The 72,089-nt window shown below is 42.2% G+C and overlaps 3 protein-coding genes across 3 annotated transcripts; all 3 read left to right on the forward strand.

Moving 5' to 3' along the window:
- Positions 1 to 3,941: 3,941 nt before the first annotated feature.
- Positions 3,942 to 6,326, forward strand: LOC308315244 (transitional endoplasmic reticulum ATPase-like; the record flags this gene model as incomplete). The annotated part of the gene is made up of 1 exon (XM_080763121.1): positions 3,942 to 6,326. One exon carries the CDS (start codon positions 3,942 to 3,944, stop codon positions 6,324 to 6,326), a length of 2,385 nt encoding a protein of 794 aa, XP_080619247.1.
- A 3,424-nt stretch (positions 6,327 to 9,750) lies between these two features.
- On the forward strand, positions 9,751 to 12,171 carry LOC308315243 (transitional endoplasmic reticulum ATPase-like; the record flags this gene model as incomplete). The annotated part of the gene is made up of 1 exon (XM_080763120.1): positions 9,751 to 12,171. One exon carries the CDS (start codon positions 9,751 to 9,753, stop codon positions 12,169 to 12,171), a length of 2,421 nt encoding a protein of 806 aa, XP_080619246.1.
- A 19,275-nt stretch (positions 12,172 to 31,446) lies between these two features.
- LOC308315144 (N-fatty-acyl-amino acid synthase/hydrolase PM20D1.2-like) lies at positions 31,447 to 45,887 on the forward strand (the record flags this gene model as incomplete). Its single annotated transcript, XM_080762983.1, has 11 exons — positions 31,447 to 31,707; positions 31,790 to 31,876; positions 33,171 to 33,298; positions 33,551 to 33,670; positions 33,872 to 33,947; positions 34,044 to 34,105; positions 34,189 to 34,267; positions 34,828 to 34,899; positions 35,027 to 35,192; positions 35,307 to 35,406; positions 45,758 to 45,887. The coding sequence occupies 11 exons, from the start codon at positions 31,447 to 31,449 to the stop codon at positions 45,885 to 45,887; spliced, it is 1,281 nt and encodes a 426-aa protein (XP_080619109.1).
- Between the last annotated feature and the right edge of the window lie 26,202 nt (positions 45,888 to 72,089).

Below are 72,089 nucleotides of genomic sequence, written 5' to 3' on the forward strand. Positions count from 1 at the left end.
TTCCTTTGGTTGTTATCTTGATTGTTCTTTATCTATTCTTACATCAGTATTTTCCTGCTTTTCAGTTTAGTTGCTAGAGTTTTACCTTACAAAAGGAAAACAATACAACAAAAGGAATAACATTGGAAATGTAATTTAAGCCCACAGACCTAGTAGATAGTAGATCTTTATTTGATGTACCGGTGAAATGAGTATAGATATGTATGTCTTTTTAAAATGTTTTTTTTTTTTTTTTAATTAGTGCACTAGAACAGACTATATTTACATCAATATGTCTGGGTCCCCACCTACTCACTCAGGGTTGACGTGTCACACCTGCAGTGATGGGTTAATGGGGGCACTCCCTTAGTATAAAAGTACAAACTTTTGTGTATGTTCACATGACCTGATGAAGATCAAATAGATCGAAACGTTGTCAGTATTTCAATAAAGAACATCTTTCTTATACCTGTGGTGTGCGGGCTCCATCCAATACCTACAATACATTCAACACGCACACACATACATTTCACTCATGCATACACGCACTACACTGCCTACTGATTTCCACACATCTGTTTGCTCCTGATTTGGTTTGATTTCTTAATTTTGATGACTTAAATTAATTAATATTTCATTTGAGTATATGTATTTTTGTTGTATACTTGGCACCCCTAGGCCAGGTCTATAACACAACACTATACAATCAATTCACATTCATCATGTGAACAATATATGTTCCTGTATGAGATGCAAAGATGAGGTCAATATATTCATTTATTTTATTTTATTATGTGATTACTTCACCTCGAATGAAATTCTGAATGTCCTATTTTCCTGGTCATAGATTTGAGGGAACGCTGCGCCCTCTTGTGGAGAATGGCTTGAACTGCATGCGATGTTTCATGTTCATCTATTCTCAATGGAGCTAAAGGTAAGTGAACTGTAGCCTCCTGGTAAAACCACTCTCCCTGCTGGACAACATTTAATTCTGCCACGAGCATTGAGTAGGCCAAGGGTTTACCCAGGTCCAGTTTGATCATGTTTAGATTTTTGTGATTTTGATTTCATACAATTTCTCTAATGCTCACATGGATATTAATGGGGGGTGAAACCTAGTAAAGGCCAAATAAGGATTTGCAATGTGTACGCTCATTGACATATAGTTTTTAAGTGCCAGAGAGATTGATTATGCTGCAGTACAAAGCATATTACTCACTACTCAGTAACAAAGTTAAATGAGACTATTTGACCTACATTTATTGTGTGTTGCACTTCAGAATTGAGTTGAGTAGGCCTAATAGTGACACACACATTACATTAGTGATACACACTTGAATTATTCTATTTTTTATGTATTATACGTTTATTGTAGCCTGGTCACTTGGTGGCATTGAGTGGGTCACAGGTGAGTGGACTTGTCTTAGAGAATATTATATAGGCTACAAACTACTCTGTCTATTTATTTACTACTATAGTCTGTATTAAATACTGATGTGATGCATAAAAAAGGTCAACAACGCCTGTACTGCCTAAGGAAATTGGCTAAGTTCAATAATAATAATAATAATACATTTTATTTATAAGGCGCCTTTCAGGGCACTCAAGGTCGCCGTACAGGTTAAAAACAGTACAAAAACACAGTTAAAAGCAGAACAAAAACACAGCTTGCAGCAGAAGACACAGGTCATGCAGGGTCATAGGCCTGCCTAAACAGGTGGGTTTTGAGGTGGGTTTGGAAAGTGGTGATAGAGTCCATGTTTCTGATGTCAGGGGGGAGGGAGTTCCAGAGGTGAGGGGCAGAGCGGCTGAAGGCTCTTGACCCCATGGTGGACAGACGGGCTGGGAGGACTTTCAGGGTGAGGGAGGAGGCAGACCTGAGAGACCGGGTGGGGATGTTGACGTGGACAAGGTCAGACAGGTATGGGGGGGCGAGGTTATGGATGGCCTTGAAAGTATGGAGAAGGATCTTGTAGTCGATGCGTGATTTTATGGAGTTGGTGTAAAACAGGGGTGATGTGACTGATGACAGGGGTTCTGGTGATGATACGTGCTGCAGTGTTCTGGACCAGTTGGAGTTTATGGAGAAGTTTGTGGGGGAGACCAAAAAGAAGGGAATTACAGTAATCCAGACGGGACGTGACGAGAGCATGAACCAGGATTGCGGTACTGTGGGGAGTGAGTGAGGGGCGAAGGCGGTTGATGTTTCTGATGTGGAAGTAGGCAATGTAAGTAGGCACCTTTGTCAATGTCGACAAGACTGATGAAACTGTTTTACAGTGCCTACATCGAGTCCGTCATTTCTTTCTCCATTATCTGTTGGTATGGTAATCTCTGCATCAGAGACAAAATTCCCTAAGGAAAATTGTAAAAGTGGCCTCTAAAATCATTGGCTCACAAATGAACGGCCTAGACCAGATCTTTAAGAAACAGGTACTTAACAAAGCCCTGTGTATCCGATCTGATGCTGCTCACCCACTATACGGAGAGTACATCCTTCTCCCATCAGGCCTTCGCTTGCGAGCCCCCTGTGCCACAAAAAACAGGCACAAACATTCCTTTGTCACACACTGAATGCTGCTGTGGGTGTGGGTAGATCGAGGATATAACCTTATGATAAGCACTTTTTTACTTTTTACTGTTTTATCTCGTGCCTATGTCTATGCCCATGCACTTTTATGACCTATCGCATAGCACTTTAACGCCTGCACTTTAATGGTTGTGTGCACCTATTGTACTCTGGTATCCGCTATGTGAACTGTTTGTTTGTTTGTACTGTTTCATTAATTGTTTAAAGTACTGTCTATGCTGCAACCCAATTTGCCCTTCGGGGACACTAAATAAACTTGAACCTTGAACCTATTGATTTGTCAGTCATTTAAAACCTTCATTCACTGTCTGCGTCTGGTGGCTGGTGTCCGGACAAACTATATGCATCCGTTAAATCAGTGGTTCTCGAAGTGAGGTCTGGGCACCCCCAGGGCCCAGGGGTCCTTGAAAGGGTTCCAGGTGTTCCCCAGCAAAATCAATTATAGGAACCAAATGGAACCGTACATGTTTGTAACTACATGACAGCTGTACAAAATGGAACCAACTGTAAATCAACCAATGGACATTATGTCTCATCCAGGATGTGTAATTATGCTCTGCTGGAGAACACGCACACAGGCTATACATTGGCATGCATTTACTACACATTTCTGTGGCCCACTTACAGTGAATGGGTTCAACCTGCAGTGGAAACAGCAGAGAAATCCTCCAGATTGGCACACAACCACTGGCAGTGATGTACCATTAATGTTGTTAACTTCTCGTTATCATTAGAAATGTTTTAATGTGACTTATTTATTATGAACTTAAATTTGTAATCGTGACAGTACTCGGTATCATTGCCATTTAGATAGAAATGTGTGCAGATGAGAAAACCCCGCGTCCAAGCTCACTATGACAGTGGTTCCCCAGGGGGTCCCCAGCTAAATCATTACATAGTTTGGAACCAAATGGACCCTTATGAATCTCTGAGAGTGTACCAAACGGACCCCCATTTGAACACTGACTTCAATTAACATTGATTTTACAACATAAATCGGGGGTCCCAGAGTTAGAAATGCCATTAAATGGGGGTCCGTAGACGAATCCATGCCAAACTGGGGGGTCCTTGAAATTAAACGGGTTGAGAATCTCTGGCATATCTTTTCAAATGGGGGTCCGCGGGCTAATTAGTGTCAATTTGGGGGTCCTTGAAATTAAAAGATTTGGGCTACAGTATGCCAATTCTGGACATACTGTCACGACATACTGTATGGACACGCTGCTGGCATACAGTTTGTGTGACGTGTGACGTGTTTTGTGTGACGACACCTGGGATGTGATATAGCCACGCGGACAGTATTTGCAGGCAAATTTAGTTATATTTATAGATATTTAAATAAATATATACAATATAATTCAGGTGTATGACCATGGCCTTGGGAGGGGGAGCTGACAATGATTATCTTTCCACTGCCATTCTGAAACAGAAGATAAGACCCAACAGACTTATCGTTGATGAAACGGTCAATTCAGACAATAGCGTGGTCTCTCTCTCGCAGGCCAAAATGGATGAGCTGCAGCTGTTCCGCGGAGACACTGTGCTAATGAAGGGGAAGAAAAGGAGGGAGACTGTTTGCATTGTTCTCTCTGAAGACACCTGTTCTGATGAAAAGGTCCGTATGAACAGGGTTGTCCGCAGCAATCTGAGGGTCCGTCTGGGGGATGTCATCAGCATTCATCCGGTTCCTGATGTGAAATATGGCAAAAGAATCCATGTGCTCCCAATAGATGACACTGTAGAGGGCATCACTGGAGACCTGTTTGAGGTCTACCTCAAGCCATACTTCCTTGATGCTTTCAGACCAATTCGCAAAGGCGACATCTTCCTGGTCCGGGGTGGCATGCGTGCTGTGGAGTTCAAAGTGGTAGAGACTCAGCCCTCCCCCTACTGCATTGTGGCCCAGGAAACAGTCATCCATTGTGAAGGGGTACCCATCAAGAGAGAGGATGAGGAGGAGTCCCTGAATGAGGTTGGCTATGATGACATTGGAGGAGTGAGGAAGCAGCTTGCGCTGATCAAAGAGATGGTGGAGCTACCTCTTAGACACCCTGCGTTGTTCAAGGCAATTGGAGTCAAGCCACCACGTGGTATCCTACTGTATGGACCCCCTGGAACAGGAAAGACCCTGCTGGCTAGAGCTGTAGCAAATGAAACTGGAGCCTTCTTCTTCCTTATCAATGGTCCTGAAATCATGAGTAAGATGGCTGGAGAAAGTGAGAGTAACTTGAGAAAGGCCTTTGAGGAAGCAGAGAAGAATGCCCCAGCCATCATCTTCATTGATGAGCTTGATTCCATCGCCCCCAAGAGAGAGAAGACTCAGGGAGAAATTGAGAGGCGTATCGTGTCTCAGCTTCTCACCCTGATGGATGGTCTGAAGCAGAGAACTCATGTCATCGTCATGGCTGCCACCAACAGGCCCAACAGCATTGACACAGCTCTTAGGAGATATGGGCGTTTTGATAAGGAGGTGGACATTGGAATCCCTGATGCAACAGGCAGACTGGAGATCCTCCAGATTCACACCAAGAACATGAAGCTGGCTGATGATGTTGACATTGAACGGGTGGCCAATGAGACCCATGGGCACGTGGGTGCAGATCTTGCTGCTCTTTGCTCTGAAGCAGCTCTGCAGGCCATCAGAAAGAAGATGGACCTGATTGACCTGGAGGATGACACCATTGACGCCGAAGTCTTAAACTCGTTGGCTGTCACCATGGAAGACTTTAAATTTGCCATGGGTCAGAGCAACCCATCAGCACTGAGGGAGACAGTGGTCGAAGTTCCCAACGTCAGCTGGGAAGACATTGGAGGTCTGGTTGATGTCAAGAGGGAGCTGCAGGAGCTGGTACAGTATCCAGTGGAACACCCAGAGAAGTTCCTGAAGTTTGGCATGACCCCGTCAAAGGGTGTGCTGTTCTACGGACCACCCGGTTGTGGTAAGACCCTGCTGGCCAAGGCCATTGCTAACGAATGCCAGGCTAACTTCATCTCCATCAAAGGACCTGAGTTGCTCACTATGTGGTTCGGCGAGTCTGAGGCCAACGTGAGAGAGATCTTTGACAAGGCTCGCCAGGCGGCCCCTTGTGTGCTGTTCTTCGATGAGCTGGACTCAGTAGCCAAGTCACGGGGTGGCAGCGCTGGAGATGCTGGTGGTGCAGCAGATCGTGTCATCAACCAGATGCTCACGGAGATGGACGGCATGAACAGCAAGAAGAACGTCTTCATCATTGGAGCCACCAACAGACCTGACATCATCGACCCCGCCATCCTGAGACCTGGCCGTCTGGACCAGCTCATCTACATCCCCCTGCCCGACGAGAAGAGCAGGATCAATATTCTCAAGGCCACCCTTCGCAAGAGCCCCATCAGCAAGGATGTGGACATTGACTTCCTGGCCAAGATGACCAATGGCTTCTCTGGAGCTGATCTCACAGAGATCTGCCAGCGGGCGTGTAAGCTGGCCATCAGAGAGAGCATTGAGAATGACATTCGCAGAGAGAAGCAGAGGGAGACATACCCTTCAGCTATGGAAGTAGACCGAGACCCCGTGCCTGAGCTCAGGAAGGACCACTTTGAAGAGGCTATGCGCTTTGCTCGTCGTTCTGTCAGTGACAACGACGTCCGCAAATATGAAATGTTCTCACAGACGCTGCAGCAGAGCCGTGGTTTCGGCTCCTTCAAGTTCCCCACCAGGGCTACAGGGGGCAGCGGCCCTCTTTTCAACGAAGATAACGATGACAACCTTTATGGATAAACACTGCTGCACAATGGCAAGCAAGTACTGTCTCCCCCTTCTCCACTCCTTCCATTGGCTCCCAGTTGCTGCCCGTTCAGTGTACAAAACTCTGATGTTGGCCTACAACGCAACCAAAAGCAACCCTAGTACCTTCAAAGTCTGATCCAACCCTACAACCCCTCCCGCTCACTCGGATCAGCTAACACAGGGAAGCTGTCTGAACCTTACCTAAAACATCGAGGACAACACTCCACATGTCCCAGACTCTTCTTCCTTCTTGGGGAACAACTCCCCATTGCAGTTAAAACTGTAGATTCACTCCCGACTTTCTGCCGCAATCTGAGGACTCACCGCTTCAGACTCCACCTTTGCCGGCATTTGACCTAGCTTTGACGACCATGTACACTTATTTTTAAAATGTAATTGTGATAGCATGTTATGGTATCCCATGGGTTCTATAGTTTCAGTGTACAGATAGATAGCTTTGATTGTTATACTTTTAGTTAGTTAGTTACTGATGCTAGCTAGGTTCATGGTTTACCTGTGATCCTAGTTTACTGAGGCACTATACTGCCTACATTTGATGTATGTGATACTGATACCTTGCAGTTACTTGTACATCGCTTTGGATGAAGAGTGTCTGCTAAATTCCTAAATGTTTTAAATTGTAGATGGGATACACGATCTAACCATTTTCTAACCATTTTTAGTACTTTGTGCTTGATCATGCTTCTTGCATGTGTTCCTTTTTTGTATTGATTTGATTTTGAGACTGCATTTATCCACTTAACCAATATTCATGCCTGTGTACCAAGATTTCTCATCTCTTGTAACAAAGTTTTTTTATTTAGTATTTTTTTAAATAGGGGTATCCAATTCATAAGAGGTAGTGAGTGTACTTTTCTTTCTGGATACCGTGCATTTATATAGTTTTTTTCACATTTGTTTTGCATTTTTCTATTATTATTATTCTTAGTGATCTTTTTGCTACACATGGTAGTTCTTTTTTAGAATGTTTTGAATGTTCCTGTACTTCAGTGATGCTCCAGCTTTTTAATGTCAAGGACCCCCACTTTGATCTGCATTAGACCACATACCCCCATTTGGTATTATTTATTTGTTTCTCTATAGAGCTCGATAGACAAAAGTAAAATCCTTAGTGTTAATTAACCTCACCCTGAGAGAGTGTACACACATAGAGCCATTTGGTTCCACTCTCTGAGTTACAGGCATCCCTATGGATCCATTATAACTATCAATAGCTCAGCTGGGGACCACATGGAGCGTCTCTTGAATACATGTATACTTTTCAGATATGTTTTAGATGGCCCTGGCCTTCATGGCTGCTATGTCCCCTGGCTGACAACCGGTGCTGATGATGTCACAGTACTGATGACAAAGAAGCTACAAACCTTGCAAAATACATTTGTTATGTTGAGCCTTCGACCTGGCGGAAGGCTTTGGACAGATAAGTTCAAATGGTGGTCATGTACATAGACATGAAGGCTAGATGGCTCAAGTCGGAGTCTCCGACGTAGTTCTCCCGGAGGCCATCTTGCTGCGTGTTCTATAGCTCAAACAAAAATACTCATAACTCGCTCAAATCTTGACGGATTTACAAATGGGTTGGTTTATTACAAACGTTATGAACGTGGCTATGATTCAGGATTATTAACACATTTTGTCCCTGCCCGTCTGAAGTTTTGCCATTGATGATGAACGGAGAAATGACGTCGCGCCAAACATGACATAAATTAAACATCGAAACATTAAACGCAATTGACATTGAATAATAAGGGACCACCTCATGTACCTTATTTAGCAATGTCAAATGTCCAACATAAATTGATGCACGATGACAAGAGCACCCCTCATTGATATCACACGGGCGTGCTTTTTTGTATGAACGTCATATAAAAGAATATAAGTATGCAGCGGTCTCTGGCGTTTATGACAAACCGTTTGAAAATTGGTTATGGTTACTTAAAATGCACATGCCCCATAGACACAATGTTATGAGTGAGTGAGCTGCACCGAAGTAAGCTGGCCACCACGTAGCGACGTCACTCTCCATTGGCCAGCAGAGCCATCTAGCCACTTTTTGTCAGTAGAAAGTACCAAAATCAATCAGTAAACTGGAATCAAGCACTCTTGACAACAGGTGCCTAACATCACAGAACCAACCTCATAAATTGTCATACAGGTACTTTGTGTCTATTTCACCACCGCACAATAGCCCTGGCAATGGTGAGTACAGTACATACAGTAAATAGGCAGACACACTGACTGACGTCATAGATGTGCGCATGTCTGTGTGTGTGTGCCCAGTGTGATTCCTGTTACTTGCTTTGGCCGGGCAAACACCCAACCCCCATCCAAACCATCCCCACCACCAGAATATTGTTCCTGTGCCATGACAGAAGATTACACCACCTGTATGCCGATAGAGCACTCACTATTTCCTAAAATATCTTGAATAGAACAAAGATTAGATTAGATTAGATGTCTTTATTATCCACAAGGGAAATTTGTTTTGCTCAAGTCAATGGTAAAATAGTCTCCCCATCAATATTTGACTAAAGAGAGCTGGCCTTTATAGTTCAAATGTATTAACAGAACACTTCATTTACTTTAGAAACATGAGATCTCTTATAATGATGGCACAGGGGAGGCTGTTCTACTTTCTGATGGTGAAAGAAAGCAACAGTAATGAGGCACTGATCTATTTTAGCAAACTATCATGACAATGTAACTGAGCTATGTGACTAAGATGCTCAAGTCGTCTGGAAAGACTGACTGCATGTGTTACTCGGGAACGATGCAAGTTCGGTGCATAGTGCATACCCAACTCGGGTATACGCAATACCCATTGTACCTGTTGTCAGAGTACCCCGTTGTACCCGTCTGTGTCTTTTTTATGCATATGTGGAGTTCTGTGTGAGGTATGCCCATATATGGAGACCAGGCCAGTCTATGATGTTAGCCATCATAATAATGACATCAGGGTACTCCATATAAGGGGATTTGTGGATTTATCAACATTTTGGGGAGATCTGCTGATTGGACCGACTTCCCAGTCAGAGTAGTCTGATTCGATGCCAAGTTTCAAGTAAATTAACTGTCAGTGATGTACCAATAATGGTTAGGTTATACCATTTGAACTGTTTTGTCAGGAAGATGGAATCTAAATTCATATCCAGTGCCATATAAGAGAGAAATATGTGCAGATGTTAACGTCCAGTGTCCAAGCTGATTCAAGACACTCATAGGTGAATACGTGGCATTATTCAACGAGCGTAGCAACGGTTTGTGTTGTGTGTGACCAATAGACCATAGCTCTGGTATATATACATATATAAATCAGCTAATGTTAGACCAAGAGCTTGAAGGATTAAGGTATTGCTTCTTTATTAGTTAAATATATTAATCTAGGTGGTTGACCATGGCCTCAGTAGGGGAATCCAATGATGATCATCTTTCCACTGCCATTCTAAAAAGGAAGAACAGGCCCAATAGACTGGTCGCTGATGACTGTGTCAATGATGACAATAGTGTGGTCTATGTCTCTCAGTCCAAGATGGATGAGCTGGGCATGTTCAGAGGAGACACAGTGCTGCTGAAGGGGAAGAAAAGGAGAGAGACTGTTGCGATAGTTCTTAATGGGGAAAACTGTTCTGATGAAAAGGTTTGCATGAACAGGGTTGTCCGCAACAATCTGAGGGTCCGTCTGGGTGATATCATCAGCATGCATGCGATTCCTGATGTGAAATATGGACAGCGAATCCATGTTCTCCCAATAGATGACACAGTAGCAGGGATTACTGGAGATCTGTTTGAGCCCTACCTCAAGCCTTACTTCGAACAGGCTTACAGGCCCATTCATAAAGGCGACATCTTTCTGGTCAGGGGTGGCATGCGTGCTGTGGAGTTCAAAGTAATTGAGACTGATCCCTCCCCCTGCTGCATTGTTGCACAGGAAACAGCCATCCACTGTGAAGGGGAACCCATCAAGAGAGATGATGAGGAGGAGTCCCTGAATGAGGTTGGCTATGATGACATTGGAGGAGTGAGGAAGCAGCTTGCGCTGATCAAAGAGATGGTGGAGCTGCCTCTTAGACACCCTGCGTTGTTCAAGGCAATTGGAGTCAAGCCACCACGTGGTATCCTACTGTATGGACCCCCTGGAACAGGAAAGACCCTGCTGGCTAGAGCTGTAGCAAATGAAACTGGAGCCTTCTTCTTCCTTATAAATGGCCCTGAAATCATGAGTAAGATGGCTGGAGAAAGTGAGAGTAACTTGAGAAAGGCCTTTGAGGAAGCAGAGAAGAATGCCCCAGCCATCATCTTCATTGATGAGCTTGATTCCATCGCCCCCAAGAGAGACAAGACTCACGGAGAAGTGGAGAGACGCATCGTATCTCAGCTTCTCACCCTGATGGATGGTCTGAAGCAGAGAACTCATGTCATTGTCATGGCTGCCACCAACAGGCCCAACAGCATTGACACAGCTCTTAGGAGATATGGGCGTTTTGATAAGGAGGTGGACATTGGAATCCCTGATGCAACAGGCAGACTGGAGATCCTCCAGATTCACACCAAGAACATGAAGCTGGCTGATGATGTTGACATTGAACGGGTGGCCAATGAGACCCATGGGCACGTGGGTGCAGATCTGGCTGCTCTTTGCTCTGAAGCAGCTCTGCAGGCCATCAGAAAGAAGATGGACCTGATTGACCTGGAGGATGACACCATTGATGCTGAACTCCTGAACTCCCTTTGTGTCACCATGGATGACTTCAAATGGGCACTGACCCAGAGCAACCCATCAGCACTGAGGGAGACAGTGGTCGAAGTTCCCAACGTCAGCTGGGAAGACATTGGAGGTCTGGCTGATGTCAAGAGGGAGCTGCAGGAGCTGGTACAGTATCCAGTGGAACACCCAGACAAGTTCCTAAAGTTTGGCATGACTCCATCAAAGGGTGTGCTGTTCTACGGACCACCCGGTTGTGGTAAGACCCTGCTGGCCAAGGCCATTGCTAACGAATGCCAGGCTAACTTCATCTCCATCAAAGGACCTGAGTTGCTCACTATGTGGTTCGGCGAGTCTGAGGCCAACGTGAGAGAGATCTTTGACAAGGCTCGCCAGGCGGCCCCTTGTGTCCTGTTCTTCGATGAGCTGGACTCAGTAGCCAAGGCACGCGGTGGCAGCGCTGGAGATGCTGGTGGTGCAGCAGATCGTGTCATCAACCAGATGCTCACGGAGATGGACGGCATGAACAGCAAGAAGAACGTCTTCATCATTGGAGCCACCAACAGACCTGACATCATTGACCCCGCCATCCTGAGACCTGGCCGTCTGGACCAGCTCATCTACATCCCCCTGCCCGACGAGAAGAGCAGGATCAACATCTTCAAGGCCACCCTTCGTAAGAGCCCCATCAGCAAGGATGTGGACATCGACTTCCTGGCCAAGATGACCAACGGCTTCTCAGGAGCTGACCTCACAGAGATCTGCCAGCGGGCGTGTAAGCTGGCCATCAGAGAGAACATTGAGAATGAGATTCGCAGAGAGAGGGAGAGGGAGACCCACCCATCAGCTATGGAAGTAGAGGACAGCGACCCTGTGCCCGAGCTCAGGAAGGAGCACTTTGAAGAGGCCATGAGCTTTGCTCGTCGTTCCGTAAGTGACAATGACGTCCGCAAATATAGAATGTTCGCACAGACACTGCAGCAGAGTCGTGGTTTTGGCTCCTTCAGGTTTCCCTCCAGAGCCACAGAAGGCAGCGTTACAAACCAAGCATCAGGAGGTACTGGTACTGGCCAAGTTTATAATGAAGATAACAATGATGACCTTTATGCATAAAGCATACTGCCTGTACATGGCAGTATTTATTCACACCTGTCTCACCATATATAAAATATTCATACTTTTTATGACATCCCTCTAGTGGCAAAAGCATGTACAGTAGCTGTTTAGCTGATAAAAAGGGTATATGCACAATGTACCAGTAGCCATGTGGTTCATCAACTATGGTGGATGTTGCATCAAACACGTCGTCAAATAAAAAGCAATATCTTTTTAAAAGTGTAAAAGATGTAGAATAAATTAAAAAAGGTTCCTACTATTATCCGAAGGATAATTTAAAATGTTTAACAAAGCTTCTAGAATAACGCAACTATAGGCTCTAATAACGCAACTAGGCTAGAGTGATTTGTTTCTTTATAGTGTTTTTTTTTATCCCATGAGGCTTCTGGGTGATACAGAGAGGTAAAACACCTCTACAGAAAACACCCAGCAGTGGTTGAGCTTTTTTTTCCTTCTGACTACTAAGGTGATGCCTGTTGGGAACCTACGTACCGCTCCTGTTGTGCAATAAAGTGGATCGGTCAGTCTGTTATCCTCCCAAGCGCTCCTAACTTGGTGTTACAACATTATGGATGTTATATTATAATATATATCAGGGGTGGGCAACTTTGACCATAGAGAGGGCCACAATATTTCCACACTCACTCCAGTGGGGCCACATTGCATATTAATGTCGTAGCAAAAATAGCTGATCTACAAGCCCAAAATGTGCCGCACTGCGACGTGTTTTGAGCTTGTAGATCAGCTATTTTTGCTATATATTTGAATTGAAATCCTGAATATTTTCTTTTGCTATTTTTAAATTGGAATCCTGAAGTAAAATTTTGATCTGGATTTATTTAGTTATAGTTATGTTATAACTTTATGAATTAAATACAAATACATTGGACATAAAAAAAGAGAAGACAATAACATTGCAATACTATAGTAATTAACTGAAATCAATAAGTTGTCAATGTTCAGATATTAACCTGAGGGCCGCATTACGTGATGGTGGGGGTGGCATGTGTTCCCCCGAGCCGCCAGTTGCCCAGATATGGCATAGACACCAATCTGTCTACTGGCAAAATGTGGAACTGCAGCACTTTAATGGAGGTGGATGGACGTTCATGACGTCATGTGCGTCAGCCCGGACCTAAAAGTTGAGGTCCGGAGGCTAGGCTAGGCTAAACTGTTATCAAGTGGGATTGTGGATCGGCTGTTTTGTCAGTAATAAAACCTTTAAAATGACATATTGGACATGAGGCAGACTTGCAGGTGAAGATACGTTTTTAATTAAGTTCCAGGCCTGGACAACATAGTGAGTAATAAAGAAAATAAAGAACTCAAAACAACTCAAACAACTTAACTGTGAACAGAGAGGTACTGGTGTCAACCTCTCCCCATGGCAGCACACTCTCTACTGAGCCATTTCCCCTCTATATAGACTCCTGACTCCACCCCTGGCTAAGCAGTCAGCGAATCACAACACAAGCAATCAGAGCTCTCTTCAGGCCATCAAGGCAGCTTCCCAACTACAGCATCTGCATAGATAAACACAAGTATATTAATTCACATGTCACAGCCGAATGTGCACCTTCTGTGGGACTGAGAATCAACCTGTTACACATACCATACAGAAACAATACAATGAACATGTATTGTAGAACAGCATATATTAGTCTGACAGAGGCTGCTCTGTCACATAAACTTCCGCTCGCTCGAGCCATTGAGTTATAATTATACTTCCGGCAGTCTTCCGGGTGCTTCAAAACGCCACTGAGAAACTTCTATTGAAATGAATAGCCTTTTCCCTGAGTGACGGACACAGATAGACTACTGTATGTCTGGCTGACGCAACACACCGGCTTCACGGATTGGCCAGAGGCGTCACATGACGTTTGTACCACTATAGATATATGTAGAGATAGCGTGTGGTTGACAGAACTGCATTCTGGGACAGAGACGGAGAGACATAACTACATTGTGGGACAGAGAAGCAAGAACAACCTGACGTTAGAATGATCGGCTGGACCGTCCGTCTGAAAGGAGGAGCAGAGAGATGTCACCATGCAGCAGTGGTGCTGCAGGACAAGCTGTACTGCTTTGGAGGAGACAGTGATCCCATTGATGTTCACGTCTTCAACACAGTGTCTTTATGCTGGAGGAAGCTGACCCCAGGAAGAGGAGGAGGACGCCACCTAGAGGTTCCATCCAGGCGCTCTGGCCACACAGCTGTGCTGGTTGAAGATATAGTCTACATCTGGGGAGGGAGACCTTACTGCAATGTGCTTTATGCATTTGGTGTTGACGCCTACAGATGGTTCAAACCCAGGGTTTCTGGCATTGTTCCAGAGGAGAGGTACAACCACTCAGCCTGTGTGTTGGAGAAGGTCATGTTTATACATGGAGGATTCACCATGCTGACTGGATGGACTACTGACATTTACAAGTTGGACACCAGCACAATGGTCTGGACTTTAATTAACACCAGAGGAACTCAACCTACTACATACTTTTACTCTGCCACCATCATCGGGACAAAGATGTTTGTATTTGGGGACTATGGGGACCAGTACGACCTCCTCAGAGTGTTTGACACAGAGACCAACCTCTGGCTGAGAACACCATCCCCACAGCCTCATCCAGAAGCACGCCGCTGCTATCATTCAGCATTTACCTACAATGGAGAGATGTACATATTTGGTGGCTGGGACAATAATGATGTGTGGAAATTCAGTCCAGAGACCTTCTCTTGGAAGAAGCCCTGGGTTGAGCCCAAGGGAAAGGTCCGGGTCCGAGATGCGACATATGCTGCTGCATGCTGCATGGTGGGAGATCGTACCTTCCTCTTTGGAGGAAACACCAACCCTGATGACCTGTATGTCTTAGACTTCAATCCTAGCCTCAAGACATTATGTAAGCTAGCAGTTATTCAGTACGGTCTGGAGCAGTCGGAGCTCACACACGACATCAGGTGGGAACTGGCAGCCATGACAACCAACAATACAACCCGACGACGCCTACGATAAAGAAGGAAATATAAATACTAAAAATCACACCCGTGTGAAGTGAGGGGTGCTAATATATTAAAGTCTAACTCAGTCATGTTGATTAGGTGATGTAAAACAAACGGTGCCAACACAAACATTAAACGCCATTAACAAGAAAGTGACAATATGACGTAAACGACACATTATGGCGTAAATGTTCCCTTCATTGTCAATGCGTTTACTAAACAAACTTTGAACGGAAGGCCTTTTCGTGTCGAACTGTTGTTTGACACACACAGATGTGATTTTCTTTTTTTTTGAGGGGCACCGGCCCCTCCTATGCCATGCAGCTTTGTGTGTTTGTGTGTCTGTGGGCGGCTGTGGCTCAGCAGGTAGAGCAGGTCGTCCAATGATCCGTGGGTCGGCAGTTCGAATCCCGGCTCCTCCTGTCTACATGTCCTTGGGCAAGACACTGAACCCTACATTGCCTCCAATGGATTGTTCGGTGTGAGCTCGCCACCATTGGTGTGTGAATGTGGGGAGTGAGGACGCTGGCGTCGACTGTTCGCCGCTTCACCTCCCAATGTATGAATGAATGAACCATTGTAAAGCGCTTTGAGCACTGAGCTATAAAAATGCAATTCATTATTATTATTATTATTTTCACAGTGATGATTTGATTGGTTGAGCACGGAATGTCACATCACATTCATTCCGCTCTTAAAATCACACATCACATTATGATGAGTGTGATCTTTCTTTTTCGGTTATGGAAGGTAAAAAGGAATAAAGTGTCCTTTAGTTACAGTCAGTCTGTCACCGTATCAAGATAATAGTCCTGTCCAGTACCAAGAGATAAAAAGTGTCCATGTTTATCCTGATTTCTTTTTTGTTTTCCATTTTTTTTTATTGGAATCCTGAAGTTACTTTTTTTTTTTTTTTTCAAATGCATTTAGTTATAGTTATGTTAACCTTATGAATGAAATACAAATACATTGGACATAAAGAAAACTAGACAATAACCTTTTAATACTAGTAATTAGCTGAAATCAATAATATATCAATGTTCGGATATTAACCCGAGGGCCGCATTACATGCTGGTGAGGGCCGCATGTGGCCCCCGGGCCGGCAGTTGCCCATGTATGGTCTATAGGTATAGTCTACTATGGCCTAGGAAGGGGCGGCCTTAGGAATCTGGAGGCCCGTTTCAAGACCAAATCAAGACCACCGGAGAGACGGGTGGCAGCCGGAAATTAGACGGCACCCGGGAGCAGTATGGGTTGGCGCCCCAGCCTGTGTCTTCCGTGAGGAAGAAGCCTAACAAACCCACGGTGAGGCCTTTAGGAGGGCCATGCAAGCCTCAAGCGGAGCCTGCGGCACCACCAAGGGCAAGGTGGAGCCTGCGGAACCGTTGCGGCTTGAGAATCCACCATTCCTGAATGAAGTGCCTGGTGCTGGGAGTCTGGTGCAACGCACAGGGCCTGACCTGGTGAGAGCAGGAGTGGACCTTGTGAGACGTAGGAGGGGCCCGGACAGGTGTCAACCCACAGAGCCTAGTCCTTCCATGTGCCAGAATGGTACCTCCCAGTCCCGGCAGAGTAGTTCAGGAGGAACGGATTGTGTGGCCCTGGTTTTTCCCTAATGGGACTTATCGAGGGTAGCTACTGGGACGTAAGTCGGGACTTGATCACTCCCGGCTGGGTCACCTGAGTGAGGGGTATGATGTTGCGAGACCCGAAACCCCGATGACCTTGGGATACATCACTGAGGATACGTCCCAGGTGCATCCATTTATGTATGTATTTTGTTATAGGCCCCCATATACCTATGACATAATTATTTTGTTGATACAGCCATATATATTGATACGAATAGTTTGACTGTTCAATATCACACGCAGCCATTACTCTCGACAATTAGCAACAACACCTTTCCTCATCCTGTCGTCCCTTCACAATTAAAGTGTCTCCCCTTTACCTCCCAATGCTGCACATTTTACCATGTTATTTACACAAAATAGGTGTAACTTTACTAACTTAACATTAACATTGTGGGAGAGAGCAAGGCAGTGAGTGAGCGAGAGAGAGGTCCAAGAGTGGCGGGGCTTGACTGAGGGGACTTCAGTGCATATTGTACTTACTTACGTATGTAAGCACAATGCAAGGAAGGAGTGCATTCGCCATGTATCTGAAGGAAGCCTGATCTAACCACTCTTAGATTTTCTCCAGTTTATCCCAGAGTTTAAGTTTACCCTATTGTTTTAGGATTTGTTTATATAGCCTTATTAGGCTTTGTTTAGGGTTAATTCACCCCATGGCTATTGGCTCCTCAATTAGCCAGTGGCAGGTTTTATGACTAGCTTGTGCATGGCTTCCTGTGAGGTTTAGGTTTAGCGTTGGGATATAGGTTTACGTATTTGGTCTATTCTTTAAAATTAGATATTTTTTGAGTTAGTTGAGTTTTTACTGTTTCCATTTTAAAAAGAAAAAAAACCCCCCAGGCTCTTCTAATTACTTGCGCAAGCAGAGCGCGCAAGTAATCATTTCGCTTGGTCTCTTCGAAGTGAAGCCAAGTTTTCTTCAACCGTAAGTCTGTGCCTGGTTTGCTGGGACTAGTTACAAGTTACAAGTTACAACATTACGTCATATACACACCATGTACTCTGGTCCCAGTTCTCAACGATGACGTAATGTTGTAACTGGTCCCAGCAAACCAGGCACAAACCTACGGTTGAAAAAAACTTGGCTTCACTTTTTGGAACCAAGTAACCACAGTATACTGCTAATCAAATTACAACTACATACTCTGTATGTAGTTGTAATGTGTGTTCAGCATAGTTGCGTTGCGGTGGAGATTTATTAGAACTCTAGTCGTTAGACTATCTTTAGCCTTGTAGGCATATTTATTTATTCAAACAAGCGGCAATGATATGGCTGTGTTGCCGCTCTGCTCTGTAGTATCAGAATAACAACATCATACCGGAACAGGTAGTTCTGTAGGTGACAGAGGTATAGTCAGTGACGTCACGTTCAGGACGCACTGCAGATAACATTGCCCTCTGTAGGACACAAGAAGTAGGGGCGCACATAATGCTATACTTAACACCCCCACTCGATCTTAGCTTATTGTGGTACAGAACATACATCATACATTACATCATTTTGACAGAAAATAAAACAAAAACACTTTTTGGCACATTATACTCTTGTACTTTAAGTACCAAACAAATACTGAGCGAACTTTTTCAGTTGTAGCTTAGTGGCTGGTTTTGTCATCAAGTCAGCAATCATGTTGTCAGTAGGACAATAATCCAAACATATTCTCCCACTATTCACAGTTTCTCTTATGAAATGATATTTGATATCAATATGTTTACACCTTTGTCGGTTTACTGGATTCCTAGCTAGTGCAATAGCTCCTTGGTTGTCATCATAAACCTTGGTTTGTGCATACTGACACTTATCAATACCCTTGAGTAGCTGCTGCAAATACATACACTCCTGTATGGCCGACGCTAAGGCCATGTATTCTGCTTCGCAGGTAGAAAGTGCAACAGTTGGTTGTTTTCTGCTTTTCCATGAAATGAGAGCACTCTTCTCGCTTAGACTGGCACAGTACCCTGTGGTGCTACGTCTGTCTGTGACCTCAGATGCCCAGTCAGCATCACTGTGGACTATTAAGCCTAGTTCACCTGTGTCATCCTTTTTGAAACATAACCCACGGTCTGTTGTACCTTTAAGATACCTGAACACGTGTTTTACAGTGCTCCAATGCTCTTCACTTGGTTCAGCAAAATGCTGGGAAAGTTTACTGACCACATAACTTAGATCTGGTCTAGTGCAGGTAGCCAAATAGATTAAACTTCCAACTGCCTCTCTATATATCCTCGGGTCTTCCATATTTTCAGCATTTTCTGTGTATTCGAGTTTTGACTCGCATGGGGTCTCTCTAACCTTACAATCTTGCATCCCAAATCTGGAGAGGATTTTGTCCACATATCTGTGCTGTGACATTGTGACTTGACCTTCTGACTGTTTAAAATCTATCCCTAGAAAATAGTTTAATTTCCCCAGGTCTTTCATTTTAAACCTCTCAGTGAGCATCACTTTGACATTTTTCACAACCTCCTCATTGTTAGCAGCAATTATCAGATCGTCAACCCATACAATCAGAATCACTTTTTCATTTTCTTTTTCCCTTGTGTATTGACAGTTATCAGCAGGATTTTGTTCAAAACCTTTTTCAGTGAGATATGCATGCAACAGAGAATTCCAGTTTCGGCCTGACTGCTTGAGACCATATAAAGACTTCTGTAATTTGCATACTAGCTTCTCTCCAGTTTTTGACTTTTTCTCATAACCTTCAGGTTGTTCGAGATAAATCTCACAATCAATAGGTGCGTGTAGGTATGCGGTTTTCACATCCATTTGATGTAAAACTAAATCTTCCTGCACTGCCTTTTGCATAACTACTCTGACAGTTGTCATGTCAGCAGTAGGTGAGAATGTTTCCTCATAATCGATACCGTATTTCTGGCTGTAACCTTTTGCAACAAATCTTGCTTTATACCTGTCTGACCCATCTGTTTCACTCTTGAGTGTATACACCCACCTACCCCCCACTGCCTTTTTGCCTGGTGGCAACTGGGTGATTTTGAATGTATCATTCTCTTTTAGTGACTGCATTTCGTCATTCATTGCATTTATCCACTGCCGTGAATTGTTTGACTGTATAGCACCCTGGTAATTTTGTGGTATGTTGCAAACTGCCCTATAACATGAGTCTACACAAGTTACCAGTCTGTCTGCTGTGTCTTCAGTGTCATAATCCTGTAAGTGCACAGGCCTTCTCCTAGCTCTAGGTGGGTTCTTTCTACCCTGACCCTCAGCGCTAGGCTGTTCACCTTCAACCCCAGAAACATCATCTTGAACACTTTGACCTGATGCATTTCCCATTTTCTCATCATCATTTTCCTCATTGTCAAGGACCCTGGGGTGTACCTCTCTGTCCTGACATTCAATGTGTGGTCCATGTGTCTGTGTTTCCTTTTCGTTGACTGTCTTGTTTGAGAATTTCACTAACCTGTGTTTTTGAACCTTTTCCGCGTCTGCATAATACACAAGATAAGCTGGGCTGTTCTTGTCGTACCCAATGAAACGACCCTGCTCACATCTGGGATCTAGCTTCCCTTTCTCTTGTGTGTATGCAAAACACACAGATCCAAATTTCTGAAGTTTGGACATGTCTGGCTTCTTGCCTGTGAGCATCTCATAAGGGGTTCTCTTTGTGCGTCTACTGTAACACCTGTTTCGCACATAGGCGGCTGTCTGTACAGCATAATTCCACATTTTGTCTGGTAGTTTACTGTCAAAGAGCATACACCTTCCCATCTCATAGAGGGTTCTCCAACCTCTCTCTGCCGTGCCGTTTTGGTGAGGTGAATAGGGTGCAGATGTCTCATGCTTAATCCTATTTTTGGTTAACAGTGCTTTGAATTCCCTGTTTGTAAATTCGGTACCGTTATCAGAACGTAAACACTTAACTTCTCCGAAAGGGGCGGAGTCTGCTAAGAACCTCTCTGTGGCATGTACTGCATCACTTTTGGATTTTAGAAAGTATACCGTCATGGCACCTGAATAATCGTCTGTAAAAGACTGTGCATATTTGTGACCTTCTAAACTTGGGGTTCTCATGGGACCAGCTAAATCAGTGTGGACCAGCTGTAAGGGCACTGTAGCCTTTCTGTCTGGCTCTCTATTCCTTGTCTGTGTGAATTTTCCCTTGGCACATATTTCACACAGTTGCGCTGGCCTGACTGCACTGCCTCTGATCTCCATGCCTTTTACCACACCCATTAACTTTTGTACATCCTCATAATTGCAATGACCCAATATTTCATGCCAGGTTTGCATGTCGTGGCACATATTGCATTTATCAACATTTTTCTGAACAGTTGGCAAGTAAAACAGATTACCATTCTCATAGAAGTCAAACCTGTCCCCCTTCTTGGCGATCATGTGGCTGTCCCCCTTCTTGAATGTCACTGTTGCTCCTCCGTTCGTTGCTCTTGCCACTGAGAAGATGTCGTGTGGATAGGTTGGCATGTACAGTGCCTCCTGTAGCTGCGCTCTTTGTTGTCGTCCCTCGCTGTCTAGCAGGTAAATCAGCGCCGTCCCTCTGCGTTGCGCCATCCCGCTGCACTTGGTCCCATCCGCCAGCTCGATAGAATGGGTGTCGGGCTGGAATGTGTCATCGAAGCTCTTGAACTTGGCGATATCGTTCACAATATGAGATGTTGCTCCGGCGTCCACCATTATCCCTTTCTTCTTTACGTTGGCTGATGGCCTCTCGCCTTCTTCATGTTTGGCCATGAAACACTGATCCCCGTCGTCGATGTCCTCCTCTTCTTCTGCAACCTTTCTGGCTCCGTCCTGTCCCTTCTTCCTGCATAGAGACTCTGCGTGTGTGTTGCTCTTGCAGTGACTGCACCACACTTTTTGGGTACACCTGGTTCTGATGTGTCCTTTTCCTCCACACTTGTAACACGTCAGAGTGGCTTCACCTTCCTTCCTGTGTGTCTTGATGCCTTGTTTGCTTTGCTTCGTGTTCGTCTTCATCACGCTGTCCGCTGATCCCGTTGTCCTCATCTTCTCAGACTCTTCATAGACCCTCAGTCTTCTCTTGAAGTCCTTGAATGTCACGTTGTCCTCATTTTGTGTAACGTGGACAGCCAGTGGTCTGAATGAGTCTGGCAGTCCATTCAAAATGGTGGCTACAAGCAGCCCGTCGCTCATGTTCTCCCCTGCATCACGAAGAGCTGATATTATATTTTCAGCCCTTATCATGTAATCAGTAACAGTTTCATTTCCCTCCATTTGTATGGTAGTCAATGACGTGTACAGGTTCAGAATCCTGGGCTTGCTTTTTCCAGAATAATGCTCCCTCAATAATGTCAAGGCTTTCCTGCCATCATCGGCGGCATCATGTCTTATCAATGAAAGGCTCTTATCATCTAGTGCATTTACCAGTTGAGCATAACAGTCTGCATTCTTCGCTGGGTCTGCAGCTAATATTGCATCCTCACCAGCTGCGGGCTCTCTCAAAATAGTGTCTTTCAGCTTCAGAATGTGTAAACGGCTTAGGAATCGCGTCTCCCACAGATCATACTTATCTTCTGTTCCATCAAATACAATCTGCTGTTGTAGCGTTCCTGATCCGGCCATTTTCACTTTCCTTCTCTTCAGAGTTCACTATCTCCAAACGTTGTTTGAGCTACGGCTTGTAGAAACTTTTCGCGGGAGTCTCTCGGCGCCGTCTTCATCCAGGCTCGTCTAGTAGCTTCACTTGGCTAACAGTTCTTCTTACTTCTGTTACCTTGTTGTTGCTCTAGACTTGCATCGCATTACTGGGCCCATAACCTGTTCAGCATAGTTGCGTTGCGGTGGAGATTTATTAGAACTCTAGTCGTTAGACTATCTTTAGCCTTGTAGGCATATTTATTTATTCAAACAAGCGGCAATGATATGGCTGTGTTGCCGCTCTGCTCTGTAGTATCAGAATAACAACATCATACCGGAACAGGTAGTTCTGTAGGTGACAGAGGTATAGTCAGTGACGTCACGTTCAGGACGCACTGCAGATAACATTGCCCTCTGTAGGACACAAGAAGTAGGGGCGCACATAATGCTATACTTAACAATGTGATTTGTAATTTGTAAATCTGTGCCTGGTCTGCTGGGACCAGACTACACAGATGACCCTATCTCTTACGTCATCACTGAGAGCTAGTCATACATATACACACCGTGTACTCTGGTCCCAGCTCTCAAAGATGACGTAATGTGGTATCTGGTGGGACCAGATTATACAGATGACCATTTCTCTTACGTCATCACTGAGAGCTAGTCATACACCGTAAGTGTATGCCTGGTTTGCTGGGACTAGTTACAAGTTACAACATTACGTCATATACACACCATGTACTCTGGTCCCAGTTCTCAACGATGACGTAATGTTGTAACTGGTCCCAGCAAACCAGGCACAGACTTACGGTTGAAAAAAACTTGGCTTCACTTTTTGGAACCAAGTAACCACAGTATACTGCTAATCAAATTACAACTACATACTCTGTATGTAGTTGTAATGTGATTTGTAATTTGTAAATCTGTGCCTGGTCTGCTGGGACCAGACTACACAGATGACCATATCTCTTACGTCATCACTGAGAGCTAGTCATACATATACACACCATGTACTCTGGTACCAGTTCTCAACGATGACGTAATGTTGTAACTGGTCCCAGCAAACCAGGCATATTATACTGTATAATATATCTTAATTCAGTTTATATACCTTTTTTTTTCATCACATATCAATGATTCATTTTTCTGTAAAAAAGTAGTTAGGTAGCAAATAGTTACACGTAATGATTATACATTTCAAACGTTCCTTCACAGAGATACTGAGATGTGATAGTTTCCAGCGGTCGAAAGTACTTGCGCGCTCTGCTTGCGCACTAGTAGGCCTACTAGTGTGCAACAAGCAAGTATGCACTCGGCAGAGTGCAGTTCTAGTTAACATTTATATTTGTGTGTGTGTGTGTGTGTGTGTGTGTGTGTGTGTGTGTGTGTGTGTGTGTGTGTGTGTGTGTTATTGTTGAATTTGAATCCCGGTTTTAACATGAGGTTTCCACCCGACAGAGACTGCTACTTCGGATGCCTTTCTGTGACGCTGTAGTGTGATCCAGTAAGGCTTTAGTTTACGGAAATAAACCACACAAAATGTTAGAATATGGAGATACAAGGTTTCTGCGCGACAGCAATGTTATGTAGGGACTTGGAAGGCGGAAGCTTAAGTGAAGTGATGTAGGGACTGACTGAGGAGAGATATTAAACTTTAACCACCTCTCTACGTCAGACCTCCCTCTAGTTTCCTGTCTTCCTTTCCCCTCCCTCTCTCTCTCCCTCTCTCTCTCTCTTGCTGGGACCAGATTACACATTACGTCATCGTTGAGAGCTGGGACCAGAGTACATGGTGTGTATATGTATGACTAGCTCTCAGTGATGACGTAAGAGAAATGGTCATCTGTGTAATCTGGTCCCAGCAGACCAGGCACAGATTTACAAATTACAAATCACATTACAACTACATACAGAGTATGTAGTTGTAATTTGATTAGCAGTATACTGTGGTTACTTGGTTCCAAAAAGTGACAGCCGTTTTTTTTCAACCGTTTTTATGTGTATGCAAATCTGTGCCTGGTTTGCTGGGACCAGATACCACATTACGTCATCGTTGAGAGCTGGGACCAGAGTACATGGTGTGTGTATATGTATGACTAGCTCTCAGTGATGACGTAAGAGAAATGGTCATCTGTGTAATCTGGTCCCAGCAGACCAGGCACAGATTTACAAATTACAAATCACATTACAACTACATACAGAGTATGTAGTTGTAATTTTATTAGCAGTATACTGTGGTTACTTGGTTCCAAAAAGTGACAGCCGTTTTTTTCAACCGTTTTTATGTGTATGCAAATCTGTGCCTGGTTTGCTGGGACCAGATACGACATTACGTCATCGTTGAGAGCTGGGACCAGAGTACATGGTGTGTATATGTATGACTAGCTCTCAGTGATGACGTAATGTGGTATCTGGTCCCAGCAAACCAGGCACAGATTTGCATACACATAAAAACGGTTGAAAAAGACTGTCACTTTGAAGAGACCAAGCGAAATGATTACTTGCGCGCTCTGCTTGCACAAGTAATTACTTACTTTTACTTAGGCCCGTCGCTCCCAGTGGAGCATAGGCCATCAACGACTCTTCTCCATCCAACACGGTTTTGGGCTTTCCTTTCCGCCTCTCCCCAGCTGATTCCCTGTCTCTTCAGCTCCGCCTCAGTGTCCCGCCTCCAGGTGTTCCTAGGCCGCCCTCTCTTCCGCTTCCCCTGGGGGTTCCAAGTCAGTGCCTGTTGCGTTGTACTAGCTGTTGGTTTCCTCAGGGTGTGGCCAATCCATCCCCACTTTCTCCTTAGGATCTGTTTCTCCACTGGTTCCTGACTCCCTTTCCTCCAGAGTTCTTCACTTCTAATTTTGTTTGGCCACCAGATCTTGAAAATGTGATTCAGACAGCTGTTAATGAATGTCTGGATCCTCTGCAATGACCTCTTAGTCGTCCTCCACGTCTCTGAACCGTAGAGCAGTATGGATTTGACGTTGGAATTGAAGATCCGCACTTTGGTTGTCAAGGCTATCTGTTTAGAGGACCAGATGTTCTTCAGGATGATGAAGGCTGCTCTAGCTTTACCTATTCTAGCTGTGACATCGCTCTCTGTTCCGCCCTGCCTATCTAAAATGCTGCCGAGGTAGGTGAAGGAGTCGACTGCCTGAATTGGTTTGTCGCCTACTGTAATTGGGTTATTGCTCTGGGTGTTGATTGACATTATGTTGGTCTTCTTCTGGTTGATTCTTAAACCTATACCCAGGGATGTATTTGCCAGCCTGGTTGTCTTGTCCTGCATCTGCTGGTGATTGTGTGACAAGAGAGCCAGGTCATCGGCAAAGTCCAGGTCATCCAGTTGTGACCATAGGGCCCACTGTATGCCGTTTTTCCTGCCTGCCGTGGTGGTCTTCATGATCCAGTCAATGACCATTATGAACATGAACGGCGATAGGAGGCATCCCTGCCGGACTCCAGTCTGGACCTCAAAACTGTCTGACATTTGGCCTGCATGTCATTCCTTGGTAGGTTTTCTGGATTAAGCTGATTATTTTATCTGGTATGCCGTAATGCCGCAGAAGTTTCCACAGTGTCTCTCTGTCTACGCTGTCAAAAGCTTTTTCATAGTCTATGAAATTCATGTATAAGGGAGAGTTCCATTCTATTGATTGTTCAATAATGATGCGCAGAGTGCCAATCTGGTCTGTACATGATCTATTACTCCGAAATCCTGCCTGTTGGTCTCTAAGGAGGGGGTCAACTGCTGAACTCATCCTGTCCAGTAGGATTCTGTTGAGAACCTTACCAGGTATTGAGAGAAGCATTATTCCTCTGTAGTTGTTGCAGTTGGTAAGATCTCCCTTTTTTGGGAGTTTGATGAGGATTCCCTCTCTCCATTCTTCTGGAATGTTCTCTTCCTCCTAGATCTTAGTGAAGAGGCTGTGGAGCATATTGACAGCAGTATGGATGTCCGCCTTAATAGCTTCTGCTGGTATTCCATCCGGTCCTGCAGCTTTGCCATCCTTCATGGACATGATGGCCTTTTTGATCTCTGCTTTGCTGGGCTTGTGACAGTTTATTGGAAGTACTGTCTCTGCTGGTGGAATGTCTGGTGCTTCCACTGGAGTAGGTTGGTTCAGCAGCTCTTTAAAGTGCTCCGCCCATCTTCTCCGCTGGTCCTCAGTTGTTGTGAGTGGGTTTCCTTTTTTATCTTTTACTGGCTTGTCTGCCTGCTGGAACTTGCCGCTGTTTCTGCTTGTCTGGCCAGGTTGTCTATATGATCCCTTTTGTCCTTTCTAATGCTCTTCTTCACCCCTTTATTCGCTTGTGTGTAATCATTCTGTGCCCTTACTTTTGATGCTCTTGTTTTGCTTGCGTTCATTTTCTCTTTCATCTCCTTCCTTTCTTTCAATAGCTGTTGTGTTTCAATGGAGACCCATTCCTTGTGTGTTGCCTTTTTCTTCCCCAGAATTTCCTCACAGGTATCTTGCCACAACTTCTTTGAGATCTGCCATTGTTTCTCTACGTCTGTGTCCGTGTCTTCCTCCTGCTCCTGCAGCTGCTGGAATCTGTTGGTAAGGCTGATATGAAATCTGCTCTGTACCTCTTTATTCCTCAGTAGTCCGACATCGTACCTTGCTCTTCCACTAGTGGTTGTGGAGTGTTTCTTCAGACGTAGTTTTGCAGTCATTTGCAGGAGGTGATGGTCTGATGCCACATCTGCTCCCCTCTTGACTCGCACATCTTGGCATGACCTCCTGAACTTCCAACTGATGCAAATGTGGTCAATTTGGTTTTCCGTGATGTGATCTGGAGATCTCCATGTGGCTTTGTGAATCTTTTTGTGGGGGAAGGTGCTCCCTCCAATTACCAGTTGGTTGAGGGAGCACAGGTCTGCAAACCTTTATTATAATAATAAATAATAAACAATAATATTTATATTAATATAAATAATAATAATAAATAAATAAATAATAATAAATAAATAGTTGTAAACCATTTGTACTATAATCAATAAACCATAAAAAATATATATATAAATAATAATATTTATATCAATATAAATAATAATAATTAATAATAATAATAAATAAATAATAATATTTATATTAATATAAATAATAATAAATAAATAAAATAATAAATAAATATAAATAATAATATTAACATAAATAATAATAATAATAAATAAATAGTTGTGAAGGTGATCTGTCAGAATGGTGGGACTTTTTCTGCCGCGGGTCCCTGTCGGAATGGTGGGACATTTTTCTGTCGGAATGGTGGGATGTTTACAAATATGGAGCATACCACCATTCCGACAATTAGAAGTCAATGTCGGAGTGGCAGCATGTCGGAATGGAGAGTGAACACCGGTACGGGTCTTTCCAAAAAAAAAAAAAAAAAAAGATTGTCATTGTCATTGTTTGATGCTATAGCTGAATGGTTGGAGGGCTTGTCTGGAGAGGAGTCTCCTGAGGTTTGAATCTCAGTAAGTGATGCTGAGAGGTGGCTCACCATCAGGTGGGATGAGATGTTGATCCATCATTTCTTGATCTTTCTGCTGTTCCTTCGTCTGGAATGTGGTCTTAGTTGTTATTGTTGTTGTTTGCCATGGCTGCCAGTTCCCACCTGATGTTGTGTGGGAGTTCTGATTGGTCCAGAGCGTACTGAATAACTTCTAGCTTACATAACGTCTTAAGACAAGGACTCAAGTCTAAGATGAACAGCTCATCAGAGATGTCATTTCCTTTGTCTCCTCCAAAAAGGATGATATGATCTCCCACAATGCAACAGCACATACCATGCGTTGGACATGTTCCTTTCCCCTTGGGCTCAACCTTCTTCCAGGAGAAGGTCTCTGGACTTAATTTCCACACATCATTGATGTCCTGGTCAATCCATTCACCAAATATGTACAGCTCTCCATTGTAGGTAAATGCTGAATGACGATTGCATCCTTCTGGTAGAAGTTGTGCAGAAGGTGTGTTCAGCCAGACGTTGGTCTCTGTGTCAAACACTCTGATGGTGTTGAAGAACCTCTGGTACCCCATCCAGGCCCCAAATACAAACATCTTTGTCCCAACGATGGTGGCAGAGTGACTGTGTGAATCAGGAGGTGGAGTTCCTCTGGTGTTAATTAAAGTCCAGACCATTGAGCTGGTGTCCAACTTGTACATGTCATTAGTCGCCAATCCGTTCAGCTTGGTGTCTCCTCCATGGATAAACATGACCTTCTCCAACACACAGGCTGAGTGCCAGCTCCTCTCCTCTGAAACAGTCCCAGAAACCTTGGGTTGGAACCATCTGTGGGAGTCAACATCAAATGCATAAAGCACATTGTAATACTGCTCTTTCCAAGACCCTCCCCAGATGTAGACTGTATCTTCAACCAACACAGCTGTGTGGCCCCAGCGCTTGGATGGAGCCTCAAGGTGACCGTCTCCTCTTCCTGGTTCCACTGGAGGTAACTTCTTCCAGCATAAAGACACTGTGTAGAAGACATGGACATCCATCTGTTCCATGTTGTTGATGGTCCATCCATCACAGTAGCCTCCAAAGGAATACAGTTTGTTCCTCACTGCTACAGCAGCATGATAGGCTTTCTTTGGTCCTCCTGCTTTGGAAACGGTCCAAGACAACATCACCCTGTCTGTCTGTCTCTCTCTGTCTGTCTCTCTCTCTCTTCCTTCTCTCTCTCTCTCGACATCTACAGTCATTTTCAACACGGTGCATCATCTTATATATCTTCTGTTGTGACATCACACAAGACACAAACTGTTGCCATGCACACCTTAACGACGCCAATTAGTGCAGCTGTTCTTCATCTGCACCCTTTGAACTCTATTGCTACATTTATTACTTCATTGCGGCTACCTTGGGGTCTATGGATCTATGGGTCTTCCACACGCTACAGGGTTCCCTAACACTGAGCTGTGTTGTATTTTGAGGCTGTGTGTGTGTGTGTGTGTGTGTGTGTGTGTGTGTGTGTGTGTGTGTGTGTGTGTGTGTGTGTGTGTGTGTGTGTGTGTGTGTGTGTGTGTGTGTGTGTGCGCATGCATGCATGCGCGGAATGTGCTCAAGCTGACTGGCTGAGTACGGAATGTGATGTATGGTGATACGTCACGCGGGTGTGATATTTTTATCCATATCGCTGTGTGAGAGACAGTCCACTGAGCAACTCAAAGTGAGGCTGAATGACAAGCATTTTGAGGATGGAGGCCCGTTTCAATTGAAACTGGTGAAACATACTTAAGGCCTCCTATGAGTCTAGGCATAGTACTGACATGACATTATCAGTGTTGGGACCGTTACTTTTAAAAAGTAACTAGTTACAGTTACTAGTTACATCATTTCAAAAGTAACTTAGTTACTTTACTGTTACTTAAACCAAAAAGTAAAGCGTTACTTCGAAAAGTAACTTTTTCGTTACATTTCGGCTCGGCTCGCCGGTGCCGATTCCGGCGAGCCGCCCCGCATCCAAAACACTTGGTGGAGAAAATATGCTATTTCCGTGCTCAGACCCAGGGGCACGGAGACACAGCCAGCCAACCAGGGACACACATAGTTGTCTATAATAGAGTGGTTGCACCACTCAAAAAGAAAAACGGGCTCCCACTTCCAGGCCATTCATTCATGCCTTCAGTTCAGTACAGTGATAATAATACCAATAGCAGGGGGGACTGGTGGTGATGATGCTATGTAGGCCTATCAATACATATTTATAGCAAACAACTGAATACAAGTAGGCTACAACCAACAACATGAGGGTTCCAGTTACACTGCTCCAGTGAATATGTTGTATACTGTGCAGATAGGCTGAGATAGCTCATAGCTGCTCTTATTGGTGGTGGTGGCAATACTAATTTGAGTCTGGATTTATAAACAAAGTAAGACCAAAACCAGAATTAATATTTGATAATCAAACACACACGCGCAAAGTCTCTTTCAGTATCTGTCCGTCTCTCTCTCGCTCAAAAGTAGCTACTAGCTAGGCTACGCACACTGTGTGTCTCTCTCACACACACACACACACACGAACGCACACGCGCAGCCTCTTTCAGTGTCTCTCTCTCTCTCTCTCTCTCTCTCTCTCTCTCTCTTTTTTTCTCTCGCTCGCTCGCTCACATGTGCATATACGGCGCACACGACACACACGCGCGACCGACATAAACAAACACACGGTGGTATAGCCGGTGGGAATGGGTCCCGGATCATCATAATTTGCTGGGACTCAACATCTTACTTTGACTGTACTTTGTGCTGGATTGGAGCAGTTGAAGGAAATAAGGAGGAATATAGCCATTAGCGATATGGGCGCCGCCATGACACTAGTCAGAGTAAACAAACTTGCGCATCACCACGTGTAGTACACACACACACACACACACACACACACACACACACACACACTCCTCCTCTTCCCCCGCAAGGCAAGCGTGACAGTTCTTCTCATTCTCCCCGATCGCGACTACATGATAAATAACGGAAGAGTAACGGAATAACGCACCATGTAGTAACGGTAACAAGTTACTGAATTAACAAAAAATAAAGCGTTACAGCAACCGTTACTGCCGAACGTAACGGCGTTACTGTAACGCGTTATTTACGTTACGTTACGTCCCAACACTGGACATTATAGACTATAGCCTCAGTTACTTTGTGTATCAATGAAGGAACTGGAAGTTAACCATGCCCCCAGGTCTATACTTGGTCCCCTTCTTTTTTGAGAGGCTATATTCAGCTATTGGTGTAGATTTTTGTCCTACACAAACATTAAATTCCCATTGACAATGAATGGAGAATTTACGCCATGATGTACGATGGTAAGAGCACCCCTCACTTCATACGGGTGTGACTTTTCCCTCTACACCGACTCACCGAGTGTAGCCTAGAAATCCCGTCACTGAAAATAGCCAATCTACAACTCACAATGCACCGCATTGTAGATTGTTTAAGTATGACAGGTCGAGGCAAGAATAGAGATGCTAGTTACTTGCTACGGTTCATGCGGTGAAGTGTAGGGTAGTCACACTGTCACACTGTATGCAATATGCACAAAAGGGAAATATGTTGAAAAGTTATGTACGCCTGTCTCCTCGTTTCAGCCTTTCCAACAGTCTTTTCTTCGGGCCTGGTCCAGCATGAGCTCGTTTCCAACTACAGTCACCTGTTATGGGTGGCAGGTACCCAGCCTCGTCTGGTACCTTACATGCTATTGGCCCACATCGACGTAGTTCCTGCGTCCGAGGCTGACGGCTGGGAAGCTCCGCCATTCTCTGCTAAGGAGATGAATGGTTTCATTTATGGCAGAGGGACCATTGATGACAAGCACTCTCTTATGGTAAGAAATGGTGTGTGACAGGCTAGCAGTGCACCAAGTCAAAGGTTATTTATTGAACACCCTTTAACTTCTTTTCTCCCAGGGAATTCTCCAGGCTCTGGAGTACTTGCTGATGAAAGGCTATAAACCACGCAGGGGCTTTTATATCGGCATGGGACACGATGAAGAGGTACGTTAACCAATGATGAACAACTAATGTCTCAATTATTTTCCCTCTGACATTCAACATGTCACTGAGAATAGAAATTCAATTTAAGTACGCGTGTGTGTATGTTTGGGTAAAGGTGTCAGGTTACCAGGGGGCCGTGAACATAGCGCGTCTGCTGAAACGAATACCGGACTTCTCGCCTCGGCGAGTGAACTTCACCTTTGGCGAGTGACCTTCCCCTTTTGCCGAGAAGTCTTTACTTTCCGAGGCGAGTCGCCAAGACCAATCGCCCCAGAAAGTGAAGCCTTCTCGGCAAAAGGGGAAGACCACTCGACCCTGAGCATGCTCATTGACATTTAGTCATTTCCATTGCGCTCCAATTCCAAGGCGCTCATATCCAAGGCGCACCGAGGAGTTTGCACATAAAGTGCGTTATTTCTTGCATTTTGCAGCTCTGAAATCCCCCCCAAAAAACGTGAAGCAGGCTGCAGTATGCAGTGATGATTGACGATCCATGTAAACATTCGTTCGGAATGACCATTTCCCATGTAAACTCGCGGCAAAAAACATTACATCGGATGTATTTTATTCTGAAGTATTTATTCGGAATGATCACCCTTCATGTAAACGTAGCCATTGTTGTTGTAATCAATCACACTTCTAATAGACCTATACTGACTGAATTACATCTGAATAGCAAACCCCCTGAATAATGAGAAATGAGTTTTCAAATAAATACATGTGGCGTAAAACTGCTTGCAGCTAACACTGCAAGTAGGCTATAATTTATTCCATGAAGTTACTTGTAGGTTTAGACCCATGCTTTTAATTGCTAAATAAAAAAAATGTTTACATTACCTTAGGTACCTTTTTACCCCTAAATGCATGGCTTGAATCAGCCGTGCACTGATGTGAAAGAGTCAAAACCTTACCAACAGATAGTCAGGGGAAAAATACCTTAGACGTGTGTTATGATCCTTTTAAGAAGATCACACCAGGATTTGTACTACACCATGTCTTCACATTCAATATTTGAGCTGTTCTTCTAACAACAATGTCATGGATTGATCAAATTATAGAAACGACGGATTTCACCGCGACGCGCATGGATGTCATGGATTGATCAAATTATATAAAAGACGGATTTAGCACAGTAGCTAGCAAAGGCTGCAGTTGCTGAAAGTTTAGAAAACACTAGCCAAAAAGTGAAGACCACTCGCCAAAAGGTGAAGACATTTCGCCCCGGGCCAAGTGGTCTTCCCCTCGGGACGAGTGGACTTCCCCTTTTGGCAAGTCGCCAAGACCAATCGCCCAGACTGCTCGCCAAGGGCGAGTGGTCTTGCTACCGCTGAAACAACGCGGCGTGCAGCTGGCGTTTGTCCTGGACGAGGGTCTGGCGGTTCTGGATGGAGTCATCAGTGGTGTGGACGGACCCGCTGCTCTGTGACGAACCATCGCTGACGGACATTGTAGAAAAAAGCAACACACCCATTGTTCCAAACTTCCTGTTATTTAGAGCCATTACGAAACACAGTTTATGTTTTGCAGCCATTGTTGTATACAGTTTAAGCACAACCCACTGAAAAGTAGAGATAGAAACACACAACTTATTGAACTATCGTCTTTACTAGCAGATACAATGCATTATGATCCCAACAACAACCATCTCTCTCACTCTCTCTCTCTGTTTTGTAGGATTGGTGTAAGTGAGAAAGGTCAAGCTACAGTAAAGCTGAGTGTGTCTACATTTCCAGGTCATTCCTCCATGCCTCCCAGTGAGAGCAGCATTGGTATCTTGGCTACAGCAGTAAAAAGGTGCTACAAAGAAATCAAAATTTTGGACTACAGTAGAGTTTTATCCCCCCAGCGTATCCTCTAGGGGGAGCTGAAAGTAAACTTACTGAGCCACTGACTTGGCTCACCTATGCACAACTTTTAAGTTGCCTTGTTGTTGAGATTAATTAGTAATATCCAAGACTTACTGACATACTGTCTCTTCACTTGCTGTGTTTTAAGGCTAGAGGAGAACCCAATGCCTAGACTGTTTGGACAGGGACCTGAACGTGGAACCTTTGAACATCTGGCTCATAAGGCAAGACACTGCTGTAAATCTGCTACCAGTCATGTGACATCAAACATCTCTTTGCAATATTTTTTTATCACCAGTTCTACTTCTATGATTTAACAGTTCGGGCTTCCACTGAAACTCATCATGTCGAACCTGTGGCTGTTTTCTCCACTTATTGGCAGGTAATTAAATGTCCACTGGGGGACTAAATATGTTTAATTAAGCATAAATAGGAATAAATAGATAAGAATGCTTCATGTTGCAGAATGATGGAACGAAGACCTGACACCAATGCTTTTGTAAGAACCACCACTGCTGTCACCATGTTTAATGCAGGAGTTAAGGTACGTTTTTACAATAAGGTTATTATGTACAGTACAATATGGCAGTGGAACAAGACACGCTGAAAGGGTTCTTGGCGCACGTTGAGTCTGCATGTTCATATCAACTAATTAAGTTAAAAATGTGTGTTTGTATGACGTCAATCAAGTGAAACCAAACATACATACATTGCAATACAAGTTTGAAATAAAATGAGGGTATAGGCTTCTAGCCTACCTTCCGGCATTTTGCCAAAGTCTTCTTCCATGCGGTGATGGAAACCGAGCAATGAAAACGTCGGGGGGCGCCGGAAATCTATATGTATGAAAGAAAAGTTCACCCGGAAGGTTTCTGAGAGTAGAAGCGTTTTGGGTCAAACAAACTACACAGACATTAGACTGTATTAGTTCTTCACAGCTTTACAGGTGCTTATAATTTTCTGGGACACTATACAGCTTTACAGGTGCTTGTATATTTCTGGGACACTTACCTCAATAAAGCATTTAGCTGCTCCCTTTTCCTATCTGTTATATTTTGAATTTATTTTCCCTACTGTTCACCATTTTCCTTCCTCCACACCCAGGTGAATATCCTCCCTTCGCTTGCTGAGGCCTTCGTCAATCTGCGTATCCATTCAGCACAGACGTTAAAAGAGGTGAGATTCAGCCCCTTTCAGACAAAGTTGCTAGGTATAGTACAGTTACAGTAGATGTTACCCAACTCATCACCATATTACAGCCTGGGAGTGAGAATGTGTAGCAGCTGAGATGTGTGTTGTTCAGATTATGGACCTGATCCAGTCCACTGTTGGGGACGAGCGTGTGAAGATAGAGCTTGTGTCAGGATTCGACCCTCTGCCTGTCAGTTCGTATGATGAAACCTCCTTCGGTTACCAGATCATCAAGAAAACGGTGCTCGACATGTTCCCACAAGTAACCGTGGCACCAGGTCAGAACCATGTGTAAATGGGATAGGATTCTTTTCACTGGTGGAGTGGTGGTTCTATTTCTTACAATCCATGACCATGAGGTAATTATTTTATCCAAAATGTTCAACATGCAGGTATTTGTATTGGGAACACAGACAGCCGTCACTTCAAGGAGATGACCAATGATATCTATCGCTTTGCTCCTATCTGGCTCAAACCTGGCGATGCTCAAAGGTAAGAATTTTCAAATGGTGAGTGATGGTTCACTCAACCAAGTCTGTTGCTGTCAATATAGCCTGGCCCAGCCAGCATGATTTCTGGTATAGAGAGGCAGGTGCCGGCTGGATCAGCTGGCAGATCCTATTGGTTCACCAGTCTGAGCGCTCGCCCCCTCCCCTCCCTGGTAGAAAACAGCGGAGAACACTGACTCATACTGTAGATATTAAAAATAATAGATCCCTCATTGGCCGCTGCAGTTTGTTGGAGCTATGCGTGTCGACGGGAGGCCGGAACAATTTACACTCTGGGGCGGAAGTGTGCCGGAGGTGTGGAAGGCAGTCTTATGATCCATGTGACGGCGGACGCCGTCACTATACCTAATGCAGATGCTAACCCAATTCTATGTATAATGTATAATGTAAATAAGGACACAAATTGTAACAAATGCATTTATTGAAGTTAAGGGGGGGACACTGAGTTGTTGATTCTCTGAAGTGGTGGATCTCCTCAGACACCTACAAATGAGCAGAGATAAGGCACATTAGTTGAGGTATAAATAGGACAGCATATACTTTCTAATTGACCAGTATCAGGAGAAGACTTGTAAAGAAGGAATGTAAATCTCTGTCTAAACTTACCTCTGTCTATTCTCATCCTCCTCTCAGGGTGGTGTTCGGGCAAATGAGTTCCCTCTGGGTATAGGCACCCCTCTTATAGTTCCGGGAGGGACCAAGTGGGAAATGGAGCAGGGGGGATTGTGAGGGACTATGAGGAATGTAATTCTGTATGTGTTGTATATATATCATGTTTACCCCTGGGGAATGGTATGGGCTAACCAGGGAATGGACTGCACCATAAAAAGCAGTCAGTTGTATTGAACTCAAGAGATGACAGGTTGTGATGCATAATACTGTCAAAGTGATGAAAAAATAAAGCCTTATTGAAGGTGCCCCTGGACTGGTCTCCATTCATTTGTTGCCTTGGCCGCTCGACACTCTCACAAGTGGTAGCAGTGGTGGTCCCAGCCTCTCTGGACTGGCGGGTGCTTTAATAGCACATAACTATGGCCAGCAAGACCAGAGGAAAGGAGAAGGACAAGAAACAAGAACAGCAAGAGGAACCAGATGATGGGGAGCCAAGTACAGCAATTGACCAGCAGGAGGACGGAGCAGCCAGTAAGCCTGACAAACTGGACGAGTTGAGTGACCTGGTGAAGTCAATGGCTGTCACCCAGACTACTAGAGACAAGCGGATGGAAAGAGAGGCTGAACGCCAAGACGAGAGATGGAAAAAGATCCACCAGCAGGTGTTGCACATGCAAGCACAGATGAATGACTGGAGAGACATGGCGGACAGAGGAGAGGATGGTGAGGATGAGGGGGACTACCGTGGTGATGCTGGTGAGGAGGAGGAGGAGGAGAATCCGGGAACCAGCCAACACCAGGAGAGTGGGAGAAATATGGGGGTGAGCATCAGACGACGAAACGATCCAGCACCACCACAGATACGACACAGAGACCCTAGGTTAATACCACTCACCCAGGATGATGATATTGAACACTACCTGACAACCTTTGAAAGGATGGCCACTGTTTGTCATTGGCCAAAAGAGGAGTGGGCTATTCAATTAGTCCCTTTGCTCACGGGTAAGGCACGCAGTGCTTATGTTCTCATGGACTTTGCAGATTCTGAAGACTACGACAAAATCAAGGAAGGGATTCTAGCTAAATATGAGATCACAGTGGACACCTACAGAAGAAGGTTCCGGTCACTGGACATTCATCAGGAAGAAACCCCACAGGAGCTTTATGTGCGGTTGAAGGACTTGTTTACGAAATGGGTCAAACCAGATACCTCCACTGTGAAGGATATTTCAGAATGACTGATCCTAGAGCAGTTCTTGAGGATGGTGGATCCAGAAATGGAGGTTTGGATCCGAGAACGTGACCCGAAGTCAGCGGGAGAGGCCTCCCGACTGGATGAGATTTTTCTGTCGGCCAGATCTGGGAGCAGAGGACCCACATATGGCCGTGACAACTACTACACTGGAGGCAGTAAGTCAAAGGGGGGTGGTCAAGCTCAGGCTAGAGGTCAATCCAGTGCCAGGCAAAGTTCTTACAGTAAACCTAACACCACTAAGTCTTTTCCCAGTTCTAGACCAGACATACGATGTTATCAGTGTAATGAGATGGGCCATACACAGTACTCGTGCCCTGCTAACAGACAGAATAAACCTTCTTTGTTATGTTCAGTACCCAGACCCACCCACTCAGTCTCAGCTCAAGACAAAATGCACACTGCACCAGTGTTAGTCAACGGTCAGAGAGAGGAGGCCCTTCTAGACACAGGCAGCTGTCAGTCTGTTGTGTTGTCCAGCATAGTCCCTAGAGAGCTGTGGAGTGACACCACGGCAAACATTTGTTGTGTTCATGGGGATCAGAAAGTGTACCCCACAGCTGAGGTGTATCTTACTGTAGGTGGACAGACTTATCTCATGCCAGTCACATTAGTGCCCACATTACCGTATCCAGTTGTGCTTGGCAACGATGTCCCCACACTGTTAGACTTGATACAGCAGTCAAAAGAGAGAAACCAGGTTATCAATGAGGGCACAGAGGAGGCTGAGCAGCAGCAGCAGCTAGAACCCCACCCTACAGATACAGCATGCAACGTGGTCATAACCAGAGCTCAGAAGAAAATAAATACTCTAGAAGAGTTACCATATTATCATGCTGAGTTGAAGGCAGGCCCGGTCAAGCAACCAAAGTCCAGAGCTCAGAGAAGGAGGGAAAAGGTTTTGGCTACGGCCAGGATACAGTGTGAGGAAACGGCAAAGCCCAGTGAGCCACTGAATTTTCACATTCCATCAGACATAGCAGCACTGCAGCAAGCTGACCCTACACTAACCGCGTGGTTTGATAAAGTGTCAGAGGTGGAGGGGGAGAAACAGGGCAAGGCAGACTGTTTAGCAGAGGCGAGCTATGTGATTAAGAATGGCATTCTCTACCAGCTACAGGATCAGGTGGAGGCCTTAGTTTTGCCACAGAGCCTTACACATAAAGTGATGGAGCTAGGTCACTCTATACCCTGGGCAGGACACTTAGCATTTCAGAAATCCATGGATAGAATTGCCAGTAGGTTTGTTTGGCCAGGCATGTACACCCAGTTGAAAGGCTTTTGTGCTTCATGTGAAACATGTCAGCTATCATCAGCTAGAGGAGTAGCCCGTGCACAGCTTCAACCATTACCTATTATTGACACCCCTTTTCACAGAATAGGCATGGATATTGTGGGGCCCCTTGAAAAAAGTTCCTCAGGCCACAGATATATCCTAGTTATTTGTGATTACGCCACCCGTTATCCAGAAGCATTTCCCCTCAGATCTATCAAAGCCAGACAGATTGCCAATTGTCTGTTGCAACTATTTTCAAGGGTAGGGGTGCCTAGAGAGGTCCTTACAGATTGTGCTACAAACTTCCTGTCAAAACTATTGCAGCAGGTTTATCAGCTGCTAGGAGTGAAGGGCATCAAGACCACCCCTTACCACCCCGAGACGGACGGGTTAGTGGAGAGATTTAATCAGACACTAAAGGGCATGCTGCGGAAGTTTGTGGACAATACAGGCTCTGATTGGGACCAATGGCTGCCCTATTTGCTGTTTGCATATCGTGAGGTGCCACAGGCGTCAACAGGCTTCTCACCATTTGAGCTTCTCTATGGTCGTCAGGTGAGGGGGCCACTGGATCTCCTGAGAGAACATTGGGAGAAGCCGACTACAGATCAGGAGAGTGTGGTTGCCTATGTGATCAAAATGAGAGAGAGACTTGAACAGATGACTGCTCTAGCACAAGAGCACATGAGGACAGCCCAAACCGCCCAAAAGACCTGGTATGACAAGAAGGCCAGGGACAGGACATTGTTGCCAGGTCAACGGGTGTTGCTGCTCCTTCCAACTAGTGACTGTAAGCTGTTGGCCAAATGGCAGGGGCCGTACCAAATCACCAAGCGCCTGGGACAGGTAACCTATGAACTGTACATGCCTGACAAATTGAAAAAATACCAGCATTTTCATGTTAACCTACTGAAGGTTTTTCAGGAGCAATTAATACCAAGCCAGCAACCAGCCCAGCAACAGTTGTTGGTCTGTGCTCATGAGGATGAGGAGCAGAGAGAGCAGTCGTTCCCCACCGAGGTCACCAAGCCCAGTGCAGTGGACCTCTCTCATCTCCAGCCTGACCAGCAGGAGGAGATGAGAGCAATGCTGGACCCTCAGCTGTTCCAAGAAAAGCCTGGCTTTACAACACTGGCACAGCACAAGGTATACCTAAAAATGGATGCTACACCCCGCCGGAAGTGCTACAGGATCCCGGAACGTATAGTGCCCAAACTTAAGGAGGAGATTGAACTGATGCTGCAAATGGGCATAATTGAAACATCAAACAGTGAGTGGTGTAGCCCTATTGTGTTGGTGCCAAAAAAGGATGGCTCACTGAGATTTTGTATTGATTTCAGGTACCTCAATTCAGTGTCTAAGATGGAAGCCTATCCCATGCCCAGGATTGATGAGTTGCTGGAGAGGGTGGGGGACGCCGCATTTATCTCCACACTTGACTTAAGCAAGGGGTATTGGCAACTTGCCCTGGCACCTGAGACCAAGGAGCTGACAGCATTTACGACACCATATGGTATGTTTCAATTCAAAGTGATGCCGTTTGGCCTACAGGGGGCACCAGCAACATTTCAACGTCTCATGGACCAAGTACTGAGGGGCGTGCCGGAGTTTGCAGCAGCATACTTGGATGATTGTGTCATTTTTTCCCAGTCATGGAAGGAACATGTGGCCCATCTGCAAGAGGTCCTCCACCTGATTAAAAGGGCGGGGCTCACCATAAATCCACGCAAGTGTGCATTGGCACAGAAACAGGTGGAGTATCTGGGCCATATTGTTGGACAGGGGGTAATCAAACCTCGAGTGGGGAAAGTGGATGCCATCCATTCATACCCCACCCCCACCACTAAGAAGAAGGTTCGGGGGTTCCTAGGGCTGGTAGGGTGGTATCGGAAATTCATACCCCATTGTTCAGAGAGGGCAGCTATTCTCTCCGACCTCACTAAAGACTCAGCCCCAAACAAGGTGAGATGGACGGATGAGTGTGAGCGAGCGTTCAAAGATCTAAAGAATGCCATTACAAGTGAGACTGTTCTCCACACTCCTGACTTTGCCCGACCGTTTACACTACAAACAGATGCCTCAGGTGTCGGCCTTGGGGCAGTGCTTCTACAAGAAGGGGAGGGAGAGAGCCGTCCACTGCTGTTCCTGAGCCGCAAGCTGGAGGAACGAGAGACAAGGTACTCGACAGTGGAGAAGGAGTGCCTGGCCATGAAGTGGGCCATTGAATCACTGAAATACTATTTGCTGGGCCGGCACTTTCTCCTGGAGACTGATCATAGGGCTCTACAGTGGCTGAACAGGATGAGGGACTCGAACACGCGTCTCACTGGGTGGTACCTGGCCTTGCAACCCTATGACTTCACAGTTCAGTATCGACCAGGGAAGGCCAACCTGGTGGCCGACTGTCTCTCACGGGTACATGAGGGCTGAGGTACTGTACTCTTGGGAGAGGGGGGAGGAAATGTGACGGCGGACGCCGTCACTATACCTAATGCAGATGCTAACCCAATTCTATGTATAATGTATAATGTAAATAAGGACACAAATTGTAACAAATGCATTTATTGAAGTTAAGGGGGGGACACTGAGTTGTTGATTCTCTGAAGTGGTGGATCTCCTCAGACACCTACAAATGAGCAGAGATAAGGCACATTAGTTGAGGTATAAATAGGACAGCATATACTTTCTAATTGACCAGTATCAGGAGAAGACTTGTAAAGAAGGAATGTAAATCTCTGTCTAAACTTACCTCTGTCTATTCTCATCCTCCTCTCAGGGTGGTGTTCGGGCAAATGAGTTCCCTCTGGGTATAGGCACCCCTCTTATAGTTCCGGGAGGGACCAAGTGGGAAATGGAGCAGGGGGGATTGGGAGGGACTATGAGGAATGTAATTCTGTATGTGTTGTATATATATCATGTTTACCCCTGGGGAATGGTATGGGCTAACCAGGGAATGGACTGCACCATAAAAAGCAGTCAGTTGTATTGAACTCAAGAGATGACAGGTTGTGATGCATAATACTGTCAAAGTGATGAAAAAATAAAGCCTTATTGAAGGTGCCCCTGGACTGGTCTCCATTCATTTGTTGCCTTGGCCGCTCGACACTCTCACAATCCAACTGTGTGACCCAGTTGTAGTTAAAGACGCACTCCCGCCAAATTGTATTCTTTTGTTTGTCTCATGTGAAAACCCTGGTAGTTCTTGCACTCTGTATGTCTACAAAGCATTAATTTAGAATTTTACAAATAAAATCTAGTCTTCAGTCTAGCATTCATTGAAAACAAGTTTGGTGCGATCATGTCACAGACCAAACGCTCCCTCGTAGCCTGACACCACTGTGCGTCTTTCTATGGGGACGTGACTCGTTTGTATACAACTAGAAGGCATAGCAATGGAAAGTGGGGGCAGTGATAACGGTTGCATGATAATGGCTGCATGATAGCAGCGCCACTTCCGCCCACTTCTCACTTGTAAGATACTAGAATTTCGTGCGCGCTTCGCGCGCACTCATCCCAGAGCTACTTCGCCACGCACTATGGGAAGAAATAAATGGCGGGAGTTGACTCCACATGTAGTAACGGATGGGTTATTGGAAATGTACCATTGTTTTGTCCTGAATATTTCCACAGCCTAATTACTAAAGGATTGTGACTGGGACAGACATACAGTCTGACATACAATAGGCTACACGTGTGCACAGAGAATAAACAATGACCTATATGGCCAGATTTCTTAAATTAACATAGTTGGATTTTAACAGAAAGACAATGCCATAAATCAGTCAAAGTAAGTGACAGACTCAACAGTAGCACACAGCATGCAAGGCAGCGATGCATGCGTGCCAACATGTTTGTCCAGCTGAGATTTAGTGTCTCCATCTCTCTGTGGAAGAGGTTGCACATGACCTGTACGGCCACACTGAGGTGCTCCAACACAAACACAGACACAAAACAACACCACGCTGTTTGTCCAGTTGACCCAAATCAACACCAATACCTAGCCTGTTTGTCCAAAACACACTATCTGCTCGCCACGTTTCTACTTCGCCACAACCTAATGTTAGTAACAAATGTAGGGGAGAGCCGCCAAGGTTGTAACGCTTCACGGTTGTAACATGGACGTTATCTCTTGATTGGTCAACGCCACCATGACGCCATCGCGTCAGTATGTGTACAGCAAGGAAGTTTGAAGTGTTTACCTTCAAAATGCGTATAATTTTACACCTGGAGTATATGTGTGCTACAATTTTTGTCTTTGGTGTTGGTGAATAAAAATCCACATGGATGTGTTCATGCTTATGTTCTTCATTAGTTTGCATCGTGTTTAGACGGAATTCACATTCATTCTGGTCTGTAAGCAACTGCAAAGAAAACTTGCAAAAGCGGGTCATTTGTAACATGTGTTACAAATGGTCCGCTTCCATTCAATGCCATTATATGTAATATTTACATATTTGACATATTGGCCAATATTATATGTTCTAAAATTGTATTGTATTGTGTAGTGTATTCTAAAAGTAGTTTAGGGTTGTATAAAATTGTACAACTCAATCAATCAAACGTTTGTTTAATCAATGTATTGCCCCATTGAAAAAAAAGAAAAGCCCAAACTGGTACACCCGATACTATTTAATATTTCCCTTATGTTTGATACATTTTCTTATCACATCCATGGTATGAAAACAATGCTAAGGAGTTGCTTCAATGAAATATAATTGCTTTAAGCTGAAAACGGGTTATAAGTTATTATGTGTAGTGTAGTGTAGTCAACATGTTAAGGCTCGCTATAATGACGCCCAGCTGTTATGTAATCGCGCATCTATAAATTCTAAGCGTGTGAGCCGGGAGTGTGTGTGTGTGTGTGTGTGTGTGTATATACATTCCGTCGGTAATTCCCTGTAGGCTTCACGTGAATAATGTTGTGTGCGCGCGTGCGGAGAAATAGTTATTTAATGAATCGCATGTTGGTGTGTGTGTGTGTGTGTGTGGGGGGGGCCTTACAGGCGTGCATGTGCGTGTGTGTGCGCGTGCAGGCGTATGTATACATTAGGGCTGTCACGATTCGCCTAGTCCACGATTCAATTCAATTTTCGATTTGCAGCTCACGATTCGATTCGATGTTCGATTCGCTATCACGATTCGCCTAGTCCACGATTCAATTCAATTTTCGATTTGAAGCTCACGATTTGCTTCGATGTTCGATTACATTTTTTCAATCTATTTTTTTAAAACCTTCTTTTTCAGCATTGAGGGCTATATTCATTATAATTTAGGCCAATATCTTGGTTTGTAAAGAAAAACACTTGTTTCCCAATAAGTCACATTTATTTTCTATAAATAACAATTCAGAATGAGAATAATAAAAGGTTTAACAACTTTGGGTTTTATGCCCTAACATTTTTTAAATGTTTCTTGAAGATGAGATGACTTGTAACATTCTTGTTAAGCTCTAAGTAAGTAAAAGAAAGAAAAAAAAAAAAAGTCAAATAGTATATAGACCCATCTGTTGTTAGTTCAAGTATTAAATACTAATTTAAGTGTTCAATTTCACTTATACACTACCTGGTTATAAATAGCTGCAGTAGGCTACACCATTTTATGCAGTATTTTATACTATTTCTATTTAGTGTACATTTAGTGGATGTGGCTTACATCCGGTCTAAAGCCCACCCACTGTATGCGCTGATTTCCATACACAATCCGTATCCTCCCCTCACCGGATGTTGAATTAACAGTACTAACGGCCATATATTTGACGATCTTTTAGACAAAACGATTTTAACGGGCAACGTTTCACATGTATTATTAGTTTGATACATTTTAGGAGTGAAAACATGTGTGACCTGCATGGCATTTTGTAACGTGGTTCTGCTGTTCTGCAACTCTCATTAAATATTGAAAGCCAGCGTTTTCCACCACTGATAGTGGTCGCATGTCTGCAGCTATGCAGACCGCAACTCCGTGCGTTAATTGTTTTGCACGGGGCGAATTAGCTGAGAGCTTTTCTGTATAAGAATATAGTTGGCTGTGTTGTTGTCTTTGTACCATCGTCGTTGGACAGATCGATTTCTTTGTGATGTCTGCTCGTTTTCTTTTCCACACTTATTTCCGTGTATCATCGTCGTCGCTGTCTACAACAGCACTGGCCATGGTGAAACGCAACAGCCGTCTCGTTCTCTCACTTGTCAACTCCTCTCTGTGTGTGTGTGTGTGTGTGTGTGTGTGTGTGTGTGTGTGACTGACTGTGTGTGTGTGTGGCACTGCTCCGATACAGCTGGATTTTCGTCTCTTTTTTTTCTCCATGCATTCGCATGGGCGGAATGGCCCGGCCGCTCGCGGAAGTAAATTGGCTGTGTGGCGAAAATAGGCAAAGTGATCGGTGTAAGGGTGATATGTTGGCACAATCCGATTAATGTCAAAGAACAATGTTGATGTAACTAAGGGAATCGTCGAGTCATTTTTTTTGTAAATAAAGAGATTTAGATGGAATAAGCGAAATAGCGATCGTATAATCTCTCCTGTTCCTTCTGTCTCTCATCAATGTCCTGCGCGAGGGTCGCCTGCAGACCCAGCTCCCAGCGAGTGCTGCTGCTGCAAGCAGTGAGTGTAGAGTAGGCGTGGCGCAGCATTAGAAGGGCGCAGCAAATACGACATTGAGGGGTAGAAACCATCCCGGGCGCGTGGTTCATGTAACATGTGTGTCACTGTGAAAGACTGGCCCCATTAAGTGAACGTAGTTGGCAACAGAGCTGGTGACGTAAGAGGCAGGGTGTTGCCAGGTTTGCGAATTGTAAGCGAGTTGTAGTGTATGTAAGTAGCGTGGTTTAAAGGGCTTGTTTGTGGGCTGGTTGGGCTTGTTTCTGACCGTGTTGGGGCAGCAGTGATTCCGTGTTCCGTGTAGGAATGTTTCATAAAAGTAATATTTAATAGAGTAAATAAGACACTTGAACGGCTAAAAAATAGCCTATGTCAGTTCGGGGAGCGTTCCGAATTTATTTTGCATATAGAGATGTGTGGTGAAAGTGTGGTTCGGTCGGAGATAGAGCAGGAAGAATGAGTATGGGTACACCTTTTCACTTGTATAGTAGAAGATGCAGTTTGTACAAACAGTACGTATCGTTGAATCGTTTGAGTATGAATGGGCCTCAAGTATGATGTTTTGGAAAACATAACATTTTAGCCATTTGTTTTCAGGATCCATGGTATCAATGAAAGGATTGCTAAGAAGAATTATGAAGAAATTGTAATTTTTTACTTCAACCTGTTCCAAAACGGCGACATTCAGAAGCTTCCTGATCCTCACAACTCTGACCATGACCTGTAACGAGCGGCATCCAAAGACAACATGTCTAATTTTCAGGACCAAAATAAGTCTAGCTGTGACTTGGAATGCAGTCAATTTAACCACTTTTTCTTTCACAACACATGTTGTGAAAGATGTGGTTTATCAGATATAGGGTTGGTTTCAACTTTCAATGTTCTTAAACCTTAAGCTTATCTTTCTTTACCTTTGGTAAAAGTTCTTGGTAATCTTAATTTAAAGTTTTGACTTGTTGCTGATAAAATAATATATAATTTAAGTTAAGAAGTTAATATATTGTAAAATCTATGTAATACTTGAAGTGACTTACACCTTTTCCCTTTCCCCTTTTTGACAAAAGAAATGCACTGTTTGTACTTTTCAGCAATGTCAGTTAGCACAAAAGTCGTTTTAGAATTTATGTTCTTGATATGTTGTTTTAGTTCCTGGCAGAAATAAATAATTGACAACCAGTTTGATTTTGAAAATGAGCTGTGAAACCTTTGGCACTTTGTATACACTCTTTTTGAAAAAGCACATTTCCATGAGTTATTAAATAATAGACATGAAAGTTTCACTAATGAATGCTGTGATTTATTGTTGAAATTTGAAACGTCATATCTCTTACGAGCCTTATTAAGATACTTATTACATATAAGTATCTTATATATAACTTCCCTTCCCTTTACTTATACGTTCCATTTTTACTTGAAGGTAAATTGTATTTTATTTAGCTTGTGATTAATTGTTAACTTACTGTACCATAAACCAAAACCAGTATTATGAATAAATCATTGCTTTTGTGTATTTCCATTATGCATATCCACAAAAGTTATTATACTTAAGAGTTAATATGGCTTGAATATTCACTACTAGTGATGTAATCAGGAGGACATGGAAAGTGGAAAGATGAAAATTGGAAAATGAAAAGAATATCCTAAAATGTTAATTATGCTTTGGTTAATTGGTTTCCTTTTATCGGTAGAGCTTTTGACCTGTATATTGGTTTTAGTAGTCTACCTGTTTTAAGATATTGTTCGCATTATATATCATTATATGACATTGGTCTAATAAAGGTTTTGTATTCCTATTGTTCTTAAACGTTTAATACATTTCCTGTTTTTGGAACTCAAGTCTCAAGTCCTTATAAAGAAACTTGCATTTGTTTGGAACCCAGTTTACTGGTCTAGTTAGATAATTCCTTGAACGATCTCAAGGTGGCGTAGTCATACCTAAAAGCAAATCCTTTGCTACACTTGGTTACAATCTGTCGCAGTCGGCAGGACGGAATAAGGCACTTGAGACATTTGTTCATTTTCTTTCCTCTTTGTTGGAAATGGCTCAATTTATTTTATTGAAATGGCTCGATTGTTTAGATTTATATAACAAAGCAGCAGTTGGTGCTCCGTGGGATCCGCTGATTGTGCCCATCCTCTCCAAGAAGTGCCTGACGACTAACCTCTTCCTGTAGTGACTTTGGTTTTTTGGCCATGGCTAGTGGGCTTCAGGAACTGAGAGACTTGGTGCAGCAACTGCAGGCTGAAAAGGAGCAGCTACTGAGTGATCAGGCAGTGGCTCATTCTTCCCAGTCAACATCTGCCAGTCCCTCATGTTATGTTAAAAGGGACCGTGTGCCTCATGAACATTTGCTTTTTGTTCCTAGTAGGGAGAGACCATTGAAATTTATTGAAAAGATTTCCAGCACAGGATGAAATCCTCTACGCCAGACTCACAACAGACATAAATACATATTAAGTACGTACATACATACATAAATACATTCGTATTCTTTTTTTTTTCTTTTTTCTTACACTTTAAAACAAACCAAGTTCATGTGGACCCGCCCTCTTTTTTTTTTTATATATATATATATATATATATATATATATATATATCTTACTTTCAAGTCCTGTATTTACCAGTCTATGACCTTACAAGCCAGCCCTATAGTTATACAAAAAACCTTTTGTTGATCAAAGTTTGTCATGTCTATTCTTAAAAGTATTGACTGAAGGAGCCTGGACCACTTCCTCCGGAAGTTTATTCCATGCTCTGACAGCTCTAAGTGTAAAGAAATTCTTTCTCTTTTCTGAATGACAATTTAGTGGTAAGAGTTTAAGAGAATTCCCTCTCAACTCATACCTACCTGCTGTCCCAAAAATGGACAACGGGCTCGGCTGTAAAGTCATATATCTGGTGAACAAGTTTATAGACCTCGATCATATCTCCTCTGTGCCTCCTGTACACTAACGATGGTAACTGTAATTGTCTTAACCTTTCTTCATATGACCTTTCTTTCAACCCTGGTATTAGTTTAGTAGCCCTTCTCTGAACCTTCTCTATTTTCTCTATGTATTTGATTTTGTAGGGGCACCAGACTGAGCTTGCAAATTCAAGATGTGATCTCACCAAGGATTTATATAACGGAATTGTTGTGCTGTGTCCGTGTCATTGATTATAGTTCTAAATATTTTTGTGTCGTCTGCAAAAAGGTAGACATCGGATTGTATCTCACTTGGTAGATCATTTATATAAATAACAAAAAGTACAGGTCCCAATACAGATCCCTGTGGGACTCCAGAGGTCACTGACTTCCAATCTGAAGTGGCTCCATTAACCACCACCTTCTGTTTCCTGTTACTGAGAAAGTCCTGTACCCAACCTATAACTCTGTTGTCTATAAAGTAAGACCTTAATTTTGACACCAGTCTCTTATGGGGAACTTTATCAAAAGCTTTTTGGAAATCCATATAAATGCAGTCAACCGACTGTCCTCTATCTAAAGATGCTGACCATTTATCAAGAACTGTAAGAAGTTGAAGTGTGGTTGATCTTCCAGACATAAAGCCGTAGCCTACTGGCTGTTACTAAAGAGTTTGTACTAGTTTGGACTTCATACTCTACAATGTGTGTCCTAATTCGTTTTTCCATTGTTTTACATATAACAGATGTCAGGCTGACAGGTCTGTAGTTCCCTGCCAGTGCCTTATTTCCTTTTTTAAATATTGCACTGATTTGTGCCTCTTTCCAACCACTTGGTAAAGTTGCTTCCTCCAGAGTTTTGTTAAATAGCAATGTTACTGGTTCAGCAATCACACAGGCTAGTTCTTTTACTATCCTAGGGTGTATTGCATCTGGCCCGGGTGATTTGTAAATATTCATGCTCTGTAGCAGTTTTTTTGTGTCCTCAGTTATTATAAACTGTTCTGCATGCTGAACTTCCACTCTTGGCAGTTCAGGTATAACATGCCCTTCAGGTTCATTCACAAATACACTACTAAAATAGTCTGAAAGTATTTCTGTTTTATCCGAGTCCTTCTCTGTTTTTGGGGAGTTCTTATTGTCTTGATTGACATATAGATCTCCTACTGATGTTTTAATTTTTGTCCTTTTATTAATGTAGTCCCAAATAACCTTCGGTTTCAGTTTAGATTGTCTTGCTAACTCTTCTTCATATTGAATTCTCAGATTTCTCGTTCTCACACAGTTTCTAACTCTACGGTAATCTTTTTGTATCTCTGGAACTTTAATTTTCCTGGCCTTTTTCGCAAGAGAGTTTTTCTCCTTTATTTAATTTTTTGTACTACTATCTAAGGGGAAAGTGTGCTTCCTATTCCATGTCCTGCTCTTGCTATTTGGGACATATTTATCCTCTATTTCTTTCAACTTTAGTTTTAATAATCTCCAAATAGCGTTGACATCATAGTCAGAGAAGTATTCCCCCCAGTTAAATATTTCCAGCTCTCTGATTGCTGCCTCAAAGTTTCCCTTGTTGTAATTCTTTCTTATTTTTTCTCATTTTTGTACAACATATTACCTTAAACAACAAAACACAATGGTCACTTTTCCCTAGTGGGCCCAAATACTCCTTACATACATCCTCAACCATATTCTCCTCATTCGTAAGTATAAGGTCCAATACATGTGGTGTGTCGTCCCCTCTCCACCTTGTTGGTTCCATTACATGTTGAAACATCAATGCGTTCTGAACACAGTCCAAAAATTTGTTTTCTAGTGTGGCTCCGTCTCCCTTTGCATCAAGTAGATTCCAATCTATATTTGGCAAGTTAAAATCTCCCATAATTAATTCATGTGAATACTTCATAGATGACAACTCCTCGATTAAAACCAAAAGATTTTCATTATTGGTCTCTGTACCCCTATCTGTCGGTGACCTATAAACTAAACCCACAATCAAATTATCATTGTTGCTACATTTGATCTCCACAAAAATATTCTCTTGAAACTCTGTCGCCAGTGTAACTTCTTTAACTTCTAATGATCTATGAATATAAAGCAGTAAGCCTCTCCCTACATCATTGTCAATATTCTTGGAAAACATATTGTAGCCGTCAACTTCATCTAAATTAAAGTCCATTGGGTTCATTTTATGCTTCGATTGCTTTGCTTTAACTTCCGTAATACCAATATTCTGTATGAGTGGGTGCATTTTCAAACGAGCAGTAAATTCATGCATTTTGTTGTGGAGTTGGTCCGCGTTTGTATATAGACATAATACGCTGTCTAGGGGGGAAGAATTACTGCCTTGATATGTCTGGGGTGCAAGATCATGGTCATAGTCAAGTCACGGTGTCTTTGGGATTCTCACCACTCTCCTAGCCCAGGGAGGCCCCCGGACTTTGTAGGTGAATTCCCCCGTCGAATTTCGTCGCTTTTCCTTTGCCTCTTCATACAGCTCCTTCTCCTTTTCTCTCTCCGTCCTTGTAAGGTCGTTAGCAATTCTTATGTTTTCGTGTTTATCCGTTTGATGTAACGCTGCGATATTCTTGAACAAGCTCGTTTTTAGTTCCATGCTGCTCTGCAGTGTGACCAGAACTGGCCTCCCCCCTCTCTCTGGATCCTCCGTGGTTTCGCTGTTGTATTTCCCGAGCCGGGTCACTCTCACAAATTAATCGGCATTCGTGCGGTCCCTTTGTTGTCTCTCCTCTCCGCTGACCATGTCCCTTGTTTAGGGGGACATCAGGCATTAGTAGTCTAATAGGATGGTCGTTTGATACCTTTTTTGGCCACTAGTGGCGCTAGTGAGCAATTTAATGCATAATTTGCATAATTAATTATGCAAATTAGTAATTAAAATAGATAGATATAAATAGATATAATTAGCATAATCATAAATCATAAATATCCATAAATATAAATATCCATAAATATAATTAGCATATAATAGTTTATAATTAAATAATAATAAAAACTAATGATAGTTATTTATAAAATGCATGATGTGTGTGTGATTAGCTGATCTCATCTCTCTCTCTCCCTGCATCTCCTTGTGACATGCCTCCCCAAAAGCCAGCAGAGATGCTGACTCGAAGGTGTGAAAAACAAACAAATGTAAATTTGTTTGTTTGTCACTGGGGCTGAGGTGGGGGGATGGGCTCCCACTCTTTGTGGATTGCCATGGGCCAGACATGCAAATTAAATGAAGCGAGGGGGTGGGGTGGGGGGATGGGTTCTAACCAGGTGCCAGACATGCAAATTAGATAAACACAGAGGTGGGGTGGGGGATGGGCTCTAACCAGGTGCCAGTAGTAAACAGGGTTAGGGTTAGGGTCCTTATCTTTGAAGTGAATTGTATGCATAAATTAATCAAGTTAGTATTTAAATTCCTTACATACATTGACAGTGGGTGTGTGATTCCACCTAGTGGTCAATATCTATATAAATATTTACACTGCAATACCATTTATGCCCTGATGTGATCTCAGTCATCTAGGGAAATGTTTTTCAATCATTGGTCTGGGGACCACCAGTGGTCCTTGAATGTAATTATTGTGTAAGTCAAGGATATCCCCCTAGTGTTCAAGCTCTATATAAATATTTACACTGCAATACCATTTATGCCCTGAGGTGATCTCAGTCATCTAGGGAAATGTTTTTCAATCATTGGTCTGGGGACCACCAGTGGTCCTTGAATGTACTTCTTGGGAAAGTCAAGGATATCCCCCCCCCCCCCCTAGTGGTCAATTTCTATATATATATATATATAATTACCCTGCAGTACCTGCTATGCCCTGATTTCAGTCACCTAATGCAAATGTTTTCAAGCAATGGTCCGGGGGCTACCGATGTTCTTTGAGAGGGTTCAGGTGACCCTCCCCAGCTAAATCATGGAGAGTTGGTAACCAAATAGTCTCCTTATAGATCTTTAACTCTATACTTTTCAATATTTTGTGTTTTTGAATTTTGTATGTTTCATGTTGTCCAAATGGGGTTGGGTATTGTATATCTTGTATTATTTTTGGTGTTTTATGCTGTCTTTGAATTTTGCATGCTTCATGTGGTACTGGGTGTTTGGGTTATTGTCTGTCTTGTATTATTTTTGGTGTTTTGTGTTGGGATCTTTGAATTTTTTATGTTTCATGTTGTCCAGATGGGGTTGGGTATTGTATATCTTGTATTATTTTTTGTGTTTTGTGTTGTGTCTTTGAATTTTGCATGCTTCATGTGGTACTATGTGGTTGGGTTATTGTCTGTCTTGTATTATTTTTGGTGTTTTGTGTTGGGATCTTTGAATTTTTTATGTTTCATGTTGTCCAAATGGGGTTGGGTATTGTATATCTTGTATTATTTTTTGTGTTTTGTGTTGTGTCTTTGAATTTTGCATGCTTCATGTGGTACTAGGTGTTTGGGTTATTGTCTGTCTTGTATTATTTTTGGTGTTTTGTGTTGGGATCTTTGAATTTTTTATGTTTCATGTTGTCCAAATGGGGTTGGGTATTGTATATCTTGTATTATTTTTTGTGTTTTGTGTTGTGTCTTTGAATTTTGCATGCTTCATGTGGTACTAGGTGTTTGGGTTATTGTCTGTCTTGTATTATTTTTGGTGTTTTGTGTTGGGATCTTTGAATTTTTTATGTTTCATGGTGTCCAAATGGGGTTGGGTATTGTATATCTTGTATTATTTTTAGTGTTTTGTGTTGTGTCTTTGAATTTTGCATGCTTCATGTGGTACTATGTGTTTGGGTTATTGTCTGTCTTGTATTATTTTTGGTGTTTTGTGTTGGGATCTTTGAATTTTTTATGTTTCATGTTGTCCAAATGGGGTTGGGTATTGTATATCTTGTATTATTTTTTGTGTTTTGTGTTGTGTCTTTGAATTTTGCATGCTTCATGTGGTACTAGGTGTTTGGGGTATTGTCTGTCTTGTATTATTTTTGGTGTTTTGTGTTGGGATCTTTGAATTTTTTATGTTTCATGTTGTCCAAATGGGGTTGGGTATTGTATATCTTGTATTATTTTTTGTGTTTTGTGTTGTGTCTTTGAATTTTGCATGCTTCATGTGGTACTAGGTGTTTGGGTTATTGTCTGTCTTGTATTATTTTTGGTGTTTTGTGTTGGGATCTTTGAATTTTTTATGTTTCATGTTGTCCAAATGGGGTTGGGTATTGTATATCTTGTATTATTTTTTGTGTTTTGTGTTGTGTCTTTGAATTTTGCATGCTTCATGTGGTACTAGGTGTTTGGGGTATTGTCTGTCTTGTATTATTTTTGGTGTTTTGTGTTGGGATCTTTGAATTTTTTATGTTTCATGTTGTCCAAATGGGGTTGGGTATTGTATATCTTGTATTATTTTTTGTGTTTTGTGTTGTGTCTTTGAATTTTGCATGCTTCATGTGGTACTAGGTGTTTGGGTTATTGTCTGTCGTGTATTATTTTTGGTGTTTTGTGTTGGGATCTTTGAATTTTTTATGTTTCATGTTGTCCAAATGGGGTTGGGTATTGTATATCTTGTATTATTTTTTGTGTTTTGTGTTGTGTCTTTGAATTTTGCATGCTTCATGTGGTACTAGGTGTTTGGGTTATTGTCTGTCTTGTATTATTTTTGGTGTTTTGTGTTGGGATCTTTGAATTTTTTATGTTTCATGTTGTCCAAATGGGTTGGGTATTGTATATCTTGCATTATTTTTGGTGTTTTGTGTTGTGTCTTTGAATTTTGCATGCTTCATGTGGTACTAGGTGTTTGGGTTATTGTCTGTCTTGTATTATTTTTGGTGTTTTGTGTTGGGATCTTTGAATTTTTTATGTTTCATGTTGTCCAAATGGGGTTGGGTATTGTATATCTTGTATTATTTTTGGTGTTTTGTGTTGTGTCTTTGAATTTTGTATGCTTCATGTGGTACTAATGTGTTTGGGTTATTGTCTGTCTTGTATTATTTTCGGTGTTTTGGGTTGTGTCTTTGAATTTTTTATGTTTCATGTTGTCCAAATGGGGTTGGGTATTGTATATCTTGTATTATTTTTGGTGTTTTGTGTTGTGTCTTTGAATTTTGTATGCTTCATGTGGTACTAATGTGTTTGGGTTATTGTCTGTCTTGTATTATTTTCGGTGTTTTGGGTTGTGTCTTTGAATTTTTTATGTTTCATGTTGTCCTAATGGGGTTGGGTATTGTATATATTGTATTATTTTTTGTGTTTTGTGTTGTGTCTTTGAATTTTGCATGCTTCATGTGGTACTAATGTGATTGGGTTATTGTCTGTCTTGTATTATTTTTGGTGTTTTGTGTTGTGTCTTTGAATTTTTTTATGTTTCATGTTGTCCTAATGGGTTGGGTATTGTATATCTTGTATTATTTTTTGTGTTTTGTGTTGTGTCTTTGAATTTTGCATGCTTCATGTGGGACTAGGTGTTTGGGTTATTGTCTGTCTTGTATTATTTTTGGTGTTTTGGGTTGGGATCTTTGAATTTTTTATGTTTCATGTTGTCCAAATGGGGTTGGGTATTGTATATCTTGTATTATTTTTTGTGTTTTGTGTTGTGTCTTTGAATTTTGCATGCTTCATGTGGTACTAGGTGTTTGGGTTATTGTATGTCTTGTATTATTTTTGGTGTTTTGTGGTGGGATCTTTGAATTTTTTATGTTTCATGTTGTCCAAATGGGGTTGGGTATTGTATATCTTGTATTATTTTTGGTGTTTTGTGTTGTGTCTTTGAATTTTGTATGCTTCATGTGGTACTAGGTGTTTGGGTTATTGTCTGTCTTGTATTATTTTTGGTGTTTTGTGTTGGGATCTTTGAATTTTTTATGTTTCATGTTGTCCAAATGGGGTTGGATATTGTATATCTTGTATTATTTTTTGTGTTTTGTGTTGTGTCTTTGAATTTTGCATGCTTCATGTGGTACTAGGTGTTTGGGTTATTGTCTGTCTTGTATTATTTTTGGTGTTTTGTGTTGGGATCTTTGAATTTTTTATGGTTCATGTTGTCCAAATGGGGTTGGGTATTGTATATCTTGTATTATTTTTTGTGTTTTGTGTTGTGTCTTTGAATTTTGCATGCTTCATGTGGTACTAGGTGTGTGGGTTATTGTCTGTCTTGTATTATTTTTGGTGTTTTGTGTTGGGATCTTTGAATTTTTTATGTTTCATGTTGTCCAAATGGGGTTGGGTATTGTATATCTTGTATTATTTTTGGTGTTTTGTGTTGTGTCTTTGAATTTTGCATGCTTCATGTGGTACTAATGTGTTTGGGTTATTGTCGGTCTTGTATTATTTTTGGTGTTTTGTGTTGGGATCTTTGAATTTTTTATGTTTCATGTTGTCCAAATGGGGTTGGGTATTGTATATCTTGTATTATTTTTTGTGTTTTGTGTTGTGTCTTTGAATTTTGCATGCTTCATGTGGTACTAGGTGTTTGGGTTATTGTCTGTCTTGTATTATTTTTGGTGTTTTGTGTTGGGATCTTTGAATTTTTTATGTTTCATGTTGTCCAAATGGGGTTGGGTATTGTATATCTTGTATTATTTTTTGTGTTTTGTGTTGTGTCTTTGAATTTTGCATGCTTCATGTGGTACTAGGTGTTTGGGTTATTGTCTGTTTTGTATTATTTTTGGTGTTTTGTGTTGGGATCTTTGAATTTTTTATGTTTCATGTTGTCCAAATGGGGTTGGGTATTGTATATCTTGTATTATTTTTTGTGTTTTGTGTTGTGTCTTTGAATTTTGTATGCTTCATGTGGTACTAATGTGTTTGGGTTATTGTCTGTCTTGTATTATTTTCGGTGTTTTGTGTTGTGTCTTTGAATTTTGCATGCTTCATGTGGTACTAGGTGTTTGGGTTATTGTCTGTCTTGTATTATTTTTGGTGTTTTGTGTTGGGATCTTTGAATTTTTTATGTTTCATGTTGTCCAAATGGGGTTGGGTATTGTATATCTTGTATTATTTTTTGTGTTTTGGGTTGTGTCTTTGAATTTTGCATGATTCATGTGGTACTAATGTGTTTGGGTTATTGTCTGTCTTGTATTATTTTTGGTGTTTTGTGTTGTGACTTTGAATTTTTTATGTTTCATGTTGTCCTAAGGTGTATGGTTTATTGTCTGTCTTGTATTATTTTTGGTGTTTTGTGCTGTGTCTTTGAATTTTGTATGCTTCATGTGGTACTAATGTGTTTGGGTTATTGTCTGTCTTGTATTATTTTTGGTGTTTTGTGTTGTGACTTTGAATTTTTTATGGTTCATGTTGTCCTAATGGGGTTGGGTATTATATTATTACAAACAGGCGGCCTGTTGTATTAATATAATATTTTGAATTAGTACCACACGAAGCATGCAAAATTCAAAGACACAACACAAAACACCAAAAATAATACAAGATATACAATACCCAACCCCATTAGGACAACATGAAACATAAAAAATTCAAAGACACAACACAAAACATCAAAAATAATACAAGACAGACAATAACCCAAACACATTAGTACCACATGAAGCATGCATAATTCAAAGACACAACACAAAACACAAACATAATACAAGATATACAATACCCAACCCCATTAGGACAACATGAACCATAAAAAATTCAAAGTCACAACACAAAACACCAAAAATAATACAAGACAGACAATAACCCAAACACATTAGTACCACATGAAGCATACAAAATTCAAAGACACAGCACAAAACACCAAAAATAATACAAGACAGACAATAAACCATACACCTTAGGACAACATGAAACATAAAAAATTCAAAGTCACAACACAAAACACCAAAAATAATACAAGACAGACAATAACCCAAACACATTAGTACCACATGAATCATGCAAAATTCAAAGACACAACCCAAAACACAAAAAATAATACAAGATATACAATACCCAACCCCATTTGGACAACATGAAACATAAAAAATTCAAAGATCCCAACACAAAACACCAAAAATAATACAAGACAGACAATAACCCAAACACCTAGTACCACATGAAGCATGCAAAATTCAAAGACACAACACAAAACACCGAAAATAATACAAGACAGACAATAACCCAAACACATTAGTACCACATGAAGCATACAAAATTCAAAGACACAACACAAAACACCAAAAATAATACAAGATATACAATACCCAACCCCATTTGGACAACATGAAACATAAAAAATTCAAAGATCCCAACACAAAACACCAAAAATAATACAAAACAGACAATAACCCAAACACCTAGTACCACATGAAGCATGCAAAATTCAAAGACACAACACAAACCACAAAAAATAATACAAGATATACAATACCCAACCCCATTTGGACAACATGAAACATAAAAAATTCAAAGACCCCAACACAAAACACCAAAAATAATACAAGACAGACAATAACCCAAACACCTAGTACCACATGAAGCATGCAAAATTCAAAGACACAACACAAAACACAAAAAATAATACAAGATATACAATACCCAACCCCATTTGGACAACATGAAACATAAAAAATTCAAAGATCCCAACACAAAACACCAAAAATAATACAAGACCGACAATAACCCAAACACATTAGTACCACATGAAGCATACAAAATTCAAAGACACAACACAAAACACCAAAAATAATACAAGATATACAATACCCAACCCCATTTGGACAACATGAAACATAAAAAATTCAAAGATCCCAACACAAAACACCAAAAATAATACAAGACAGACAATAACCCAAACACCTAGTACCACATGAAGCATGCAAAATTCAAAGACACAACACAAAACACAAAAAATAATACAAGATATACAATACCCAACCCCATTTGGACAACATGAAACATAAAAAATTCAAAGATCCCAACACAAAACACCAAAAATAATACAAGACCGACAATAACCCAAACACATTAGTACCACATGAAGCATGCAAAATTCAAAGACACAACACAAAACACCAAAAATAATACAAGATATACAATACCCAACCCCATTTGGACAACATGAAACATAAAAAATTCAAAGATCCCAACACAAAACACCAAAAATAATACAAGACAGACAATAACCCACACACCTAGTACCACATGAAGCATGCAAAATTCAAAGACACAACACAAAACACAAAAAATAATACAAGATATACAATACCCAACCCCATTTGGACAACATGAACCATAAAAAATTCAAAGATCCCAACACAAAACACCAAAAATAATACAAGACAGACAATAAACCAAACACCTAGTACCACATGAAGCATGCAAAATTCAAAGACACAACACAAAACACCAAAAATAATACAAGATATACAATACCCAACCCCATTTGGACAACATGAAACATAAAAAATTCAAAGATCCCACCACAAAACACCAAAAATAATACAAGACATACAATAACCCAAACACCTAGTACCACATGAAGCATGCAAAATTCAAAGACACAACACAAAACACAAAAAATAATACAAGATATACAATACCCAACCCCATTTGGACAACATGAAACATAAAAAATTCAAAGATCCCAACCCAAAACACCAAAAATAATACAAGACAGACAATAACCCAAACACCTAGTCCCACATGAAGCATGCAAAATTCAAAGACACAACACAAAACACAAAAAATAATACAAGATATACAATACCCAACCCATTAGGACAACATGAAACATAAAAAAATTCAAAGACACAACACAAAACACCAAAAATAATACAAGACAGACAATAACCCAATCACATTAGTACCACATGAAGCATGCAAAATTCAAAGACACAACACAAAACACAAAAAATAATACAATATATACAATACCCAACCCCATTAGGACAACATGAAACATAAAAAATTCAAAGACACAACCCAAAACACCGAAAATAATACAAGACAGACAATAACCCAAACACATTAGTACCACATGAAGCATACAAAATTCAAAGACACAACACAAAACACCAAAAATAATACAAGATATACAATACCCAACCCCATTTGGACAACATGAAACATAAAAAATTCAAAGACACAACCCAAAACACCGAAAATAATACAAGACAGACAATAACCCAAACACATTAGTACCACATGAAGCATACAAAATTCAAAGACACAACACAAAACACCAAAAATAATACAAGATATACAATACCCAACCCCATTTGGACAACATGAAACATAAAAAATTCAAAGATCCCAACACAAAACACCAAAAATAATACAAGACAGACAATAACCCAAACACCTAGTACCACATGAAGCATGCAAAATTCAAAGACACAACACAAAACACCAAAAATAATGCAAGATATACAATACCCAACCCATTTGGACAACATGAAACATAAAAAATTCAAAGATCCCAACACAAAACACCAAAAATAATACAAGACAGACAATAACCCAAACACCTAGTACCACATGAAGCATGCAAAATTCAAAGACACAACACAAAACACAAAAAATAATACAAGATATACAATACCCAACCCCATTTGGACAACATGAAACATAAAAAATTCAAAGATCCCAACACAAAACACCAAAAATAATACACGACAGACAATAACCCAAACACCTAGTACCACATGAAGCATGCAAAATTCAAAGACACAACACAAAACACAAAAAATAATACAAGATATACAATACCCAACCCCATTTGGACAACATGAAACATAAAAAATTCAAAGATCCCAACACAAAACACCAAAAATAATACAAGACAGACAATACCCCAAACACCTAGTACCACATGAAGCATGCAAAATTCAAAGACACAACACAAAACACAAAAAATAATACAAGATATACAATACCCAACCCCATTTGGACAACATGAAACATAAAAAATTCAAAGATCCCAACACAAAACACCAAAAATAATACAAGACAGACAATAACCCAAACACCTAGTACCACATGAAGCATGCAAAATTCAAAGACACAACACAAAACACAAAAAATAATACAAGATATACAATACCCAACCCCATTTGGACAACATGAAACATAAAAAATTCAAAGATCCCAACACAAAACACCAAAAATAATACAAGACAGACAATACCCCAAACACCTAGTACCACATGAAGCATGCAAAATTCAAAGACACAACACAAAACACAAAAAATAATACAAGATATACAATACCCAACCCCATTTGGACAACATGAAACATAAAAAATTCAAAGATCCCAACACAAAACACCAAAAATAATACAAGACAGACAATAACCCAAACACATAGTACCACATGAAGCATGCAAAATTCAAAGACACAACACAAAACACAAAAAATAATACAAGATATACAATACCCAACCCCATTTGGACAACATGAAACATAAAAAATTCAAAGATCCCAACACAAAACACCAAAAATAATACAAGACAGACAATAACCCAAACACCTAGTACCACATGAAGCATGCAAAATTCAAAGACACAACACAAAACACCAAAAATAATACAAGATATACAATACCCAACCCCATTTGGACAACATGAAACATAAAAAATTCAAAGATCCCAACACAAAACACCAAAAATAATACAATACAGACAATAACCCAAACACCTAGTACCACATGAAGCATGCAAAATTCAAAGACACAACACAAAACACAAAAAATAATACAAGATATACAATACCCAACCCCATTTGGACAACATGAAACATAAAAAATTCAAAGATCCCAACACAAAACATCAAAAATAATACAAGACAGACAATAACCCAAACACCTAGTACCACATGAAGCATGCAAAATTCAAAGACACAACACAAAACACAAAAAATAATACAAGATATACAATACCCAACCCCATTTGGACAACATGAAACATAAAAAATTCAAAGATCCCAACACAAAACACCAAAAATAATACAAGACAGACAATACCCCAAACACCTAGTACCACATGAAGCATGCAAAATTCAAAGACACAACACAAAACACAAAAAATAATACAAGATATACAATACCCAACCCCATTTGGACAACATGAAACATAATAAATTCAAAGATCCCAACACAAAACACCAAAAATAATACAAGACAGACAATAACCCAAACACATAGTACCACATGAAGCATGCAAAATTCAAAGACACAACACAAAACACTAAAAATAATACAAGATATACAATACCCAACCCCATTTGGACACCATGAAACATAAAAAATTCAAAGATCCCAACACAAAACACCAAAAATAATACAAGACAGACAATAACCCAAACACCTAGTACCACATGAAGCATGCAAAATTCAAAGACACAACACAAAACACAAAAAATAATACAAGATATACAATACCCAACCCCATTTGGACAACATGAAACATAAAAAATTCAAAGATCCCAACACAAAACACCAAAAATAATACAAGACAGACAATAACCCAAACACCTAGTACCACATGAAGCATGCAAAATTCAAAGACACAACACAAAACACAAAAAATAATACAAGATATACAATACCCAACCCCATTTGGACAACATGAAACATAAAAAATTCAAAGATCCCAACACAAAACACCAAAAATAATACAAGACAGACAATAACCCAACCACATAGTACCACATGAAGCATGCAAAATTCAAAGACACAACACAAAACACAAAAAATAATACAAGATATACAATACCCAACCCCATCTGGACAACATGAAACATAAAAAATTCAAAGATCCCAACACAAAACACCAAAAATAATACAAGACAGACAATAACCCAAACACCCAGTACCACATGAAGCATGCAAAATTCAAAGACAGCATAAAACACCAAAAATAATACAAGATATACAATACCCAACCCCATTTGGACAACATGAAACATACAAAATTCAAAAACACAAAATATTGAAAAGTATAGAGTTAAAGATCTATAAGGAGACTATTTGGTTACCAACTCTCCATGATTTAGCTGGGGAGGGTCACCTGAACCCTCTCAAAGAACAACGGTAGCCCCCGGACCATTGCTTGAAAACATTTGCATTAGGTGACTGAAATCAGGGCATAGCAGGTACTGCAGGGTAATTATATATATATATATATAGAAATTGACCACTAGGGGGGGGGGGGGGATATCCTTGACTTACCCAAGAAGTACATTCAAGGACCACTGGTGGTCCCCAGACCAATGATTGAAAAACATTTCCCTAGATGACTGAGATCACCTCAGGGCATAAATGGTATTGCAGTGTAAATATTTATATAGAGCTTGAACACTAGGGGGATATCCTTGACTTACACAATAATTACATTCAAGGACCACTGGTGGTCCCCAGACCAATGATTGAAAAACATTTCCCTAGATGACTGAGATCACATCAGGGCATAAATGGTATTGCAGTGTAAATATTTATATAGATATTGACCACTAGGTGGAATCACACACCCACTGTCAATGTATGTAAGGAATTTAAATACTAACTTGATTAATTTATGCATACAATTCACTTCAAAGATAAGGACCCTAACCCTAACCCTGTTTACTACTGGCACCTGGTTAGAGCCCATCCCCCACCCCACCTCTGTGTTTATCTAATTTGCATGTCTGGCACCTGGTTAGAACCCATCCCCCCACCCCACCCCCTCGCTTCATTTAATTTGCATGTCTGGCCCATGGCAATCCACAAAGAGTGGGAGCCCATCCCCCCACCTCAGCCCCAGTGACAAACAAACAAATTTACATTTGTTTGTTTTTCACACCTTCGAGTCAGCATCTCTGCTGGCTTTTGGGGAGGCATGTCACAAGGAGATGCAGGGAGAGAGAGAGATGAGATCAGCTAATCACACACACATCATGCATTTTATAAATAACTATCATTAGTTTTTATTATTATTTAATTATAAACTATTATATGCTAATTATATTTATGGATATTTATATTTATGGATATTTATGATTTATGATTATGCTAATTATATCTATTTATATCTATCTATTTTAATTACTAATTTGCATAATTAATTATGCAAATTATGCATTAAATTGCTCACTAGCGCCACTAGTGGCCAAAAAAGGTATCAAACGACCATCCTATTAGACTACTGGCATTTTAGTAGAGGATTGGGTTGAAGAGGTACGGGCTACACTACGAGCCAGACATCTAAGACCTAATGTCCAGGCTGATTTCATTTATGACCATTTGGAGGGGGAGGCAAAAAATTAGATTAGGTATAGGCCCAGGGCAGATACTCTCTATTCTCCAGGATTTGTATGGCTGTACTAAACCATTGGTCTCTCTTCACCATAGCTTCTTCTTTTTCTTTCAGACAGCTGGAGGGAGAATCATTACTCAAGTATTCCCATGTTTTGTGTTGTCTAATGGAGAGAATCCAGTGTTCTTCCTCAGATGGGATGCCTACTTATGCCACCCTGGCCTGCTGCGTGACCAGTTTATTGAGAATGTCTGTGACTCTGACCTCCGCAGGGAGTTGAAGCGGCAGCGTAGCATTGGTTCGACCTCCCGTTAGATCGACCATTACTAACCATATCTCTAACCCTAACCCTAACCCTAACCGCAAGCACGGGAGCAACGCCTAAACCTAACCGCAAGCACGGCCCTAACCCTAACCCTAACCGCAAGCACGGGAGCAACGCCTAAACCTAACCGCAAGCACGGCCCTAACCCTAACCCTAACCGCAAGCACGGGAGCAACGCCTAAACCTAACCGCAAGCACGGCCCTAACCCTAACCCTAACCGCAAGCACGGGAGCAACGCCTAAACCTAACCGCAAGCACGGGAGCAACGCGGTCGAACTAACGGGAGGTCGAACCTTAGGGCAGCCCCCGTTGAAGCGGGTGGTACGTCAACATCCTGACTATTCCCTCCGACAGATCAGGGCTGAGGCTATCCATTGGGAGCGAGAGGAGCGGACAGATCTACATAGAGGTAGAAGTTACCCTGCTGTACTTGCCACTACAGCAGAGATGGAAGAACTTAAAACAATCTTGCAGGAGCAACAAGAGCAGCTTAACAAACTTTCACAGGTCCTTCTAGCCCTACAGAGCCAAAGAGAGGGTGACACCCAGGTTGCTTCAGAGAGCCAGCAGCCGTGGGGTTACCAACCCATGGGTGTCTTTGCACAGACCTGTACCAGATCCCCGCTACCTGCAACGGTCCAGAAAGCTGCATGTGGGAAACCGCTAACAGCCTCCCATGTAGTAAATTCTGCCCTTCCAGAGCGGTCAAACACTGAACTGGCTGCCCTACAAGCTGCTGATCGGTCAATAGGTGCTCTTCTGCCATTCTGGCAGGAACAACGGAGGCCTGGGCGCTTTGAGAAGCAAGGCCTTCCTCCTGAAACCCTGGGTCTACTGAAGCAGTGGGACCGACTCACCTTGAAGGATGGGCTGTTGCACAGGGTGTATAGAAGGCCAGATGGAGGGGGGTATATCCATCAACTATTACTACCAGAGTGTCTGAGAGAGGAGGTTTTCCATCGTCTACACCAAAACTATGGACACGAGGGCAAAGAGCAAACCACGGAACTTATCCGTTACTGGCCAGGCATGGGACAGATGATCCAACGGTGGTGCCGGCGGTTTGGACGATGCAGCCTCTCGAAAGACACACAGCCTCTGGAAAGGTTCTCTATCCCCATCAGGTCGTCAGGCCCCCTAGGTCAGGAGAGGCCTTGTCTCAGGTACGCCATGTACACCGCTCAATGTTGGAACCAGTACCATGTGACGGCACAGTTTCTCCACCAGAAGGGTCTAATGTAGATGAGGAGGAAGAGAACGGCAAGCTCTACATCATGGTGCACCCTGCTGACCCCGCAAGGCCATAATAATATAATAATAATAATAGCTCAGATTTATATAGCGCTTTTCTAAATACCCAAAGTGCTTTACAAGGGAACACTAGGAACAGACTTTATTAAGAGAAAATGTCCAGACACCCTGGTAACAGTCCCTGTCATAGACACCCCTGGCCCGTCTATGGTATACAGTCCTTCTCCTGCCCCGTTGCAGCCACCTGGTGTAAGCAATTCAACATCAGCCATGGTGTTGGACTAGCTCATTGTCGGGACGCCAATGAAAAAGAAAATGGTGGTAAATGTAGCCAGTTGAAGTTGAGCCTCAGAGGACACCATCGGGGCACTTCCTCATTGACAATCATCAGGTAACTATTTAAATGCCCTGTCTTCTTCCAAGCAGAAGTTTGGTGAATGCTGGCCTGGCCGTGGGTCTGCTGTTTTATTAATTTTACTGAAAGGGTGAGTAGCATGTCTCATTAATGTAGTTTTAATCATGTTCTGTAATCTATTCTAAACTATATGTTGCAATTCAGGTTGATGTCCATTCATGTGCCCTGTGCCAAACTCTCATGGCAGTGTGTGAGCACAAACGAAACGGACAATTAAGGTATACACAAACAAAATAACTTGATGAGATACTTTATTTGTTGTATAGTCTAAATGTTTGTTATATCCCGCCCGTAGATGGGGTGGCCACCTGCAAGACCTCAGAAAGGAGGACACTTTTTGCGGGGCTCGCTCCCCCGACCCCCCCCCCCAGATATTAATATTATTACTACTACTATTGCACCTGATTTTCACCACCATCTTCTCCAGCATTATGTCCACAGAGAACATATATTTGCTAATTAAATTAACCTTTTTAAATTATAGGGTACCACAAAGGCCATTCATTTTATAATCAATTTATTTTAATTTTAGTTTAATCTCTTTCTTGTGGTTTTTTTATACAGTCTTATGGTCATTGGTGTGGGACATAGAATGATGCCAGTAGCCTATATATTCACAGTGCTTTAGCCTCCCTTTCTTTATGATGTCGAGTTCCTTGCTCCATTGCTCATTAAATGTAGTTTTTCATTTCGGCATATTTGGCTTATTTATCTCTGCATCAACTATACTAAAGTGATACTAAAGTGATCTAGGCCTTTAACCTAGAACTGGAGAGACTGGATTGGTCCGATGTGCTCAGGAGCTCACTAGTCGAAGAAGCATGGCTTGGCTTTAAAACCAAATTTACAACAGTACTAAACAACATGGCTCCTCTGAGAACCATCAGGGTCAAAACCCGCTCGGAGCCATGGATGAATTCGGACATACTGACTGCAATGAAAGCCAGAGACAACAAATGCTCTGAACTTCTTAAATGCAAGTCCAAGCTAGCCAAGCGCTTCGACAGTGATCTCCAAACCAAACTGTGCATCCTTAAAACCCAATGTAACAAGCTAAGAAACGGTGTAATTGCCATGACCAAATCAGCCAAAAGTAACTTTATCAATGATAAAGCCGAGGAAATCAAAAACAATCCTCGGGAGCTCTGGAAGCTACTAAACAACCAACTAGGCTGTGGTCAGAAACTTAAAACCAGGTTTACTAACATAAACATCAAATCAAATAACACCCTCATCACTGACAAGGTTGATGTAGCCAATCACTTGAACATCTTCTTTACAAACATTGCAACAATGCTGGTTAACAAACTGCCCTCCCACTCTGGGCGTTTTGGTGTAGAGCACATCAAAGGCTTCTACAAAAACCTAGGTGTTTGTAAAGATGATTTTAAAATGACAATGGTAACAACTGAGGAGGTACTTAAGAAACTGAGTGCCCTCCAACCCCACAAGGCCACTGGCCATGACAATATTCCCTCCAAATTTCTCAGAGACTCAGCCATTTCCATAGCTCCAGTCATCACCCACATAGTTAACCTCTCCATCAAACAAGGACAGGTCCCCAGAGATTTTAAACTGGCCAAAGTAACCCCCCTGTACAAAAAAGGGAGCAAATTAGAACCCGGCAACTACCGCCCTATTTCTATTCTAAGCTCCATCTCGAAAGTGATGGAAAAAATAGTCTATGAACAGGTTGAAAAGTATCTTGCCACTAATAAATTGTTGTACGAGTTCCAATCTGGTTTCAGAACATCCCACTCCACTGACACATGCCTTCTCTATTTGAGCGACCACATCAAACACGAGGTGGATGCTGGAAAATACTGCGGCATGGTCATGCTGGACCTCCAAAAGGCTTTTGACACCGTGAACCACTCCATACTGGTTAACAAGCTTAAAGCTATTGGTTTTGATAGCACATCAGTGAGCTGGATGCAATCCTACCTGGAGGGGAGAGAACAGATGGTGGAAGTGAACGGAACACTGTCCCCCCCCCTCCCAGTGAGCTGTGGCGTCCCACAAGGAAGCATACTAGGGCCTTTACTGTTCCTAATATATGTAAACGACATGACTTCAGCTTGTGACTGCAACTTGTTCCTGTTCGCAGACGACTCAGCACTGCTGGTCTCGGACAGGAACAAACTGCAGGTTGAAAAGACCCTCAGCTCTGAACTCGGTAGAATCTGCACCTGGCTCGCTGATAACAAACTATCCTTACACCTGGGAAAAACTGAATCCATTCTCTTCGGATCAAATAGTAATCTCAAAAAGGCAGATGGCTTCTTGGTTAGAGTTGGTGATGATATTATCACACGGAAGGATCAAATTACCTACCTAGGTTCCATCCTGGAGGCCAATCTTTCCGGTGATAAGATGGCCACCAACGTAATCAAAAAAGTCAATCAAAGAACAAGATTCCTCTACAGGATCTCCTCACTGGTCGACAAAAACACCTTGAAGACCTTAACAGGAGCCCTTGTACAAGGTTTCTTTGACTATGCATCCACCTCCTGGTACCACAGCACCTCAAAGGCCCTTAAAACAAGGCTCCAGACCTCCCAAAACAAACTGGTCAGGCTCCTACTTGGCCTCACCCCCCGAACCCACCTCACCCCTGCCCACTTTGACAGGCTGGGATGGCTTAGGGTCGACGACAGAGTACAGCATCTTGCAATGGGTCTGGTCCACAAGATTAGATACACCACCAAGATACCCATGTACCTGTCTAAATACTTCCTTAATGTAAACGAAGTCCACACCCACAACACCAGAGGGAGTGCAACAAACCATGTACAACCCAGATTCGGCACAAACAAGGGACTAAATTCTTTTCGCTCCTATGCGACCAAAATGCGGAACGCCCTACCAACAGTCATTAAGACATGTGAATCCCTTGGCTCCTTCAAAACTGCTCTCAAAGGGCACCTACGGATGGCTGCAATTCGAAACTGGCCTCTGTAAAAGCTGAATTTGTATCTGGATTGTACTATGTGTACTATTTGTATGGACGTGGTGTTGGGTGCCTGCACATATGCACACATGGCATCAACGCATGGTGTTGTGTGCAGGCGCCCTACACTGTCTTTGTACTATGGATTGTACTATGTTTTTGTATGGACGTGGTGTTGGGTGCCTGCACATATGCACACATGGCATCAACGCATGGTGTTGTGTGCAGGCGCCCTACACTCTGTCTTTCGTTTTCTTTTCTTTTATCCCCCTGTTCCCCTCACTGTATATATACTTTTTTTCCCTTTTCGCTTCCTATATGATGAATTCCTGTTCTGTTCTTTAACTACATAGAAGTGTCTATTTGTTTGTCTCTAAATGTTTTGATGAATTGAACAATGTGGACCCTGTTGTAAACAAGTGTAAGGCTTAATTGGGTCGTCCACTCACAGTTAACAGTCTTTGTATTGAGTTTGTGCTTGAAATGTACTGTAATTCTGCAAACTGTTAACAAAGATTTCAATCAATCAAAAAATTGTGAGAGCTCAACAAACAAACCGACCATCCCACTGGCAGTGTTGCCAGGTTTTGGAAGAGAACCAAGCAACCATGTCTATGAAAACAAGCCCAAAACAAGCCTGACTAGGCTTAGTAGCCTATTATATAAAACAAGCCCAAAGTCGCTTATAATTAAGCGGACATGGCAACACTCCGAACGTCTCCACTCGCCTCACCCTCACTCTTTTTAAGACAGTGTGGCCGGCTCGCTTCGGAGGCTGAGCAGCGCTGCGGAGATTTTAATACCCAGGCAGACGACGTAAATGACAGTTATGGCACAAGCACTGTATATCACAAAAAAACGGACAATTATGTGTCCGGCCAGAGGTTGAGGTGGCCGGGAGGAGGACAGGTGGGTCTAAAACCGGACTGTCCGGCGTGAAACCGGATGTCTGGCCACCCTACCCGTAGATCTATAGCCACTGCTGCTTTGTTTAGGTTGATTTTTGTTTCTTTTGAGTATTGAGCATTCCCTTTTGTTTATCTGTTTTGTTTGTTTTTGTTTAGTTTAGTTTAAGTTTATTTTGAGCCTTTTCTGTTCATTGAGCTGTTTTCATTTGTGTTAATTTGTTGTTTCCCCCCCCAATGTGACATTGGTTTCCTTTTATCGGTAGAGCTTTTGACCTGTAGCCTATATTGGTTTTATTAGTCTACCTGTTTTAAGATATTGTTCGCATTATATATCATTATATGACATTGGTCTAATAAATGTTTTGTATTCCTATTGTTCTTAAACGTTTAATAAATTTCCTGTGTTTGGAACTCAAGTCTCAAGTCCTCAAGAAACTTGCATTTGTGGGGAACCCAGTTTACTGGTAGTTAATTCCTTGAACGACCTCAAGGTGGCGTAGTCATACCTAAAAGTAAATCCTTGAATGAATGCTCCTCAATGTATTATTATTTTTACATTTGTTGCCATTTTATCACATTTGCCTCTATGAAACCCATGTATGTGATAACATCGCCACTCATTTATCATTTCATTAGAAGGATATCATTTGTTGTGGGGAACTGTTAAAATTGTATGACTCTATTTTCTAATATTATTCCTTTTGCTTATTTTCATGCATAGACCATGCTTGCTATGCTTATGTCTCTCGCAAAATCTGGCAACACTGACTGCACAGTTGGAGTTGGCGCTGTGTTTTCCTCCGTGGTGGAAAAAGCCTGGTGACGCGAGGTTGGAACGATAGAACGCGGCTGAAAGACGGAATTGACGGAGAGAGACTAGCAGACACTGGCGGTGCCACATAGGGTACGCAGTCTACGCACGCACGCGGAGACGAAAGAGTGTACTCCACCAGGATCACCGCACACACAAACTCACCGTCCATTGGAGCTCTTTGCGCCGAATAACGTGGAACTGAAATTTAAAAAGAAAGAAAGAACCCTTGTGTCTGTAGGCGGAGGAAAGAGACATCATGTAAGCATGTTTTTGTTTGTTTTTGCGTAATGTTAGGAGAAGAGACAAACTCCAGCCTTCCTTAGTTTAGTAGTAGCATAATTAACGCTAACGTTTAAAAAAGGGCACACAGCCTAACTCAGAAATGACATAATTTCAACGGCGTAGACTCCTTTCTTCCCTCCTTGGTCTGAAATAGTTTTATTATGATGATATAATGATGCCATAATGATATTTGACCAAAGGCGGGAATCGCGGGATGTAATGGCTTTGTTGCCCCTAGCTAGCTACTCCAATGTAAGCTAACGGTTAGCTCGCTAGCCAAGCTAGGTTTGTAACCTGATTTATTGGAATAAAGCGCCAAAGACACGGAATAACTTCTGTTCTGGTAATTAATTGCCATTGAACGCGTGTATGTATTATTGTCGTTCACGTCTTGACCTCATCCAGACGATGAGTAAAACGTTAAGTTGATCAACTTAATTTGCTGCTAACTTGACTTATATAATGGCATGGATGGATCAGGTGCAACCGCATGGCTCATATGGAGGGTGGCTAGCAGCTAGCGTTACTTATCAGTAGAGATGAGTCGGTCATGAACGAACGAATCAAAAGAACTAGTTCTTTTTGGTGAACGAAACCGATCCGGTCACTTCCGTGAACGATCCGTTCGCAATTACGGGGATTCGCCCGGCGGCTCTTAGTCTTCTCAAGTTATCATTCTGCTGGAAGCCAGCTTGGACTAGATAGCCAGCCACCACTAATTCATTCATTGGGATTCTTTCTTCCTCCTTTTTCAGGTTAGCAGTGGTTCCCCTTCTGGGTCTACAACTAACGTTAGGAGTGAGGGAAACCGTCCATAGGTTACATTTTAACTGCTATATAACATTACATCTGCAAGCCGGGCAGCTAACATTAACAAAGTTAGGAGGAGGGGGCTGTATGTAGTGCGTGTGTGTGTGGCCCTGATTGCTTCATGCATGATATATCTTCTAAGAGGATTTGTCTGGCTAGTAAGGCCACAGACCGCTAGCAATTTAGATCTGGTGCATATAATCTGTATATTTGTTATATTATATATATCTCATATTAATATTGCCTAGTATTTATAAATGTTCCTTGTTGAATACCTCGGCTGAGTTTCATTTTACTGCTGTTGCTGCTATGAGACCCACACTTCCCTAGGGGGATTATTAAAGCTTTATCTTATAAGGAAATAACTGGTTGCACTCTACACAGGTATGCTAGAATTGACATGCAATGTCAAGAACATGATTTGAAAATGCGCCCACTTTAATTCAGTAAAATAATGTAGGTGGACATGTGTCCTTGAATCATGTATACAGTATTGAAAGTGAAACCTCTGCAGGTAATGTTAGCTATTTGAGCATGACATGGGTGTGAGAAATGTGAATTTTGTGAGGTCTGTTTACTGTTCAAATTGAAGTGGTTTGCAGTTGAAAATGCGAAGATCTTTCCTTTATTTTTGGTTACATCTTATCATCAGAGCATTATCTGTGTAATTGGATGCTGTTGTATAGCAACCCGATACATATGGTTTTTGATGGCAAGGCATAATTATGCAAGTTGGCATCCGTCAGTTTCTACATGCTTGGGACCCATACTCAACATTTCTAACATAAAACCTTGGTGTACTCAACATGCCTGGGTTCACATTCTGGCAAGTAAACTTAGACTATACTGTTATATCTATTAAACAGTCAAAATTAAATCAATCAAAAGAGCCATGAATTCCTGTAACCTGTTGTATAAACCGTTTTGACTGTACCAGCCAAGACATCATGAAAGCAGGTCAGCTGTCTTGACCATGTCTTTGTTTTGGTCTGAAACTAAGTGAGGGATGCTGCAGTATTTAAGCTAGATTTCCCTTTGTGCTGTTTGTTATTGTTTAGCAGAAATCA

This window comes from Protomyctophum bolini (genome assembly GCF_963924005.1).
Source record: "Protomyctophum bolini genome assembly, chromosome: 5".
NCBI classification, from domain to species: domain Eukaryota; kingdom Metazoa; phylum Chordata; class Actinopteri; order Myctophiformes; family Myctophidae; genus Protomyctophum; species Protomyctophum bolini.